The sequence below is a fragment of the Spermophilus citellus genome, assembly GCF_964194105.1.
Source record: "Spermophilus citellus genome assembly, chromosome: 9".
In the NCBI taxonomy this organism is placed as follows: Eukaryota; Metazoa; Chordata; class Mammalia; order Rodentia; family Sciuridae; genus Spermophilus; species Spermophilus citellus.
This window is the reverse complement of record NC_138191.1, coordinates 67,334,931-67,407,019: the sequence shown is the minus strand read 5'-3', so window position 1 is coordinate 67,407,019 and position 72,089 is coordinate 67,334,931. Positions and strand designations below refer to the sequence as shown.

At 40.8% G+C, this 72,089-nt stretch overlaps 1 protein-coding gene across 1 annotated transcript; it reads right to left on the bottom strand.

Moving 5' to 3' along the window:
• Positions 1–14,755: 14,755 nt before the first annotated feature.
• MCOLN2 (mucolipin TRP cation channel 2) lies at positions 14,756–70,402 on the bottom strand. Its single transcript, XM_081307844.1, has 14 exons — positions 70,135–70,402; positions 56,187–56,346; positions 48,029–48,202; positions 45,793–45,946; positions 37,585–37,669; positions 37,384–37,480; positions 35,257–35,356; positions 29,888–30,000; positions 28,808–28,957; positions 27,288–27,389; positions 27,050–27,172; positions 19,330–19,536; positions 17,927–18,048; positions 14,756–15,530 (listed from the first exon to the last, which is right to left on the bottom strand). The coding sequence occupies exons 1-14, from the start codon at positions 70,209–70,211 to the stop codon at positions 15,494–15,496; spliced, it is 1,701 nt and encodes a 566-aa protein (XP_081163970.1). The 5' UTR covers positions 70,212–70,402; the 3' UTR covers positions 14,756–15,493.
• Between the last annotated feature and the right edge of the window lie 1,687 nt (positions 70,403–72,089).

Here is a 72,089-nt window from a genome sequence, read left to right as displayed (position 1 = left end):
TCTATGTTTCTTGAAATTGAGAAGATTTTTTTTTGAGGTATATAGATGCCCCATTCATTAGGGCATAAATGTTTATGATTGCTATGTCTTGTTGATGTATAATTCCCTTAAGCAGGGAATTATATATGAAATTATATATGAAATGTCCTTCTTTATCCCTTCTGATTAACTTTGACTTGAAGTCCTCTTTATCCAATATGAGGATAGAAATCCCTGCTTATTTACAAGACCCATGTGAAAGATATATTTTTCCCATCATTTTACCTTCAAAACTGTCTAATTTTAAAGTGAGCAAAATACTTGGACACTTCATAAAACAATATAGTGCCTGAGTAATAAGCACATGGGAAAGATGGTCAAAAGTCAACAGAGAAGCATAGATTAAAACTGCCAGGAGATATCCCCTCACAATATTATAATGACTAAAAGTGAAAAGGCTAATAATGTCAAATGCTAGTAAAAATCAAGGCTCATACATTGCCAGTGGGAGTATAAAATGGTAGAACCACTTTGAAAACCTATTTGGCAGTTTCTTATAAATTTAAACATGCACCTATTGTATGTCTCAGTAAATTCACTTGGAGTTATTCATTCAAGAGAAATTAAAGCATGTGTCTACCAAAAGACTTGTACAACAGAATTCATGGCAGTTTTATTTTTAATAATTAAAAACTGGAAACAACATAAATATTCATCAACAGATGAATGGATAAATAAATTGTCATATATCTAAGCGATGGAATCCAGGGAAAAGGGTAGAATAAACTAATAATGAGACAGCCAGGATAAATATCAAAAACATTAAGTTGAATGAAAGAGGCCAGACATGAAGAGTTCATAGTGTTTGATTCCATGCCATTTGTATGAAGTTCTGGAGCACAAGAATCTAAAGAATGGAGATTGAAAATCAGAGCACTAGGGACTTAGTGAAAAGAAACATAAGCAATTTCCAGGGGTGATGTAAATATGATTTTTTAAAGTCATTAATCTGCACGTTGAAAATTAATATTTATTATGATTTTCTCTACTTTGATGTATATTTTCCATATCCATAAGTAAATTTTTGATTAAAAAAAATGATTCAAATACATTGCTATAAATGGCTTTCTCTTCTCGGTTTTAGCTGAAGTTCTATAAGTCTAGAATGAAATAGATACCAGGATCTCATATTCTAAAATATCCTGCTAGACCCCACTTGTACAAGTATGACGAGGTGTTTCTCTCTCCCACTGCTAGGTATAAAAAATTATGTTCCCCCTAGATCTTATGCAAATGAAAATATCATTCAGTGAACCTGACTTTATATGCACTAGAGTCTTCCTACTCAAAATGTGGTCCATGGACTGACTGGGTAGTAACTGTAGGCTGATGGGTATGGCTGGAGATGGCGGGTCATGAGGCACACTTGGAAGGGTTGTTCTTCCTGAGGTCGGTCTCTCTCTCTCTCTCTCTCTCTCTCTCCTTCTTAACTCTGCCATGAGCTGAGCAGCTTTTCTCCACTGGGTAAGAGCCCCCTCTGTCTGTCTGTCTTTCTCTCTCCTCCAATCTGTCTTCCACAATTCTGCCTTTTCTGGTCTGGTGGCTCCCAGGTCTAAAGCTCTCCCAGGGCATACATATTCCCTGAGGCCCTGCCATGTTTTCCTGACTGACCAGGTTCTCTCTCATCTCATCTCCCACTCCCTGTGACATGAGTCTTTGCCATTCTGTTCTCTTAGTATAGAAAACCCTCCTGTGGTGAAGTGCAATTTATTCTTCAAGTCTCAGATCTAGCATTGTCTAGTCTCCTTAAGAAGCTTTGGTTTATACTTAATTACTATATCAAATAGAACATTACAATTACTATGTCTAAAAATAATCACAAGATACCTAATTACCTAATAATTGCTAGAACATTTTAAGATCTACTCAAGATTTCTCCCCCTACTCCCCCCCCCCAAAAAAAACACATAAAAAGACCAGATCTTATATCAAGTTTAAGTGGGCAACTTGAGAAATATTGAATTTATTTTCTGTTCACATCTTATTGAGTTCAGCTTACTTAAGAAATAGAAATTTTAGCAGACACTTTTAAAAGGAAAGTGGTCAGTTATAAAAATAGAAGTGTAAAACTTGAGTCATTGAAATTAAAAATATACTCAATGAACCACTCAAAGGTTTAAAAATAGCTGAAGACAGAGTTAAGGAACTGAAAGATACATATAAAGAAATTTATTAGAGTATATAAGAAAGCAAAAAGGGATGTAAAATATAAAAAAGAGGTTAAGAGATAAGAAAAAAAAGAGAATGAGAAGGTCTAATGTGTTTCTTACCAGAATTTCAGAAAGCAAGGGAAAAGAGAATGGGCAAAAGAAAATACTATTTTTCAAAAACTAAAAACTAAGTATTTTTCAGAATTGAGGAAAGATGCATTTTCGGATTCAAGATGTACAACTACCTCAAATCATTAAATTTAAAACACACTCATAAAGTGAAGCCTTAAAGATGAATAAATTTTATAATCAGCAACCAGAGAGAAAAAAAGGAATTATTTTGGCTGATAACAGACTTCTCAGCAACAGCAGAGGCCATGAGAAAATAGAACATCATTACCAAAGTGATGAGGGAAAATATTAGGTAATCTGGAACTTAATTTCCATCTAAAGAAGTACTGCAAACTGGGGGTTTTTAGATGAAGACTGAAACACAATAAAAGAGCTACTAAAGAGAGATGGAAATTAAACCCAGAAAGAAGAAGTGATCACAAAAAGTATTTTTTTCTATGGTAAGTGGTAAAAACATAAGTAAATTTGAATAAACATCATCTGTACCAGGAAATCAGTAAAAATAACAATTAATGTGGGGAAGGGTATGGGGAAAAAAACTAAAATAGTGGACAAGAAAGAACATATAAGAGAGCTGAAGGAGAATGAGGGTGACCTGAGACGAGATTTTGATGAACTTGGGATTTTTCAAGGTCAGGTAGAGAGTTAAAAGATTGAGTAAGTACCAAAAGAGAGGAAATCAAAGGGAATAAAGAAAAACTCCACTCATCCAGTAAAAGAGAAGGAGAGGGGAAAGAAACAAGAAAAAAACATGACTTGTAGATGACACAAATTAGGGTTATAGACCTAAGTCCAAACATATCACTGATCGCAATAAATATAAACAAAATAAACAATTGAGTTCAAATAGAATATGGTTATTGAACCAACGAATCCAGCAGCATGCTATTTGAATGAAATGTCTTGAAATCATAATGATATACTAAGCAAATACTAACCAAACAAAGCCTGTGTAACTCTATTAATATCAAACAAAAGAGACTTAAAGCCAAAAGCATTACTTGTGATAAAGAGAATTGACACATATATAACTCCAAGACATTACTTTGCTAAAAAGCAAGGTTTTGTCTATAAAACCACAACTTTCATTGTATTTTTTAGAAATGTATTCCTATTGGAAAAAAAATAACAACTCTCCTATCCCACCTCAGAGGTAAATCAGATCTCTAATTACTAATGTTTAATTCCCTTTTCTCTCTTTTTAAATTAACCCCATGGAAACCTAAGAGGTTTAAAATTACTTAAAATGTTCAACAATGTCAAAGGAAAAGGATTCATATTCAGTAACTATGTTGTTTTATTTATTAAATCCCAATTGCCAAAAGCAGCAAAAGGAATTGTATAAGGTTATCTACAGGTTGGCAACACTGACATTCTAGTATATTAGAAATTATATTAAATATTAAACATGTAAAAGAAATGAAATTTTCCAGGCCTAACAGTAAGTAGTTTCAGGAATGGAATGCCTCAAGCCAGGTTTCAGAAACATTTCTTAGGATACATGGGCATTTCAATTAACTTTCTTTGATTTTTCTGTTTGTGAAGAATACAACACCCCCCACCCTCATACACACACAAAATAGTGATAATAATAATACAAGCTCTGCCTAGCATAGGGTTATTGTGAGGATAAATCTAAATAATACATGTGGAAGACTTTTGCAAACCTTTTAGTAGTATATAAATATATTATTCTTATTATGAATAATGCTTTTATGATTGATTGTTAGCATTAAAAGACTTTACTCATCATTTCTTGAAGGTGTCTGTAAAAATCTCAGTTATGTTATTGTGTGCTTTGTCTAACCTTTAAGAGCAAAACTACTGTCATTTATATATTTACAAAAATATAAGCAAATTATGACCCAGGAAAACAGTTCCCAACATTTACTTTTCTATCACTGGACATGCACACAAATAGAATACATGTATATACAAACAGAAGAAGAAATACTTCTGATGCTTAGTGTGAAGAAATTTTTTTCATAGTAATGGGCTTCGTAGCTCTGGTAAGCGTGACTAGAATGTCTTGCCATGCCTCGCTGCATTTGCTCTTTTACTTTTCCTCAAATTACCCTGGATTCTTGAGGTAGATAATGAGTTTGAAAAAAAGCAAACAACAACAATCAAAAAAAAAAAAAAAACCAACCACTAATGAATAAATTTTTTAAAGATACGGGTTGCAATGCTAATGTAGCCATTGACTGATTGGCTGGAAGAAGTCAATGGGAAGCCAGTTGGTTCCCAAATAGATGGATTCTGAGCACAGTAGCCAGGGCAATCCATCAATTACATTTCTCACAACAGGAGATCTGAGCCATGTATTTTTATGACCATCACACCAATGGAGGAACCCAACAATGCGTTCACTGGGTGATGAAAATAAATGTCGCCAACCAGGGGCAGACCAATATTGTGTGCCCCTGAAGAGGACACCCTGAGAGGGACAACCCAGTCTATGTATTCTTGCCCCAAATGCATAACCTGAATCTAGTCATGAGGAAATATCAACAAATCCAGATTAAAGGGTTATTTGTAAAATAATGACCAATTATTCTTCAAAATTTTCCGTGAAATGAAAGACAAAGAAAGACTGAGGAACTGTCCCAGGTTAAGGAGACTAATGAGAAATGACAACTAAACTCAATAGCTACCCTGGATTTGATCCTGTGCTGAAGGGGACAAGAATGCTATAAAGAGAACTATTGGGAGAATTTATGAAATTGGATTTAGGGACTGAAGATTTGATAAAAACATGTATCAGTGTTAAAATTCCTTAACTTGATACCATTTTACTTTGACTGGACAAGTGATTACTCTTGAGTTTAGGAAATACATACTTGGCATGGTTTAGATCTAGGAATGGCTCCCCAAAAGCTCATTGTTAGGAAATGCAGCAGTAGAGATTGGACTAGGAGAGCTGTAACCTCATCAGTGGATTAATCCAGTTAATGAATTAGTATTTTGAATGGGTTACTGGGTGGTAATTGAAGGCAGATGGGGCATGGCTGGAGGAAGTAGGACACTGGGGGTATACTTTTGGTGACTATATCTTGTCTCTGACCCCTCCCCGCTTTCTCTCCCTCCTTCCCTCCCTCCTTCCCTACCTACCTCCCTCTCTCCTTCCCAGCTGCCATGAACTGAGCAGGTTTCACCCTTCTGCCATGATGTTTCTGCCCCAGAGCTGGCCATCCACAAACCAAACCTGTGAAACTGTGAGCCAAGATAAACTTTTTCTCCTCTAGGTTGTTCTTGTCAAGTATTTTGGTCACAGCAAAGAAAAGCTAACAAAACTCTAAAATCTGAAGTCATCCCCTTTATGCCTCATAATATCATATCATGCCTCTTTCATAATATATGCAATCTTCTCTCAAATGGTTCAGAAAAATAAAATAAATGAGAGAGAGAGAAAGGCTATGAAGATCATCTTCCAAGAGGTGCACTGAGGTATTCGTGTGACTGCTGGCTTCATCAGTGATCCAATGGAAAGCACATGAATGATATTAAAATATGTCATTAGCACTGACTCTCCTGGCTTCCAGCCAGTGAGATAAAACAGGTGCTAAGTCCACGTTTTATGGGGTGACTATCTTTTTCCAATCTTAACTATTTGATGATTCATTATTACACATGCCACAAACTCCACCCCAGTAGATGCAATTTTTTTAAAGGATGTAATTGGATAAAAATCCTAATTGTGGGCATGTTGACTTTGATCCATTAATCAGGACTGTCACACTGGTTTACTGTAAAAGGGGTGGTAAGGAGAGGATTATCTGTCTACCAGCTTCCATTTTAAGATACAGAAATTTAAAAATAGATATTAGGTCAAGAAGGGCACACTCAGGAATCCCTTTTGAACTCCACTTTTTAATTCTTCTTGCACAAAAACCAGGCTTAGTATATTAAAATTTCTCTTCATCGTGTCCACTTTATCATTTTCAAAGTGTGCTTACATCCCTTTTCTCCTAGACATTACATCAGCCTGTGAACTATCCAGCTCTAAAGATGGGCTGCCTGGATCCGATGCCTTGTGCTGGTGGTTACCGTTGCATGACCTTGGACAAGTTACTGAGCCTCTCTGTACCCTTGATTTTATTATCTGTGTATGACAAATAAGGATTCCGAGACTTGGAGCAGCTTAACAACTTGTCTAAATCACGAAGCAATTTAATGTGAGAGCTGGGAGCTTCTGAGGGCCTTTCCACTCCCTCATAAAGGTAAAAATGATTTTCCATAAGCACCAGCACTATTTAAATTTAAGGCATGCTCCTAAGTAAGGTGTTGTTTGAAAAGAGAAGTCATATTTCTCATTAAGTAAGCTAAACATATTTTTTCTGCCATTCAATTCGAATAAGTAAGCATTTATTCAGATAAAGGCGAGCAGCAGAAAGGGAAGAAGGGAGAAGGCTCTGGGAGTCAGAGCCCTGGGTTTGAAGCCAGTCTTTGCCACCTGCTCTGTGCTCAGTTTTCTCTCTGGTAAAATGGAAATCCTGTTAGTTTACTGGGAGGAATAGCAATAATACATGCAGACTGTGGGCATTCAATGAAATATAGCTTTTTAAAATATATTATTTGTTGAACACTTATTACTCACCAGGAACCTTACTAGACATATGAAATGGAGAAAAGGCTTTAGGCATTAGTAATGATTCCTTACCTAGTAAGGAGACTAGGCTAGTCATATACACTATAAGTATTTTCTCCAATATGTTTTTAAAATTTCTTGTTTATATTTTAAATTTTCTGAAAATTTTGTTTTATAGAATGCAATATAGTGGATTTTTTTAAAAAATTTCCATTTGGCTACCTGGCTGAGTAGTTATGATTTTTAAGACATATTTCTGATGATACTATCTGTGATACTGGCACCTTTGGCTTGTACCCATTTCTGTTTCAAGTACTTACCTGCTAAGCTGCCTACTGTGAAAATGGATCGTTATTCTTTGAAAAGACCTTGAAGGAGAAATATGTATCTGTGGGTTTTATCCTATTTAGTTGTTTCATTTTTAATGCAGAAAATAAAAGGCAATTCTTTCGATTCAATCATTTAAGTGTGGAAATTTGACAGAATATTTTGCACAAGGGCTAAAGGTCAGGGCCTCCCTACGGGAGGTGAAATCATGTCACCACTCCATTAGCCACCCCACCCCCAATATCTTTTATCTGAAATTCCTTCACCTTGTGCTCATCTTTTCCAGAGGGACTGTGGAACCATTTATGCAAGGGAGATAAAATCTAGTAGAAGAATCATCATGGATCCACCCAACCCTTTCTCCATCCATTACTCTGATTTCTTAAAAGCTTTTCCAGGAAGAGAAAAGCAGTTAAGACTGCTAAGGAAGCAGTCTCCATGTTAGTCTCCCTTGAGATAGAATACATTTTCACCAGGATCAGATCTAGATGGAGAGATCTTATTTTCCAGCATTGAGTGTGGACAATGATGGTTTCCCTCTTGTGTTTTGATGATCATCCTGGGTCACTGTGCTGGTAAGGATCACCATAAGGTCACAGTTGGTCCTATAAGCATGCTGCAGAGGGCAGAACCTCCAGCCATCTGTGCCAGGCTGCCCACTGTGCCTCCTAGGACAAAGATAGGTTCTCTGTGCTATAGTAAGCTGCAGGGCTGCAGGAGTTCTCTCTTACCACTGACACCTAGCCAGGTTCCCCGACCTGCGTGAAGAGGTGAGGAAACCCCTGCTCCCTGCCCACCAACACGGAATACTAAGAAAGTGTTAGGAGTCTGTTACCTGGAAGCTATTGGAAGAGGAAGGAGGCATCTCTGGGGTTGGTTTGGGCACAACTTGCAGAGGGTCAAATGGAAGGAGGCAAATCAATGCCTAGTTCACTCAGGCATCTGTGCAAATCTGCCCTCCCTGCCCCATCTTCCTAGTCTCAGGCTAGCTGGGCTCAGGAACATCCCTCTAATATGGTTGTATTCACTACCATCTTTCAAAGGGAGGCAATTACAGGAGCAGGCACAAAGCAATCCTTTTTCATAGTCCCCCCATCCATTCACAACCCCCTTCTCCTAACCCTTCGCCTCCCACACTGTCCCATATAAGCTGCCCCAGCTGAAGGGAGGGTAAAAGGGATGCATTTCCTAGCATTTGCTTCAAACACCCTCTCCCTGGCAGCCACACTGAGTTCTAAACCTTTGTCATCCCGTTCCCAAATCTTGATGGTGGTCACCTGTAGGGAGCAGGGGGCAGGTGGAGTCTTCATAACACACCTGTGCAGTGGTAACCTTCAGGCTATGGATATCAGGTTGACCCTGTTAGTGGGAGCACTTGCAAGTCTTGTTACCTTTATGCCACGAAACTGCTGCTGGCCAAGGTCAGAGGACTTCAGAATGTGTGAGGGCCAGGGTGACTGAGGAAGGATGATGCAGAAACAGAGTCTTGGATAAGCTTCTTTTCTTAAATCTTCAGGAAGGAGAAATATCCATATGATAGAAATTCAACCCATTGGGCTGGGGATGTGGCTCAAGCGGTAGCGTGCTCGCCTGGCATGCGCGGGGCTCTGGGATCAATCCTCAGCACCTTATAAAAATAAAATAAAGATGTTGTGTCCACTGAAAACTAAAATAAATAAATAAATAAATATTTTAAAAATTCTCTCTCTCTCTCTAAAAAATAAATAAATAAAAAGAAAGAAAGAAATTCAACCCATTCATCCTAACACATGTATTTCTCAATAATAGAAGTTATGAAAGGATACCTTCTTCTTTCAGTATATAGTTCAAAAGCAGGAAGACTCAAATAGTCTTCTGAAGAAGAAGAATATGTATACAGATAGTGAAAACATATCTACACAATCTGATATATTTCCTTAGAGATAATTTTCAGGAAAATTTCTCATTGTGTTTATTATTATGTTTAAATACAGAATAAGAGCCCCCTCTGTCTGTCTGTCTTTCTCTCTCCTCCAATCTGCCCTCCACAATTCTGCCTTTTCTAGTCTGGTGGCTCCCAGGTCTAAAGCTCTCCCAGGGCATACATATTCCCTGAGGCCCTGCCATGTTTTCCTGACTGACCAGGTTCTCTCTCATCTCATCTCCCACTCCCTGTGACATGAGTCTTTGCCATTCTGTTCTCTTAATATAGAAAACCCTCCTGTGGTGAAGTGCAATTTATTCTTCAAGTCTCAGATCTAGTTTCCTTAAGAAGCTTTGGTTTATACTTTAGGGAAACAGGAGCAATTCCATTCTGCTCTCACGTAGCACCTGGGGCTGACCTCGTATTATCCTTGCTTTTTACAAGGCTGTCTCTACCACTAGACACCAAACCTGCTGAAGGCAGGGGTCTTGCCACACATACCTTAGTGCTAACACAGTCCTGGAAATCAACAAATACATATTGAATTGGTCTTTAATAGCACCATCATTTTCTTTCTACACATCACGTCGATATCTAGTGTTTTCCAAAACTAATGATGCTTATCATTTCCCATGCCTGGCACTTAGGAAACTCCCATGCTTATTAGCTAAGACCACCTTTAAACCCCACAGCTGGAGAAGATTAAATATTGATAGCAGCACTCTGATTTCCCCCCAGAGGCAAAGAAGAGCTAAGACCAAACTCACCGTCCTGTCATCACAGATGATATGTGTGGAATGACACAAACATAGGTTCTGGGTCTGAAAGGCATTTCCTCTGTAGACCTGGCATGGCGGGTTCACAAGTGAGGATATAAATTCACTTTGTCAGAGCAAACATCCCTCTTGGGGGACATCTGCTCAACCTCGAGGAGAGAGTAATGACCACAGCCCACAGGCAGCAGGAGATGAGTAATTTACTGCTGCTAGGCAATTAGTGTTGCTAGAAAAAAAAAATTGCTTTCATTTAAAATTCTCTTTAAACCATACGTATCATGGCTCATGGGATAATTTACGTATCATTAGAAACTAAGAAACATACATCACGCTAATAAATTGCCTCCTCCATTCACCACAGCCAATAGCTCCCAGGGGTCTTTAGGAAGTCAGGGTTTTGCTGTCCGTGTTATGTAAGGTGGTATGGAATGTTCATACTCTTCTCATGCGTTCTAACTGTTTCTCTGGCAGAGACAGATGGCAAGAGAAACATTTTCATGCACTGGTTTGCCACAGCATTTGCTGTAAATGAGCCCATAGCAGAACAGCCATGAGCTCTATTTTTTTCCCTGGCAAATTGAGAATTTATTTTGAATGTGGGTTTTTACTTTAAGGCCTCCCATTACTAATGTGCGCTGTTCTCAAAGATAACAGCATGTTTAACAATCCTACTGGTTCCCATGCACAGAGAGGCCCTTCAGACTGAAAGCGAGGGACTGAGAAGAGCTCGGAGAGAATGTCTGTAGGTCCTGTGTATAGACAGGTCCCCAAAGGCCTCACTGTGTGACGTCCAAGGTCCTACAGCAACTGGGCAAACACACTTGAGGTTAGAAGTCAAGTCACCGTAAATTGATTGTCTGTCAAGAGGAAATTATTAAATGGAATGTCAGAAAATAAGACTGTTCATTGAAAGAGGTTGGGAAGAAGCAAAGGAGATCACCACATCACCCAGCCTGCCCAAACAATGTAGAAACTGATCAACATCACCAACCATGGAGGTTCAGTCTCCATCTTGCTGAGGTGAGAAGCAGCTCCACAGCCACATATTTGAAAAACGCTGTGATCAAAATGCCTGTTGAAAAGTGATTCTGTGAAAAGACAAAGAGGAAACCTACGCGTATATATAAAGGAACCAGTCTGAAAGGGTGATGTACTACTGAAGTGTTCCAACTGTATCATATTCTGAAAAAGGAAAAACTATGAAGACCACAAAGAGACCCATGGTTGCCAAGAGTTGGAGCAAGGAGGAGGGAGGCATGACCAGGCAGAGTGAGGGATTTTCAGGGCAGGGGAACTATTCTGTATGACACTGTATTGGTGGATACATGATACTATTGGTGCAAACCCATGGAGTGTCCACCACCAAAAGTGACTCCTAAAGTAAACTGTGGACTTCGGGTGATGGAGTGTCGATGTAAGTTCATTGATGAGATGGAAACAAATGTACTATTCTGGTGTGGGATGTAGATAAGGGAGAGGCTGTGCCATGTGGGAGTAGGGGAGATATGGGAACTCTCTGTACTTTTGTCTCCATTTTGCTGTGAACTTAAAACTGCTCTGAAAAGTGAAGTCTAGTTTTGAAAAAAAGAAATTCCAACTTAGGCTCACTCTTCCCTTTAATTAATCCTAGCCTTTTCTTAAAAGGCCATGCTTTAATGATTGAGTTAAAAAATCATGTCATCTAGATTGACCATCTGACTTGTGAGATCCCCTGAAAAATGAACATATGGTGGGGGGCCTTGTCCAAAAAGCACTAAGAAACCCAACGGGGTGGTGCACACTTGTTATTCCAGCAACTCAAGAGGCTGAGGCAGGAGGATCGCAAGTTCAAGGCCAGCCTCGATAACTTAGAGACCCTGTCTCAAAATAAAACATAGAAATGACTGGGGATGTGACTCAGGGGTAGAGCACTCCTGGGTTCAATTCCCAATACCACACAACACACACGCCACTAAAAATTTCAAGACTGTCATTATAGACCAGTAAACCAAACAGATGGTCCTTCAAAAATGCACAGGTCACACAGCCACAAAGCCAGTCCTGCATATCATCAGTAGCAAGAGACTGGAACATCTCAAGTGAGAAAGAAAGAAAGCTGAGCTGCTTAGCATTTGCTTAGATATATCAAATCACCAGATTCCTGTTTCTATGCCAGTGGTTCACTGTCCTTCCTAAAGTGTCTAGAATCAGAAAGCTGTGCTTTGGATTTAGCTGTGAGGTCCCCTTCAACCTATAAGCAAAAGACACTTCAAGCATTTTTTACATGTAGTGTAAGATTCTAGATGCCTGTAGAGAAAGACTCAGTGTCACTGGAAAATAGCTGAGATATTCAAACTCAGTGTCAGGCAAAGCAAAATAAAAATTTCCCAAATTGCATGAAAATAAAAAAGAAACTGATTAGCAATAAGGTTTGTTCATCCAATGATACTTCAACAAGCAGCTGTTATAGGAGAGTTGTTCAGATATATGGGATCGTATCTATGAGCATTGCAGCACTTTATATTATTATCAGGAAATAAATCTGTGGCCAAGAATGCAGTAACGGATTATTGAGCATACTTTGCTAATGACTTTAAGGCCCTTGAACATCAGTGCCAGTGCTGAGCTATTTTTACAAGAAGGTCCTCAGGCAACAGAGGGTGACAGGCTATTTGCCCCTAGGTTGAAAGGCTGGGCTAGTGCCGCATTCATAAATCCAGGATTCCAAGGCTGGGCCTCCTGTGGTCTCTGCACACCTCTCCACCGTTATTAGAGTATAGGCCCTCAGCAGGATCTGGTAGGTGGTGACCGGAATCCTCTGAAGGACTTTTCCTAAATACCACCCCTCACCCTTTTGCACTCACTACCTTGGTTAGGTGCAGGCTGAGAAGCAAGCTGACATGTGTTTTCCATGTTCTGACAAATATGCTAAAGCAATAGGCTCCCTTATGAGAGGACTGAGGGTGAAGAACTGAGGGCCAGTGTGTACACGTCCAGGACCATTACCCTTCCATCAGGACAGCTGTGCCCCTGGTGGGGGGGCCATTTGGGCTGCTTCTTCATGCTGCTTCTCCACAACTAAGTGTGAGCTTGTTAGGACTGAATTGATACTTGTCTCCAGGACAGAGCTAGATGAAGGAATTTTGCACTCATAACATCTTTATCAAAACAAAGTCCACCAAAACTGTGTGGTGAGGTCATTAGGAAATAAAGATCTTTTTGACTGGCCTGGGTGAACAAATTTGTACACATATAGACCATGCAAAAAGAAAAAACAAATTTTAAGAGCTAATGTCCACTGAGCACTTAAGCGCCATGCCCTGTTCTGGGCACTTCACATTTGACATATGTAATTCTCACAATTTCCATATTACAGATAGGGAGATGTTCAAGGAGACTCAGGAGGAGGAGGAGGAGGAGAGCCCTGTCAGATGTGTTGCAGAAGAAAGCTCTTAATGTCTGCACAATTCCATGGACAAGTGAAACCTACTTACAAACATGGCAGACAATTCAAAGAACAGCTTAGGTTTCCATGCCAGGTGTTTTCCATGCCATGAATAGTGTGACTTAAATGCCAATTCCAATTATTGAGACTTATCATCACTGAGAAGCAGGAAGTGACTTGTCTACCAGGACCCCAAAGCTGCCACCTAAACTGAAATTCTAAAGGGCTGGGGATGTAGCTCAGTGACATAGTGCTTGCCTAGCATGCATGAGGCCCTGGGTTCCATGCCCAGGACCATATACACATGAAAATTGACTAGTATTTTAACTCAAATCTGTCTTGATGGCTTCCATACCCATACTCTTTTACCATCCCAAGTCATTGAGCTTAAGATGCTACATTGGGCTTTGACTGTTTTCACTGCAAGCCAAGGAAGTAAATTCTACAAAGGAAGATTAGAGAATGAAGTCATTAAGCAGAAAGGATATGACTCCTAACTTTTATAGTCAACTCCCCAAGTGAAGGCTTAGGAGAAGAGAGAAAATGGTTTGTCCCAGATTTGGCCTATTAGCAGAGTTATGAGACAACATTGTTCAATAAAATCAGATAATACAGTTGGTAAAGTAAGAACTGTTGAAAATCACTAAAAAGGGACAAAACAATGTTTCCATAGATGCAGAGTAACCTTGAAAAAAATTTTTTCTTTGTCCAGTTTAAAAGGGAAAAGAAAAAGAAACATGAAAGTCAATAAAAGACTAACATGAATCAGGAAGACCATCATTAATCCTCTACTCAAATGGCAGTCACAGCTGCAGACTGAGAGGAGATTCCATTCAGAGACAAAACTGAGTACATGGGGTTACTCTCAGAAGTTAACAAGTAGCCTAATTATGTCCCTGATTATGGAATCAGGCAAATGATCTCAGAACCATCAGTTTAAAGGTTGTTAGGTTGAAAATTAAACATAACTCTTGACATTTTCATAAAAAATTAACTAAAATGATAATTTTATCAAAGTATTCTGAGTGTAGACATGAGTTACTTACTCCTTTAAGAACTTCAGTGGTATGAACTAGATGATCTTCCCTGCCTAGATTTGGTGTGTGCACTTGAAAAGTGGGGAAAGGAGAGAGAGGAAGGTAAGGCTTGGGGGAGAGAGGCATGGCTGAGGCCAGGGAAAAAAGGAGCAATCCAAGGATGAGAGTCCTGCTCGACTCAAGTTCTAGTCTTCGCCACAAAATTAAAAATTGTTGACCCCTGTCCCTTTTATATACCAGGTAGTTAGTAGAAATGTGACCTGAATTTTTTACTAGGTAGATGTTAAAAGGTACTAATAAATAATAATAGTGCAATATGGTACAATAAAAATAAATTTATTTGAGGAAAAATATACCGTATTTCCTTGCTTAACAAAGCTGAAGTCTCTACCACAGTGGAGAGCAATTGTTAAAATGAGTGACCATTGCTACAGTTCACTGCCACATGTCATGTGTGCACAATCAGGAATTAGCACAAGTGACGAGGTATTCTCAGGTTCTGTTTCCAATTCATCTGATTGACTATGCCAAAAGACACTTAAAACATGTTGAAAAAGAAAACTTGCAGGAAAATAGATCAAGAATTGTCTATTGCAGGTCTTTCTGTTGAATGGAGTGTGATCTCAATATGGTTTAATAGTTCTCCAGCACAGAGTCTTAATTTGGTATTGCATCCAACTATATTTCTGTGCAGACCATGAATTAACATATGTCTTTGAACTTAATAATCACTATTAATACAAATACTTATCTGACAATAAACACACACATTTAAATACAATGGCTTTCAACATCATTGTTTTGTACAGTCTAAAAAGGGATTTTTTTTCCATCCCAACAGCATCATGTCATAAATTAAGAGAGCAGTAGAGAATTTCATTATCACTGCTTAATTGCACTGATGCCCAGTAGCAGCCTGTGGTCTATTCTTCACCCTCCAACTTTTTATATAAAGTTTGGAACTTCGGTCATGGTCAGCCAGCTGACAGTCGTTCTTCTTTCCCAATCCACAATTAAATAAGACAATCCTTTAGGAATCACTGGTCCAGGATAATCTGTGTTCCATTAGCATTGCTGCTGGAAAAGGAGGCCTGACACTTAGTTCTTTAGCAGGACTTTAGTTAATAAGTATCAAGTGGTCATCGCTTCCTTTCCTGTAACAGAAAGGGGGTGGGGGGAAAAAAGCAATGATTCAAAAATCTTCACAAAAATACAGAAATACTCTATTCTAGGCACACATAGGTTATGTGGGTGAAATAAGTAAGAATAAAACAGATTAAGAAGGGTAATTTAAATTATTTGAGATCTGAGTAGATGTTTGTAGAAACACACTTGAGCATCTGTCCATCTCTTAGGACTTCCCTTTCCCCTTCTCTAACAAAGCCTATCAATGGCTTAAAGGCTGGTTTCCCTCCTTCACTGCAGGAGAGAAGAGGCAAGTTTAATTCACATCTGCTTACACAAGCATCTCTTAACCAAAAGCCATGTCACTTTATTCCTGGAAGAGGTTTCAGAGACCACTTAGCTCATCCTGATGGCTCACCTCCTCACCAGTGGAGGAACCAAGAGGTTGAGAAGAGGTCACAGAACACACTTGATAAGTGGCATGCCCCCAAACAAAACCCAAGTGTTCTGATGATCAAGCTAGGAGCTCTGTCAACAATCCAAAGGAGGATCAATGTGTGAGGGTTTGCTGAACTGCTTTGTTGAAAAGGAGTGAACAGGGACTGGGGTTGTAGCTCAGTGGTACAGCACTTGCCTAGCATGGGTGAGGCCCTGGGTTTGATCATCAGCACCACATTAAAAAAAAAAAAAAAGTGACCACGCCCACATCCTGCCAGAGGCAGAGCTGGTATGGAAGGATGTGGTCCATAATGTGGACTGGACACCAATCTCTGCAGTACATCTCTTCCCTGGGTTGCCTCAGGGAGGTCCTTCTCCAACATTTACTATGCATTTATAGCCTTCCTCAATTTCATTCATTCTTCTGTTCCTAGCCTTTAAGCACATTAGGGCATAATTATGGATGGAGTCAAAGCTGTCACTTGTTCTCAAGGCCTCCTTAAGATCCACTTCCTCCCATCAGACCCCGTGGCCTTCACTTGCTCTTTGCAAGGTCCATACAACCCCCAGGTCTAGCTGACTTTAATCATAGCCACATTTGGGGCAAACATGGTGACAGCGACCTCAGTCTTATTTGATATCCTCTTGTTTGATATCCTCAAAACTTTCATTGTACTTCTGCTCTTGACTTTCTTGGTGAATTCTCTTGTTCCCTTAAATTCTTTCATTCCTGCCATGGGCACACCCTCCTTCACACCATGCATCTTCCAAATAACCCTTAGCAATGGTCTGCTGAGTTTGCTCCCTTCTTCTCACCTGTCAAACCCAGTCTTGGCAATCAGGCTTCCAGTCCAGCCTTTAAATCTTTCATTATTCCATAGGGCTGCACAAGAAAATCCTTAACAGCCTCGGAGGGCTTTTTATGATGCAAACCAAGGTCCATATGGTAAATACCATAGACCCATCAGTCACTTTTCAGAATTCACAACTATGTTTCCCAGTGATTTTTTTTCCCACTTATATTTAACAACATAATAGAAAAAAGCAACTGAGATACTTTCCTTACCCAGGCCAACTCCCAGAAGGCAGATGCCTATTAAGAAAATTATTTTCCCTTTATCTCAGTTTCCACGGCAACAATTTAATGCTCACAGAGGATGAAATATGATTTTGAAGATTCAAGTCTTCTTAGAAGACCTCATTTCATATTTACCAGACATTCTTGGGATATGCTCAATCAGATCATTTCAAGTCCCAAGATGCAGTATGAATTGATTAACAGAAAAATACATCCTGAAGTTTTAAGTGGCAATTATGTTCCCCCATCTTCCTTAGGAATTTGATTTTAGAGAAGCCTTCTCAAAAAACATGGGTAGGGTATACTTTAAGTTAAAAACTTCCATTCCTGACTTTTGATGAAAACACACATGGGATCATCATTTAAGAAAACTGTCCTTGTTTGACCCCCATTCTAGACCCCAAACCACAGTGCGGTATCCTTTGTCCACTGAAGTTGAGGAAATTTTCCTAACAGTCTAGATGACAGCAAGCAAAGCACAGCTCTCCAATGAAGAGCTTCCTCTACGGGTGGGTTTAATGCTCTTCTCAAGAAGGTTATTTGCACCATAAACTATAAGAAGGGAAAACGCCTTTGACATTCTCAGAGTTCCATCTCCAAAATCAAGAGTTCTTAATTTTGACCTCTTGCTATAGCCACATGAAAGTTCTGCCTCTTGACTTTTGGGGTCTAATTCATGCCTTTCATGATATCCCTAAGAGATTGCAATCACGTCATGTAGCTTTCTACAACCCTGTTTTGCAAGAAATAATTCCTTTCAAAAGCCAATTTAGGGAGGAAAATAATGAAGGATGAAATATCTCCCACAAGAAACTGATTCCAGAGTATAGGGTTAACCTTGGAGCAACCCTTTCCTAAGGCAACGGAGTAGCTCATATCTGGATGGTGGACATTAAATACAATACTGACCTCCTCAGACAGCAGACACTGGACAGGAAGGCTGAAGACTCTTTCTGACACTCCTCTTTGCTGCTACATTCCTTCAGGAATTCCTGCAGATCCGTTTCAGGAAATCCATTCTGCTGGTATTTCTTTTAAAAAGCACACAATGCTGTTACCCTCTCTATAGAGCATGAGAAATTGCTCCCTTTGTCAACGAACCAAATTCACCTTTGCTAAAATAAAAGTCTCCCACAGTGCAAGCTGAGATCCAAGAAGTGATATTAGCAATGATGAATTAATCTGTCAGTCCCAGAACAGCCAAGACAGGGCCACCATGGGAACAGAGAACAAACTAAAGGAAAATTCCAGAAAGAAAGCCAGGGAGAGCAAGGGAGGGAAATAGTCAAAAGTCTAAAGCTAGAATGCTAATTGCAAGACTATATAAGACCTCCCACTCCACACCCTGCCAAGGTAGAATCTGCCTGTGAAACTGACCGCTGAGACAGAAAGAAGTAGATTTCTTCCAAGCAGAAACAAAGACCCTAGGCCTAGGACCCCTTCCCTTCATAATTGGTGGGGTCACCGACTCAACAAGAGGCTTGCCCATGCACAGGGACACGGCCACTCAAGGACACCAACCTCCACAGCAAGAGCATGCAGGTCTCCCTCAGCCATGTCCTGCTGTTGGAGTCAACCACCATCCCCTGCTGGATGTTAATCCCCACTAAATCAATACCTGGCTTTCTTCTGAGCTAGTCTGGGGAAGGGTTAAGCAGAGGGCAGCACCTGACGGTGCCAACATGGTACCCAGTGTTGTTCAGGCACTGGCCCTGAAGGGGTCTTCCAAGAATAGCCATCTGCTGTGCAGGTGCCTGGGGAGGCCAACTTCCCTCAAGATACCAACTGATAAATTAGGCCCAGCCAGGTGGCTTAGAAAGGTCCAAGCTAAACAGAGAAAAACCCTTCACCCTCCTGACTTAAAGGAAACCTGCACCATGCAAGTGGCCAATTCATTCAATATAAGGTCCAGCAATATCTGGACAGTGGTCAGGGTGGCAATCATCTCTCATCCCTGAAATTTACCACCCAGTACCTAAGTTCCAGGTAGCCATGCAGGTGGGTGTGTCCATCAGTGTCTAGAAATCTGCCCAGCTACTAGACTCACCTCCTCTCCTATTTCCTTTCTCTTTTCCACCACACCTACAAGCCAACACACCAGGTCTGGGTAACAGGGACATTGTCCTAAATGCATATTCAAAATTATTTTCCAGCATCTAAAAGTGTATTTTCTATAAATCTTCAAAATCTAAATAAAATTATAATATTTTAAGTAAAATATATTTTTCCTGTCTTCTAATCTATACAGAATTTACAGTGGAGTTTCTTTCTTTTTTTTTTTTTTTTTGCAGCAAATATAGATAACTACTTACTTTAATGGTGTCGTAAGAATCCGTAATAAGTGCAATAAAAAGGCTGAGAATCATGTATATAAAAAGGCTAATGAAGGAATACAAGTACAGACGGCTGAATAGCCACACCAAGATGCTCTTCTGCTGGATTTGAGCAAAGGTTGCAAACATGTCGTCACCGTTGACCAGGGAAAACAGGCACTCGGCAACTATGTTCAGGTTTTCAAACTGCAAGAGGGAAACAGATCAGCTTCTGAGATAAATTAGGCTCCAGAGCAGAGAGGTTTAAGAGTTTTCTTAAAGTTGTTTTTGTCATTAGTAGAAGACAGAACACCAAAAGAACTAGACAAACATTATTCAATACCCACTCCATACTTTCAAAGAAGATCTTTTGACATTTCTCTTGGCTTTTTACCATGCATTTTGTATATGTTCACGGTTACTTCATTTAACAAATTTGGATCGTGATTTTTTTTTTCTGTTTAACAAAGCATCTTCTTATTCACGCATAGAGAGCACTTGTTATCTAATAGACCATTTCTTGAACATGCCAAATTTAACTACTTCCCAGCCACTGGATATTCCAGGTTTGCTATTATAAATTATAACAATGTAATGAACATTTCTATGCACAATGTTTTTTCCTGTTATTGGGTCTAAGCTGTTAACATTTTTAAGGCTACAGTCTGCTAAACTGCTTTCTGAAGAACTACAGTGGCTGTACACTAACACCAGCAACAGATGTAAGAGGCTAGGACATAATATGGGGCCAAAAAGTTCTGCTATGTGCATGGCTTCCCTGTAAATTTTCCAAACATGAGTCCAAGTAATTTTAGTGCATTAAAAACTAAAGGCTAGGCTGAGATTGTGGCTCAGCAGTAGAGCGCTCACCTAGCCCGAGTGGGACCTGGGTTCGATCCTCAGCACCACATAAAAATAAAGGCATTGTGTTAAAAATAAAATAAATTAAATTAAATTGATAATTAAAAAAAAACTAAAGGCTGCCCAGAGGCAGGAAATATTGAAGGATGAATAACTAAACATGGCTAATCCAAGGACTCCCCATTACCAGGTAGACAGGCCACACAGCCAAGGTGTATGATAAAGCCCTGTGGCACAGTGGAGGTAGGCCATACATGGTACAGTGACCCTCAGACCAGGACCAGGACCAAAGGCTGAGTAGCTCCCCAGTGAGAGGAGAGGGAAAGTTATGTCCAGTAACTATGGGGATGCAGGGTGCTGAGCCTCAGTAGCAGGGACTGGAGAGGGATGTCCACATCACACTGCACAGGGCCTCCCTCCTTGGGCCCTCTACACACTTCAGGCTTTATCTAGTTTGCAAGCAAAAGAAATTCAAACCAGATGGGGACCATGATCTGCATTCCTCAAAGAAACCAAGAACAAGCACACAGAAGATCTAGAACAGGAAGAGTCCAGGGCAGGATGCCAGTCAGAGGCAGTGGAAGTCCAAGTAGGATGGGAGACCCCCTGACCAGAGCTGAGGGAAAGGACTAAAAGGGCTCATGTTTAGACAAGGTGAGTCTGAGGTACCACAGACTAGGTATTTTAGTTGAAGGTGTGCACCTGGAGTTGAGGAGCCCCTAGGGAACACCACCAAACCTTGGAACCTCCAGCTGTCCTGGATTTGAACAGTTGACAAACTTTGCCACATCCACTAAGTACAAACAGCAGTGCTTAGTGGGCTTATCTCTAGGGCCAGAGGATTAGGTGCCTGTGAAAAGCTTCTATCTAAAGAATAATAATGAACTAGTACACAAAAGACAATATAGATATGTTTTTTCCCGGTGCTGAACCTGAACCCAGAACCTTGCATATTCGAGGCAAGTGCTGTGCTGCAGAACTACATCCCCAGCAACAAGATATTTAAAGAAACAGATGAACTAAGTTCCTGTACTTCTGCCCTTAGGAGCAACGGCCTGCATGCCCATTAGGTCAGTGTGGCTTTGGGGGTTCGAAAGCCCTTGAATGTCTGGGACACCTTCATTCAGGAGTTGTGCTTCTACTTCACATGCAACAAAATAAACCTCCCACCACCCTAACCAGGAAAAGGGACATTCCTTCCAAACTTACTGATTTCTGTCATTGAATCCAATCTCCTATCAAAGGATCATTAGTTCCAAAATAGTCAAGTACTTAAAACTATGTGTGGACTTTTTATCTTCTGTCCCTTCAATCTTCTAAGGCCTGTTCTTTTGACATGTTTCTCTGATCCACTTTTTTTACTCCACTCTGATTATCAACATTTATAAGTGGATTATTACCGAAACCGCCAAGGAAGTGTCTTTCACTCCAACCTCTTCACCCTACAATCCAAGCTATAGTGAACCCTAAACTTCATAGAAGATGGCTTTCAGGTCATTTCTCTTGCTTAAGGTTAGACAAAGTCTGGATGTAAAGTACAAACCCAACCAAGAAGACTGGAGTAAGTTCCTCCTTCATGCAGCCTCTCTGCCTCCCTTCACTGTAAATATGAACATCCTGTGCTTGTCTCTGCCCACAGCACCATGCCCATGGTCTATGTCTTGTCCTCATAGGATTTATTCTCTTCATCTCATGTATTTTCCTTCAAGTCAAAGTTCAAGGACCAATTCAAAGTCTACTTCAAGACAGCCTGCCCTGGCAGTTCCAGTTCTTTCTCTGCTCTCTGTATCAGCAAGAACCACAGAGCAATGCACACTTCTTTTTACCCCTATGAATAAACACCAAGTCTTATACTTCTTGTCCCATGGCTGGATTGGGTTGGGTGAAGTTGGTGGCCCAAACAATAATCACATACATACTTTGATAAATCGACAATTTTCAGAAACCGGATTAAAGATACTCTCCATAGAGACCTGTAGGGAACATCCAGGTGAGCAATGCACTTAATATGCAGATTATTTCACAGTAAGACAGGCAATTCCTAGTGTAAATATTTTCCTCTTGTCTACTAGTCTTAAGCCGGTGAAGTTAAAGCTAGTTCTATAGATGTCAGTAACTACTCTAGCCGTACTGTATTCCTCAATGTTTCTTTAAGAATCTGGTCAATTCCTTTCTTTAGTTTAAAAACCCCAACAGTTTGTGCTTCAGGTTTCAAAACTGTAAATACCTAATTAGTCAGTACCTACCATATTAGTTTCTGAGTTTTCTATGGTTATTTAATTTCAGCACCTACCATATTAGTTTGTTAATTTTCTATGTAGTTATCTAATTTCAGCCTAGACATAATATCTGCCTCAACATTAATATTATTCACAACCATTAAACCTCTCCTTCCCATGTAGACCTAAGAATTATTATAGCCCATCAAAAAGTTACAACTGAGACCAAATAAATTGATTGGTAAATTTCCTGTCATTTCTGTATTATAAGAATTAGCTATAAATCAGAGTCAATCTCAGTGGCCAAATCCCATAGAAATGATCTTAAAATACAAAGTAACATCATAATGTGCTTCCAATTAGAAGGACCACATTTACAGGGCATTGTTTTGGTTTTTTGGGAGGGATAGGGTACCAGGAATTGAATCCAGGCCGCTCACCCACTGAGCTACATCCTCAGTCCTTTATGTGTTTTATTTAGAGACAGGGTCTTGTTAAGTTGCTTAGGGCCTTGCCAAGTTGCTGAGTCTGGCTTTGAACTCAGGATCCTCCTGCCTCAGCCTCCAGAGCCACTATGATTAGAGGTGTATGCCACCATGCCCAGTGTGTTTTGGTTCATGAGATCTTGGACCCCGGAAAGTAGGTACTGCTGTCTCTCTTTCAACAAAACTTTTTGGGCACCTGCCACCTGTACTGAGACTGGACACTGGGAACCTAGAGAATAAGCCATAGTTCCTGCCTCCCAAGAACTCAGTCTAGAAGAAACTGACAAAGTCTGATGCACTGCAGACATTTAATAAAAATTAAATGGGTATTTCCATAAAAAGTCCCCGTAGTTTCTACAGGACCACACTGCAAACCCAAACATTCATTTCATAAATGATAATTTAGTGGTTGAGCCAAAAAGAACTTTCACTTAAATACAAACATAATTTTCAATAGCTTATGTTGGAGAATGATAGAAAAGTTTGCTTCGAGAGCTGATGACCAGAATCTCATGCAATATTTAGATAATATGTTTTAACTAACTAGCTTTTCTTTGGAATAAGAGGTACTTGGTTAAAACCAGAGGCCTCAGAGGCATGAAGGTATATCAGGTCTGCAGAATTTTATTGCTGGCATCAGCAAAGTCCAACAATTTTTCAATGCCTTGGTCTTTTCATTTGTTAAATGTGGACAATGCAAGACCATTATTTATCCCTCCAAGTTAAAAAAAAAAAAAAAAGTCCCTGGAACTATAAAAGCCACATTAGCGTAATGTTTAATAATTCAAGATGAGGTCTGGAAGAACATCAGCAGTCTTTAGCTCTCTGTGCCCAGACATTTTGAAAAGGCCTGGTGTCAAAGTCCATTAGGGCCAGAAATGAATATCAGTGGGACACTTTTTGTACCTCTGCTCCCCTTCGGTCGAACCAGTGAAATCAGATGTCTAACAGGAAAACAGGAAGATGAAATGTCATGGGACTCCAGCTACCAAACAGTAGCACCAAATTATAATTTTTCTGATACGACCCCCCCCACCCCGCCCTTTAGTGTTGTTTGCTTGTTTCAAAGAAAGAATTAGCTTTAACCCTTAAAGTCACTGTGTTTTTAAAACAGTAGAAAATGCTTGCTGGGATGCTCAGCTCCTCGGGGTTTTGGGTAACACTCAAGGTCCTCTGATTCAATGACTACTAGAAGAATCTGAAAATTCTGACACTTTGGATTAATTTAGAAGTGCTGGGACAGGGAGCGGTAAAATTTTCAAACTTCAGATTAAAAGTGGCAGAAATATGGAGCAGAAAAGCAAAAACTTCAGAACCTGACTTGCGCATTTATTGAATTAACTGGTCTAAATTTTCCCAGTCATCAGCCTAGCAAAAGATAAGAGAGGAATGCTATTAACAGACCTGCTGGGAAACCCTAGAGTCACCCCTCATGCCTGTATTCCCCAAGAGAGACAAAGAAGCTGACATGAAGTGAGAAATGTGTGTACAAGTTTAATGACCAAAATGGGAGCCACCTGCCATGTGTGACTCTTGAGCACCTCAAATGTAGCTTATCTTAATTGGGATAAGCCATGAGGACAAAATAGACAATAGATTTCAAAGACTTAGTATGAAAAAAAAAAAAAGGAATGTAAACTGTCTTACTATTTTACATTGCTTACATGCTAAAATAATATTTTGGCTATACTAGGTTTAATGAAATATAATTACGATTAATTTCATCTGTTTATTTTTTCTGTGTGGATACTAGAATATTTTAAAGTGTACACATGATTCCCATTTGTAGTTTGTGTCACATTTTTACTGGATAGTGCTGGCCAAGAGCATCCCAACTTCACCTAGATCCCTTGAAAAGACAAAACTGGACATATGGAAATAAGGTCAGGCTCATCAAGCAAATAACCTGATTTTCCACTAAGTGATCTTGACACACATCAAGAGAGTAAGACTGATTCCTGTGGCTTTTCTCTCACTGTTGATCTTGAAGTACCACCTTGTTCTTTGGGTCAAACTAAACACTCTTTTATAGTGGTCTGTTCTAGATAATACCGAGAGAAGCCCTACAGACACCAGTCAAAGCATTTATACTGAGGTCAGGTACATCCAGGTTTGAATCCATTCACTCTCTGGGTAACCCTTGAAAATTTTAATATATTAAGGTTTCTATTTCTATAAAAGGATAACAGTATTTTCCCACAGAGAAGAGGAAGAGAGGTACTGTAGTTCTGATCTCAAATGTTCCCCAAAGAGCCATGTGCTAAAAGCCTGGTTGCTAGCCTGTGCACTACTGGGAGAAGGTGGAACCTTTAAGCTTGGGGCCTAGTGGGAGGCAGGTAGGTCATCAGGTGTGGGCCCTTGAAGAGGTTACTGGGACCCCAGCCCTTCTCATCTCATTTCCTTCCTGACTGCCATGAGAATAGACCTCCTCTCCCATGCATTCTGCCTTGAGGTACTGCCCTACCACAGGCCCAAAGCAATAGGGCCAAGTGACCGTGAACTGAAACCTCTGAAGCCGAACCAAAATAAACCTTTTTCTCCTTAAAAGTTGATTCTCTCAGTATTTTTTGACTGTGACAGAAAGCTAACTTGGGAGGGTTAACGCAATAGGGGAGATAAAGAACTTGGATACCAGACTAACAAAAAAACATCTGAAATGATAGCCATTTAGTAAAATTAAAGTGACATTAATTGAGCATCTTCCAGAATAATGATGGAGTGGGGAAGACAGGAGTGGGGAAACAAAGGAAATGGGACCCTTTGTCCTGAGGTCTTGGGGCCAATGGATCAAAATCAAATCCTTAGGTTCAGTATCTATTCCACACAGTACAACACTGCCCTCTAGTGACAAAGAGATGGAATGTTCTCAGAGTATGAGGAAAGTAAGGAGCAAAAATGTAAATTTTCCTAGTCATGGAGACAATCAGTTCTCCAGATCATAGATATCATATCAGAGAACAATTTTTACTCATGAGTCACCTTCAAAGCAGTGACATAAAATTGGAAAAGCAATAAGATTACCAAGGTTTATTATTAACCCAGAAGTTGACTATCTGCTAATTATATAGTGTCTCAAATAGGAAAAATAGTAATTCCCTTTGCACATAGTATGCCAGACATTCAGAGAGGAAAGCCTGGGTTACTAGTTTCTAGATTTTATTTTGGTTGTATAACAGAGAAGGCTTGAGCTTCAAGGATAATTTTCCTCTTTGTGAACTGTCTACAAACCACAGCGTATCACAAATTTGTTTAATGCACCTAATCGTGGTCAAAACTTAGGGTTGCACTGTTACACAAACTTAGAAACAATCCTTTGCATTTGGGCCTCTTTTACCCTGTAGAGTGCCTGAGGATACCAGTACCCCAGGCAGTTGTGGGGATGAAATAAAAAAGAACACAGAAACGCCCCGCACGGTGTCCAACACAGAAACAGCAAGTGTTAGCTGCTGTGATTCCAGTCATGAGTCCGTGGAAGAAAAACTGAAGCTATGATCATTACTTTTACTTCTGTGGTTTGAAAACAAGACCCAACTTATCTTGTTTCATTTCCTGATGTCTCAAAATTTGTCAATTTAAAGCAAGAATATCTTAGCATAACTTGGGCATTTATGAGTTTATGATGCTCAGTACTGATGACTGAAGCTCAGTAATAGTTTGAAACCCAGATTCTGATCTTTAACCCAGCACAAAGATGGTTCTCACAAAGATGGTTCTCATTTCCATCAGAGATGAAATGGCCCTCCAGGCAATCTTTACCACCTTCCTTCTCCTCAACTGGTGTGGACAAAAACCCTAATACTTGGAAGTAGAATGATTCTGTAATAATTTTTCTCACTCAATTTTATTTTTACTAGAGTGACCTTATGCCCAAACACTTGTCACATGATGATCAGTTGGGTGAATGCGTGACCCCTCAAGCCTACTACAGACAACTAGGACACACATACTCTCCAGACTTCTGCAGTTCTTGTTTCAATATCCTAAAGTCACTTCAATTTCCCAAAAGGAAAAGAGATACAAAACCATGGCAAAGACACCTACTCACTGACATCACAGGTGAGTGCTGGGGAAGAATGTTTAGAAGGCAAGTGCTACAAACCCGTTATAAAGGTCCCAAGGGCCTGTGGTGCAGAGGGAAGAGTGAGCGCTACACACCTTCTCATGATATGGGCCCAAGACAATCCAGCCACAGAAGGTGTAACCCAGATAGATCATGCCAGCACAAGCACAGAACCGGAGAACTTTGGGCAGTGAGGCTTGCATTGTTAAAATGAGCACCTGGAAAAAAATAAGGGAATTAACAGAATGGAGGAAATAAAAAAGTAACTATGAACCCAAAGAAGAAATGAGTCCCACCCAATCACAATGGTCCTTCCCAGCATCAAATGCTTACGTTATATGCTTGGAAATACCCCAGGTATCTGATGACACCAACCCAAACGAAGAGTGTAGATGTCCCAAGCAAAATGCTGCACAGGTCATAATTTGTGAGATTCTAAGGAATGAAAAAAAAAAGGCAATAAATCATTTACCTCGCTTTTGATGGATTGGAAAGAATGTTCTATCTGTCACCCTATAGGTGCTACTAAAAGTTTTTAAAAAGAATGCACAAAATGCAGTCCCCAATGTTTGTTTCTTGTTTCCTTTTAGTACTTCAATAGGTTGAACTGAATTTTTTTCCATATAGTCTGAAATAGAAATCGCATTCACCACCAATCTAGGCATTATAGAATGTGTTTATTAAATATCAAACAATACAATTCAGCTACCTGTGAAAGCAAATTCCAACATGATCTGCTAGTCCCACTCTCAAGGAATTCCAGGTCTAGTTGAGGACACAAACACATAAATGCAATTCTAATAAAGTATATTAAGTGCAATGAGAGAGACAAGCTCTTTCTGCTTGTCGAAGAGGGATTCTCTTGGGGGCGTGACCCCAAAGCAGAGCTCCACCTGCAGGACGGGATGGAGAAAGCTCCACAGGCAAATGGATGAAGGCTGAACAGACAGACACATGACACCAAGAACCAGCAAGTTGTCCTGAACAGGCAGGATCAGAGCCAAGGTTGGGAGTGGGAGGAGAGCCAAGGGACAGAGACAGAACAGGGCAAGAAAGACCTTGGGAGCCACTTCCTAAAGTAGGTCCTGGGAGGTAGGAAGGAGGGTAACAGCAAGATGGGACACTTCTGAGGAAATTACTCTGACAGCTGGGTGAATGGATCTGAGTGAAATAAGGCTGAAGATGGGAGACGAGAATGGAGCCTGCTGGGACAGTCCAGGCCAGAAGAGAATGGCCCAAAGAAGTCAGCAGCAGCCATGATGGAGAATATGGGCACTGTGGTGGTGGGAGGCCAGGCTGGTGGGATCCATCAACAGTACAGCATGGAGGGCAGAAGAGATGGGTGAAGGAGGGAGCCAGCTCTCTTTCAAGCCAATCTCATAGTGATGAGATTGAATCAACTAATTTCTGCAACGTGTCAGTTACTGGTCGACTGGTCAGTATTCCTGCCTTGCGCTCATCTGTCAGGGTGCCCAATACTCTTGGGTCATTACCACCAGCTCTTGATGCATGTTCGGGGGAAATGATTGGTTTATGGCTCAGTTTCTCCTTCTGCAACTACCATAAATGGATGGATGGGTGAATAAGGCCCAAACAACCAATCTTCTCAAAATTCAGTTATTATTCCAAAGATGCCACCAAATTTCCTGGAGGATAGTCATAGGCATATCAGTAGCCAAGCACACTAGGTTCCTCACTCCCTTCATGAGAAAATTAAGAGACAGGAGGCCTCACTTGGATGGGTGTGAGAAAAGAGGAGTAGACCAGTCTCCATAAAGATTTTATATCTTAAAATGCCTGACGTCATCCAGAAGAATATAAAGAACACAAGATTTGAAATGGGTTGTCCTCACCTTTGCTTTGATTTCCATTTTTAATATGGATCCAATGATTGTCATTAGGTCGCTGATAATCACCAGGACGTACCATCCACTGATGAACTCCCACTGGTCAGCGTCACACACACGTCGCTTGTGCTTCTCCAGGAAGAAATTTAGAAATCTCTACAGCAAACATTTAAAAAAGCATTTCTTACAAATCCCATTGCCCTCGGGAAGCAAAAATAGGTGCAAAACAGTGCTCTTGCCTGTAAAATGACGTGGCATATCTTTCCCAACTCGATAGTTCCATTTCACAGTGGGGGTGATGGCACACATTTTTCCTCATCATCTCCCCCAGCTGTAAGTAAGCTTTTGAGTGGCTGCTAAATTAACTCGAACATTAAATACACATGCTCCGGCTCCAGAAGACTCTTGTCAAAATAGCTGACACACAATATGTTCCAGATACTTTGAATATTATCGACTCATTCAAGCTGAGGACAACTCAGGGGACTAGATACTATCCGTTCTGTCTTCTTGGTGAAGGAATGGAGGCCCAGGGAGGTTGAGCCAGGAACTGAGTCCAGACAGGAACTGGCTCCAGAGTGTGTGTTCCCAGCAGGCCCCCTCGCTTTGGCACAGAGTAAAGTGAAACTCAGGGGAGAATTTTTAAACTATTTAAAAAACAGAAGAAAGCATTTAATGTTTCATTATGACCCATTTACCAAGATTCCCTGTCAAAACGAACTCTGATTTCAAGACAAAAGATGAAGCTCACACATGCTATTACTCTGTTCATGCCTGAATTTAAAAGGGTCTCATTTATTCTGGAAACACCCCAAAGCGTGAGAGTTCACTTCTGTGCACCTGCACTTGTTAACTCACTATTAAGCAGGATCATTATCTGATTCCCACCTGACATCCCCAGAACCTGTACTTCCTTCCCACCCCTCAGGCTGGTTACAGCCTCCAGGAAGGGGCCATCATTGGACAGAATTAAGTGAGCCAAGGGGCCCAGGAAGAGTAGGGAGGGCCAACATCAGCAGCCCACTGTTTGGACAAGCTGAGGGTGCCTGCCCACACGGGAGGGAGAAAGTGCAAACACACACTTACCTTTCGTAATCGAAGAGCAAGAACAACAGACCTTGTGCACAGGATGAGGGAGGCCAGGCAAATCACAATGACAAATGCATCAAACACCAGGACATACTGCGTGTTTTTCTGAACTGAAGAACAAAACAGAATGTAAATGCTAAACACATCTCACCTGAGAATAACTTCCAAGCCAAAGGGCAGTCTGAACAGATGTTCAAATGGAAACTTCTGTTCCTTGTCAGAACACAATGGCAACTATCAGAAAGGATCCCACTGAAATCACTCAGAAGTCAGCCAGCAAGGCGAAGCATCCCCTGGTGTGAAGAGTCACACGTTTAAAAATACACCAAGTGCTAATAAATGCACTGAACTTAACTTATAAATATTTACTGTAGCATAGAATTCAATAGAAGGTGATCCATTTGGGCGGACCTACCAAGTTGTTTCACACATCAATTTGCCATTAATATGAGGAAAAATTAAAATGCCACCCTAGAAGCCTCATTTCTGCTTCTCAGCCTCTCTGCTCACGTTCCCAGTGGAGAGTGCTGATCTGATAAACGTTTTCTGCATGTACAAGAAATAACTTCTTGGAATGGAAATGAGGAGGATAGTGGTAATCAGATTTTTGTTCTGGAATACACAGGAGCAGAGAGAATGTGCCAGAAGGAAATGAAACTGTACTTTGAGCTTCTCTCAGACTTTATGGGAGCATCCTACACTCCAATCACTACCCTCTCCTTCCCTACCCTGTGGCCACACTGGTCCTCCTTCTTCCATCCTCTTACCTCAGGGACTTTGCACATCCTGTTCCCTCTGCCTGGGACAGCACCTCTCTCCCTACACACCTATGCCCAGGTTATTCATTTTCAGTGTCAAGTTTCAGATTAACCACCCCCTCCTTCTCAGAACAAAATTTCCTAAATTCTCATCTCTATTAGCCACTCTTATGTTCTTCTATAGCACTGGCTACAGCTACACACACCCAAAGACACTGATCTTATATCCTCAAAGAAGACACGTTGTAGAGCACAAAGACAATGAAAAATGGGAAAGGACGTAAATCTCTGGAACCTGATGGCCTGGGTCTCAGGGAAGTCACTAATCCTAAGCCTCCATTTCCTCCGAGAAGTAGATAGAATGGTAAAAGTTAATAACAACAACAACAATAAGACAAATATCATGGGGCTATTGTGAAGATTACAAAAGTTCATGTATGAAAAGCACTCTGAAGAGCCCTAGGGAAATAACAGGAGCAAACACCCGCAGTGCTTACCATTTGATCATTCAGTGTCCATCTTCCCCAGCAAATGACTGGCTGTTTCTGTGAAGCAGGGTCCCTGAGCAGTGTTAAAATACAGCACTTGTGCCTAGCATAACGCTTTAGCAAGCTCACAAATAAGTGAAGAGCTTCATGCGGAACATGAGCAGACCACTAAGTGGTCTAAATTAGAGCTTACGAAAATCTGAGCCAAATCAGAGGCAGAGGGTCAAGAGAAAGCAAAGAGTTGCGAGAAATGAAGGAAGGTCATGAGTTGGACCTCAGGTGGACCTAGGGAAGGAGGACAAATAAGACTGAATGACAATTTTCTGTCTTGGGTAAACTGAGTTCAGTCTGGACAATCAAGACCAGAAAGGATGGCATGGACTAGGGACAGGTGACCTTCAGAGGAGAGTCTAGGTCAGAGTGCTCCACGGCGACCTTCAGCAGAAGAGGCATTAAGAGAAGGACCAGAGCACCCTCAGATTTAATAACACAAGGATGTGAGCAACCCTGGACCAGTGTCTGAGGGCAAAGTGGCTCATCCAGTAGGGCAGGAACACAGCTGGCTAGTAAATGTGATTCACAGAGCAAATGATTCCACCCAGCTAAGTTTCAGGCACCTCTGCTACAAAACAGTGTGGGCAGCATCTGCTCCATAGGGCTGTCCTGTGAGCCAGGCACAACAACCAATGGAAAGTGAGTGCCCAGCACTAAATGCTCACAGCTGCTTTTAGCCATTTTATACTGAAGAAACTTAAGTTATCTTGAAATGTCATCTGACAGATAGATAATAAGACAACATAGCTCTACCACAACACAGCCCTCCCCTACCCTTGGGCCTAGGGCAGAGAAAATGGGAAGTTCTTGGGAAGATGAGTCAGAAAATCCTATGAAAGGCAAAGACAGCTTCTGGTAACTTTCTTTATAACCTATTCCTAGAACAAAACCTGAGATTGCTTTCATTGAGCCTAATCTGCAGATAGGAAAATAAACAGACCTAGAAAGATAAACCTGCCCTCCCAACAAAGAATCTGGCATTCTATTTTTCCTTGAATTACTGAAAAGACAAGTCTGGTGTATTAAAAAAAGTAGAGTTTTATAAACACAGCAATTGCTTTCTCACCCCATTGAAACTACGTTACCCTACAGGAACTTTTTCCAGATGTGGGTTTAGAAAACACTAGTCCAGAAAGATGCTCTACTGACCTGATTAGGAGTGTCCCACACCCAACTCCACCCTTCCCTACCACTGGTCTGCCTGAGAGGCTGTAACCCAGGGTCACCTAACTCACCACCCTTTCCTTTTAATACCCGTGACATGCCCATCAAGGGAGAATCCTGCCCACTAATCTCCCCAAGCCTCCCATCCATGAATTGCTCTACTTACAAACTTAAGTTAGACACTCCAGTCAGAATGGCAGTTATCAAGAATATAAGCAACAATACATGTTGGCACACTCATACATTGCTGGTGGGACTGCAAATTGGTGCAACCAATCTGGAAAGCAGTATGGAGATTCCTTTAAAAACTTGGAATGGAACCACCATTTGACCCAGCTATCCCACTCCTTGGTTTATACCCCAAGGACTGAAAAACAGCATACTACAGTGATGCAGTCACATCAATATTATAGCATAATTCACAGTAGCCAAACTGTGGAACCAACCTAGATGCCCTTCAATAGATGAATGGAAAAAGAAACTGGCATGTATACACAATGGAATATTACTCAGCAATAAAAGATAATAAAATTATGGCATTCGCAGGTAAATGGATGGAGTTGGAGAACATCAGGCTAAGCAAAGTAAGCCAATCCCCCAAAACCAAAGACCAAATGTTTACTCTGATAAGTGGATGCTAATCCATAATGGGGGGCCATGAGATGAGTGGAGGAACTGTGGATTGGGCAAAGGGGAGGAAGGAGAGGGGAGGAGGTATGGGGTAGGAAAGATGAGGGAATGAGATAGACATTATTACCTACGTATAAGTGTGATTGCAAAAAATGGTGTGACCCTACTTTATGTACAACCAGAGAAGTGAAAAATTGTGTTCCATTTGTGTACAATGAATCGAAGAGCATTCTGCTGTCATGTATAACTGATTAGAACAAATTTTAAAAACTTAATTTAGAGAAGATTGTAATACATGTGGAGATGGACATCAGAAGTCATAAAAGTCAACATGAGTTTTGTATGTGAAAAGGGATATTTCCTCCTATTTTGCTTTGAGATAATACAGATAATGGCAAGAAGGAGAGAGAAGTGTATGTGAAAGAAACTCAGAACACCTTGGAAGTAGCATCAGGAGTCCACCAGATGTCGCCCTTGCCCTCCTCCCCCTTCCCCCAAACGAGGGTAATCTCAACCCACTAGATAGCTTCACATGAGACCGGGGAAATTTCCTAAACTGTTTTCCAAACTTCCGATTTTTAAGTCTTTCACATCCCCTCATTTTATTTTAAATTCGTATTCTCCTAACGACAAAGAATGGCTTCTTAGGATGCAGTTCCAGAGAAACACATGTAAATTTTTACTGTTTTCACTCTGCGATGTGAGGTTTGTATTTCCCTTTGTTGGCCACAGGAGGGAGCCACGGCGGACCCCGCTGCGCATAGGCAGGAAAACCCCAGGGTCTGTGTGGAAGCAGCTGCTTTGGAGACAAGATTTGATCTACCACTCATTCCCTCATTTTGACCTTCATACTGACTATTCCTAATCACAATTTACATGCGACAAAGGTTAGGTTGAGTTTTTGTTTGTTTGTTTGGGTTTTTTTTTCCATAGAAAATAGATGCAACCCATACTCGGGCTTGCAAAACATGCATCTGACCTGTGCCAACCTGTGAAAGTGGTACCTACTGGAAATAGAAACCCCTTTTAAACAGAAACCCAAACTGTCCATTCTGATCGGAGGAACTACTAAACCAAAACTTTTAAAAAATGTGAAATCATCAGGCTGTCTTATACAACTGAAAAGTAGCAGGCCACAAAGCTACCTGTTAAAAAAAAAAAAAAAACTAAAATGGAAACCACAGGTATTTTACATTTTATTTAATTCTGTTAAAAGGAACTTCATCCAAAGAAAGCTTGCCAATTAAAGAAAAAAAAATGCTGACCACCCACCACTGACATCATTTCAACCCCTCACTGGGCAAACAAGGCTGGGTCCACATAGCCCATTTATTTATTTATTTATTTAAAAGAGAGAGAGAGAGAGAATTTTTTAATATTTATTTTTTTAGTTTTCGGCGGACATAACATCTTTGTTTGTGCGTGGTACTGAGGATCGAACCTGGGCCGCACGCGTGCCAGGCGAGCGCACTACCGCTTGAGCCACATCCCCAGCCCAACATATAGCCCATTTAAACATGCAGATTAAGAGGTGTTTTGCATATATTGACTGAACAGATGACCCCACATTTGTACAGGTGACAATCTGGGCTCTGAGGCCTTGATCCTCCTCCTCCATTATCCAAGGCTCAGATCAAAAACATACCTTCTTCAAGAATCATTTAAATTTTATTTCCCACTCTATCCCAGTCGAATATATCTTTTGCTTGCTTCCTCTTCATCCCTCCAGCACACCCCTCACCTATACCCACCAGAAACACACTAGAGATTTTATCAGCACATAATTCTCCCTCACTGAGCCTTTCTTTTTTTATCTTTGCACCACAGGACCTAGCAATTCATATACACCCACTTCTGTTCTCAGAGCTTTGCTTCCCATGCTAATCCTTTGATATCTGACTTCCTGGAAGGTAAGTACCATCCTGACTCCTCATTTTTTCAGAGAAAGGTACTAAGACAGAGAAGTTTAGAAATTTGCCCCAGATCACAGGTAAACAGGACTGGGATTCAAACCCAGGCCATCTGGCTCCAGAGCTGGAGTGCCTAACGACCAAGTCACATAACTTCTAGCAGATGTGTTATCCACACTTGCTGAACAAAAAGCACAGAGCTGTGGGACATGCATCACAGAATCCAATTTTCAATACATGGACTTCCAGAACCCTTTCCCCCTATCACCATCCAAATCAACCACTCAGATACTCCAAATCCCAAAATAAAGTGTTGAAATCCATCCCATAATCCACAAAGGCCAAGCAGAGCGCATACTTACTAGAGCCAGATATGTTCAGGTCTTTACATTCTTCAATATCAGCATCACTGTCAAAATAGATTTTGATTTTGCCACTGTGCACTTTATTATCGAAGGTGATCTGGAGACACAAGGAGATTGAGAGGTTATCGCTCAGCAGAAATTAAGACTCACTGGGTCAACTCTGCTTTAAAAAGTAGGGGCATCCAAACTGTGCTGACCCAAAGAAAAATATACTGATAAAAACATCCTTATCACATGATTTCTTCACAAGGTTCTATTAGTAATCCCAGGAACTAAAATATGAAGTCACCAATCTTTAACAAGAGAATGCAATGACCTTCATTATTAAACAAAATGGCATTTATTTTTATTTTTACTTTTTTAGTTTTTTGTACTGGGGATTGAACCTAGGGGTGCTTATCCACTAAGCCATATCCCCAGCTGTTTTTTATATTTTATTTTGTGATAGGATGTCACTAAGTTGTTTAGGGCCTCACTAAGTTGCTCAAACAGGCTTTGAACTTGTGATCTTCCTGCCTCAGCCTCCTGAGCCACTGGGATTATAGGCATGCACCACTGTGCCCAGCTACCCAGAATGGCATTTAAAAGCATTTGCTTCCATTCTGTCCTATGGGTATGAAATCCTAGGCTTTTATTAGACTGAAAATTCTTTTTCTGTTTGCCTCAAGAGCTATATGCAATGTTTTCAGAAATTACAGACTTGTTCCAGGGCTGCAAGCTGAACTTAAAATGTCCTAATGCCCTCACTTTCCACATTATAGAACCCAAGTCAGTCATTTAAATCATTCAAGGTTTATACACGATGCATGCCAAGGAGTTCTTAGGGTAAACACATTGAGAAATCCAAATAAAAGAGCTGGGAGAGCTGAATGTATAGGTGACCAAACCCACACGCCTGAGCATCCCTGAACACAAGCCAAGTTCTGTGTAATCCAGAACATCACTCAGACCAGCCCACTTCCCACCTATGAGCTATGATGGCTTACAAAATTACTTCCCTAAATTACTTCCCTCGAGCCTTTGGAAACTTGAGCAAAGTCCAAAGAACTAAACAAAAACGTAAAGCCAATGCTTTGATCCCCCATTGCTGCCCATGTCATGACAAAGCCATAAGTGACCCATCCTGGCAGGCCCTGCTCCTCCGTGATTCTCTCCTGCCTCTGTCCTTGTCCTCCAGAGGATCCCAGGGAGGCCCTGCCCACTCAGCTCAGGGCGATAACCATTATCTTCTTGTCCAGAACCAACCCTCCTTACCACATGCTGCAGCTTAAATGTGTCTCCCCCAAAATCCACATGTTGGAAAGTTCATCCCCAGGGCAACAGTGATGGGGAGGGGACCTAATAGGAGGTGACTAGGTCATGAGGGCTCTGTCCCCATGAATGGATTCATGTCATTACTGTGGGGGCGGGTAGTTGTCCCTAAAGCGGCCCCTCTTCCTCTCTCACGTGCTCTCTCACCGTGTGCTGCCTTCCACCATGTCATGATAGCAAGAAGGCCCTTGCCAGATGCAGCCCCGCCAGCTTGGATTTCTTAGTCTCCCAAACTATGAGCCAAATAAACCTCTATTTACAAATTACACTGTCTGTGGAGAAAATGGGGGAAGATACCAAACAAGGCAATTTATAATGACTTATCTATTGACTTATCTTTCTGTCTGCTCTCTCCTCCCTTCTATAAGCTTGGGGGGGTGGGGCACGTGCCTGGAGGGCATAGCATAATGCCTGGTGCATAGTAGGGACTCACAGTATTTATTAATTGTGGGGTTTGGGACTCATAGTATTTATTAATTGTGGGGTTTGAAAATACTCAATAGGACATTCACAGAGATCTCCCTTGGAAGATGGGAAAAGTACCAGAGACTGAAAATACATATCAGAAGTATCTCTTTGGATATTCAGAAGAGTAGAAGGTCAAAGCCAACTTTGAAAACTCCACTCAGATATCTGGTTAGAAACAAAGGGCTTCTTCAGAGGTCATGGTCTCTGGACCATGAACACCATCAACTGCCACTAGAACCATTTTAAACACAGCCACATGGAACATCTCTTGGTGTGATATATACTCTGCAGCTACAAAAGCGGAGACAGCAATAGAAAGTGGCTTAGTAAAACCAAGGCACTTGCCTTGTTCCGGAAGATGTAACAGTCGGGTAACTCACGGGAATGAATCGTCTGTAGGTCAATGCCTTTAAGGTGAAAGGAGATTTCAACTTGTAAGAGCCTGAACAAAACATATTAAAAGGTGTAAAATGTCACAGTTTTACTCGTCCACCCTCCTTCCCCCTCCCTAAGCTCCTGGGAAATGAGACTTGAAATCGTGTTTACCGATAGAATTCCAGACTGAAGAATGGGGACTGCATCCAGTCCTGAGGGTCCTTGTCAAGTGTCTGAAGGTCCAAGTTAGTGCAGTCTAGGGAAAGGCCAGGACAAACAAGGAAACATCGGTTGCTAAAACTAGCGCACGGAAGTGCCATGTGAAGCAGGCTACTTAGAAAATTTCAAAATACCTCCCCAGACAATATTTACTAATTAACAGAGGAAGAATAGTGACCTTTCCGTGGAGAACCTGGCAGACCCTACACTCCCCCAGTGACCAAAGTTAACATCAGTCATGAGATACACAGGCTGTGCCTCCCACCATGGTGCTAAGGATGCAGCCGTTACGTGCTATTCCTACCCCAAGTCACTGCCTCAACCCAGTCCTGAGCAAACAAACTTCCAAAGTGCAGGACAGTCCATTCTTTAAAAATATTAAGAGATTGGATGCAGTGGCACATGCCTGTGATCCTAGTGGCTCAGGAAGCTGAGGCAGGAGGATTGCAAGTTCAAAGCCAGCCTCAGCAACTTAGTGAGACCCTGTCTCCAAATAATAATAATAATACTAAAAAAGACTGGGGTATAGCTCAATGGTTAAGCACCCATGGGTTCAATCCCTAGTATCAAAATTTAAAAATTTAAAAATGTCAAGATCATGCCAAGCAACTTGTAATTCCAGCAACTTGGCAGGCTGAGGTAGAAGTATTGCAAGTTCAGGGCCAGCATTAGCAAATCAGTGAGACCCTGTCTCAAACATTTTTTAAAAAGAGAGTGGGGTGGGGCTGTAGCTCAGTGGTAAAGTATCCAGGGTTCAATCCCCAGTACACAAAAAAGAGCCAAGATCATAAAAGAAAAACAAATCCAAGCAAATTTCTTTTGCTCTAGATTTAAAAAAAAACTAAAGACATAATAGCACAAGGCAAGATGTGATCTGGATGGGATCCCAGGAGTAGGGAACAGTTTCTCTACAGCTATAAAGATCGTTAAGATAATTGATGAGTTGAGAATAGAGTTTGTGTATTATGGTATTGCATCAGTGTTAATTCTTCACTTTGAGCACTATACAGATCAGGTAGAATGTTCTTGTTTGGGGAAAAATGCGCACTGAAGTATTTTTTAAGCAAAGAAACAGCATATCTATGCCTTCAGGAAAAATATTTATACACAAAAATAAAAAGTAAATAAGATAAGACATTAGTATTTGGGAAATCTGGATGAAGAGAACACAGGATATCTTTGTGATGTTCTGTAACTTTTCTGTTAGGTCTGACACTTTCTTCATAATTAAAAAGAGAAGGGAAAGGAACCCAGGTTGCATGCAAGTAAGAAAAAATTATCAGCTATAAACTATAGAAGAATAATCCCAAGAGCCTCCCATAAAAATTAGTCTCATTATCATGGATCCCAACACCCTTGCTTTAGAGGTTAGTAAAACCAAGAGGTCTAGAAGTGAGCACCTGTCAAGGTGACCTGGTAACAGAATTGGTGGAGGCCAGCCTGGCCGAATCTCCCCAGCTATGGCTGTGCCTCCTGTGCTGTCTTTGACATGGAGAAGTCAGGACCTACTATAGTGTGGGAGGCCATCCTCGCAGGTGATTTGAGTACCTCCCTGGCTGGGCGAGAGGCGCTTAGGCACATCCTTGTGTCCAGAGCTTTCTCCACCCTTCTCAGGTCCAAGGGCTTGTCTGTGTGGAGGTGTGTCTGACCACTACTCCTGAAGATCCAATCATCACACCTGACCTTGGGACACTGCCCCCTTTCATCTTCATTGGATGGGATTTTCCCCAGAATTTTTTGTTCCCCAATAAAAGCCCACTCCCTGGAGTGTTCTCTCTCTCTCTCTCTCGCTGGCCTCTTCAGTAAACCTTGCTACCCTAATAGGTAGCTGGAGGCTGGAGGTCGGAGAAGCCATCCTGGAGCTGGTTTAAAGGTAATTAGATTCTGTCTCTTTAATTCAAACTCCCTTGGGATTTCTCACATAGCTGAACCTTCATTTATGAAGCCTGTGCTGGCTGCGGGCTAAACTACAGTGCCTGGCACCAGCAGGTCCTCCAGCATCTTGTATACTCAATGGTTCATTCTTTCAGAATGGCATCCCAGGATTTCAGCTCCTTATTTGTTTCCTTATCCCTCTAACTGGAGCACAACGTGTTTGAGCACAATCACATTGTATCACCAAACACTTGCAGCCTACCAGATAACCGACACTTAAAAGATGTCTCAATATGTGGTTCACACTGCTTTTTATAAAAATCAGATATCCTGAGCCAAACATGGGACACAGATCTGAAGAGATAATGTGTTAGGGCTGTATATTCTCTCATTTAATGCATCTTTCCATTTAAACCTTAAAGCAACCTTGTGAGATGGGCACTGTTGCTGCCATTTTACAAGTGAACAAACCAAAGCACAGAGCAGTCAAGAATCTCCTTAAGGTCACACAACTGGCTGGTGTCTATCCAAAATTTAAATCTACCTGCTCTTGGTTCCAGGTCAGGAGCCCTGCTGAAGCTGACCTCTGAACATGTGTTTTAGAAGAGCATCAAAGATCCAGGCTCCCCACCTGACTCTTCATTTATTCAGTAAATATTTGCTGAAAGCCAAGCACTGTGCTGGGTACTGGAGGTAAGCAAGAAAAGGACACATGTGGCCTCCGTGGAGCTTACCTCCTAGTAGGGGAGGTAAATGGTGATTTTAATATATATATATATATATATATATATATATATATATATATATATACACACACACACACACACACACACACACACACACAAAATAACTCAAGGTGTGAGAAGATAGTGAAGACAAAGTGATGTGAATAACTTGGTGGGGTGGCCCTAGACAAGGACACGTGGTCACAGAATGACCCTGGAGGAGCTAAAGGTGTTTGAACTGAAACCTTTCGCTGAAGGAGGAAGAACCACCCATGCATAGATCCAGGGGGAGTACTATGCATAGATGCCAGCAAGCAGTAAGGACTCCAGGCAAGAAAGAGCCAGACTCATTCCTCAAACAGAAAAGACACTGAACAGGGAACTGAGGGCAGGGTTATGAGGAGCTTGGTGCAACAGGTAGGCAGCCAGCTCCCACAGGGACACAGATTTTATTCTCAACGGAATGGGGAGCCACTTTGAAGCCAGAAAATGATATGACCCAATTTATATTTTTTTTAAAAAAGACCACTCTGGTTGCATGGGGGCTGGGCAGGGAAGGGAGAACATAAGACCAGAACCAGGAGAACAATCTAGGAGCAAGGAGCAGCATGGATTAGAGTGGTAATTGTAGAAATAAAGAAATCAACACATTCAAGCAAGGGGCTTGAGCAACTGGGAATATGATAGTGTAAAACAAAAATGCTGTTATCATTTTCCAAGAGGGGAAGACTGAGAAAGGAACAGCTAGGGCCAGGGGTGAGTGGGGAGATGGGGAAGTCTGAAGCCTTTTGTTTTAGACACAGATTTGAAATTCCTTCCAGACATCACAGTGAGGTTGTCAAGCAGCCAGCTGAACATATGAACAGTCTGGAGTGCAGAGGGAACTCAGGTGAGAGGTGTAGGTCTGGGTTCCCCAGAGAAAGGGCATGACTTCTTAGAGACAGAGGACTGTCACCTGCCATGAGGTGAGGCTTCAACTGTGGCCTCCCCTTGCACTCCTTTGTGACACAAGGGAGAGGATTGCAGGAAAGAGATGCAAGGAACATGGAAGAGGGGAGGCCAGAAGACAGTGTCCTGCTCTGTCACACCTCTCCAGGAGGCACCAGCCCTGAGATAGTGGGTAGGGAATGGAGGAGGTTAGGGACAATTCACAGTTAACAGGATTCAGGTGGGAAAAGACAGGCAAGTGCCCTGACAGCTTTTGTGAGGAAGTGATAGGGTGGACAAAGGTATCTATGCTACATGCTAAAGTCACTGAAGACGGGAGGTGCAGATGGAATACAGAAAATAAAGTGAAGTCACTCAAAAGGTAGGTCTGTGTGAAGTTAAAGATGTTTAGTTGGAAAACATTGAACCTGAGCCTCAGAAATGCAATGTGCATGAATCACAGGGATCTTGTTGGGATGCACACTTGGCTCAGGAGCTCGAGGGTGGGGCCTGAAGTTCTACACAAGCTTCCACTAGGGATGTTCATGTTGCTGTATGTGAGTAGTAAAGACCTATTGCCACTATGATTGCATGACTTTGGCTTAGTTGCCTAGCTTAAAGGAGTAGCAGTTTTCTCCACTGTGAAAGGAAGGCCACGCTGTTGATAATTAAGGTGCTTCTAACTCTAAGATGAATTTTAAAATATCAATTAAATCAATCTGAATGAATGATTACATTCTGAAAGAAATAATGTGTTCAAAACAGATGTTCAAGACATGGTCCTGGGTCTTTTTCTTCTGTATTTCATTCACTGTAAGATGTATACTATTTTGCTTTAAACATCTCTAAATCAGTTGGATGTTTTTAAAGTGATAGTATCTTAGATTCATGGAAATAGGACAGAATTTTGTCAGTTAATTTTATGCTATTTGTAAAATTTGCCTTCTAAAAGTCTGCTTAACTGTTCAAATCCAGCATTGATTTGTAGTTATGAGCTACACATTATGCCAACTCATTTTCAGAACTCTGAAATCTGGTGATCTTACACTACAGTCATTGCCACTGAGGTCACCAGCACCTGATGGCAACAAGACAGATTTAAAAAAAAAAAAAAGATGGAAAATGTCCCAAGTAAAATATCAAACCTCCAGCAGAACATAGCACAACAGCCTCACTGCTCGAATGAATCTTATTTACAGAGCAGAATACTTTGGCCAATGAAATAACAGCCCTCTTAGAAGGAGCACAGGTGAGACACATTCTTAAAGCAGACAGGAAAATAATGAAGCAATCATCATGACTCATGTGGAGAGAAGAACATGAGCAATTGCACTACAGATGCACTACAGAAACTAAAACTGCACTAAAAAAAGTGCAAGTTTTTAGTGAAGTTTTTTAGTGCAACTGTAGTGCACTACTGAAAATAAAATATCATATAGGGTGAGCATCCCTGACCCAAAAATCCAAAATCTGAAATGCTCCAAAATCTGAAACATTTTGAGCATGGACCTGATACAAGTAAAAATTTCCACAGTTGACCTCACTTGATGGGTAACAGTCAAAATAAAGGTATACTAATAATGCTGTATAAAATTACCTTCTGGCTCTAAGATGTATAGCATGCCATGTTTAGACTTTGACCCACAAGTATCTTTTTCATTATGTATATGAAAAATCCAAAAGAATCTGGAATCTGGAACACTTCTATTCTCAAGCATTATGGATAAGAAATACTTGACCTGTACTAACATAATAGCCACTTAAATATTGGGGGGAGGGGGAATCTCTTTTTTATAGGATTCCTAATAATTCTTTCAATAAAGCTGAACTGGAAAGCTACCATTCTACAGGCAGAAATGGGAGGAATATGACCATCAATATTAATTAAGGGAAACTTGGCTTGATCTACACAGCCAACTACAACTAAATAGAAAACCACCAGGAAAGCTGGGTGTACAGGCCGATGTCTACATTCAGCACAAAGAAGGATGGTTCTCAATAGTAAAGGAAATGCAGAATGTATGAGCAGCCAACCTAGGACAGCTTCCATCAATTCACCTACTTAAACTCTCACGTCACACGGCCGAAGTCAAATGCAATTCCTATTTGTATCATCTGCAGGCTTCCTCCACTATGTCCAAAAAGGATTTAAAATCAAATAGCAAGTATTTTTTAAAGTATTTATACCTTTTTGATAGGTTGTAAGATTCTCTTTGACAAATTTTAATTGTTAAGTCAAAGAATACAATTAACCTACTTAAACAATCTCTCTAAACAAAGTCAAATTAAAAACCAACCTCTCTCCTTTAGTAAAAAAAAAAAAAAAAAAAATCCATATTCTTGCAGAAAGGAAACGAACAAAGGCACTATTGTCTAATCATATAAATAAATCCTGCTTTGCAGCCCTGCCCATCCTACCTAGCCAGTGATATTGACTTTGGCCACATTTCTTTAACCAATTTTCCAAGAAAAGTCAATTGAGAAAAACAGCATCTGAATCACTGAACAACAGCTGTATGGTGTAGCCACTTTTAGTCACACATTTTCCAAAGGGTGAATGAATTGTAGCTTACTTGAAGCAGAACTTTGAGGGGTTTTGTCATTCAATTAGGGTGATAGGACAAGCCATTAGTCTACCTGTGAGTCCTCCTACCTCAGATACAGGAATCACCTACAGGGAGGGCACAGCTGGGCACCCAGCTAAAACATTCAGAGGAATCAAGATTAGCCCTTTGTAGATGGGCTACCAGATTGGTCTCAGGTGAGGCAGTGCTTCCAGAGCCATAAGACAACATTGGCTACAGAACCAAACAACATCCTCTAAAAGGTCTCTGAGAGCAACCTTGGAGCCATGCAGCACCTGAACCCCAGATGATATGGCTTAGGCTTCTTCTTCCCAAGTCAAAATTCTGGAACACATTTACTCACATAGATTCTAAACAGGCAGACTGAGTTAAAACCAGTGTCTTGCAGGAGTGTTCTCCTCTTGTGTTACCAAGGCACCTTAAAATCAGGTTGTAGGACATACGGTCAGATTAACTGTGTTAACACCCCATTTAAAAAAAAAAAAAAACTTCCAAATTTAAGCTGATATTAAGACCACTACTCCATATCGTTAGTGTGAGGATGGCCTTAGGCTTGAGCCTAAGCAACTCTATTTTAAAAACTCCAGTTTGAAACCTGCAGTCTCACCAGGCACTTCCAACAAAGCCCTACAGTATGCCATAAACAAGTTACTTCCCTTCAATCTGATAAACAGAGTGAAGCCTTGGGCAGGCTATCCTCACCTGATAAGAGGGAAAGGTGAGAAGATCAGGGTGAAGACTACCAGACCAGATGTATCTGACCCCAGGGTAAATGATGTCATGGAGAAATCTGGTGGTAGCTGATAAGGATTGAAAGGGGGGTCAAAACCCCCCAAATTTAGTATAAATAATAGAGCTGATGAACAGGGATTCAGCCAGCCAAAGCAAGTATGCACTCAAGCTGGAGAACTTGATGAAGACCTGACATCTCATCACTTGTCACCGTTTCCTGAGCCTCTGCATGATCCTCACAGCTCTCAAACTCTACCCACCTCGTCTGGACCTTGGTGAGAGCCGCCACTTCTCCCTACAACCCTCTCCTCAACCAGTCTCCACTCCATGCCAGGAGAAGCCTGCCTTGGTTCCAGACCTGATCACCATGGTCTGAGTGAGTGTGCATCTGCTGGACATAAAGCCTAAGGCTTAAGACTTCTGAACTTAGCATGCAGAGGGAATGTCTGTCATTAGCCTGTCATGATTAAGTGTGTTTTGCAGTGCTTAGAATTAATCTAGAATTGTTTGCTGTGAATTGATTATGTCTATTGTAGTGCTTGGCATTAAGGATTGTCATTTTCTTGATTAGGAACCTATAGAGTGAAATTGTACTGAGTAATTTGAGTGAATAAAGCATTGAAAGGGGCAGAAGTGTACGGACATTCTTTATCTCTCCCCTTGACTGCATACGTCACAATTTTACCCCCTTGACAGTAACTTGAGGAGCCATAATGGAATAATCTTTGCAACCCCAGTACAAGCCACTGTGAACACCATGGGAACAGTGGCCATCCAGAAGTTTGTTGAATGAAACTTCAACCCAGACAAAGTTCTGGGTCAAACATTTTGCATTCACACATTACATATGGTATTCTTTTACGTTCCTAACAGAGTGGTGCACAACAGTTCTACATGATTAGCTGTTAACGTTTTGTCAAGCAATCTCCTAAAAGAGAAAGTTTGTAATCACAATTCACCTTTAAAGAGCACTTACATACTTTGTAGATAGTAAAAACAAGTATGCAAGGCATTTTTGCTTACATTATTTCATTTGATACATATATAGACTTATTTTTTTTTTCAAAATCTAATCACTCCCTAATGGGGGAAAAAACTAAACAAACATGAATACTTATGCATTTATTCCCAAACTAACAATTTTGAGAGACACCAAAGAAATCCACAGATGCTATCCCTATCCCATTACCAGAGCCACAGTCTCCTGAGCCAAAGCTTCTGCAGGCTCATGCCAGAATGGGTTCACTCTCAAACGAGGACTTTGCTCTCACCACAGAAGACAACCAAGTCACATAATGAAATTATCGCTGTGTTACCTGTCTCAATGTCACTGTCAATGTTCAGGGTCTCATTAGAAGAAGGCATGGTCCCTTTCTTGTAATGCTGCTTACAGATTTTTAAGCCAATTATGTTGTCTTCATTTTCTCCATAGTCAAGGGTCGCCAGGGAAATGTTCTTTAGACGATGATACTATTTTTAAAAATAGTTAAAAAACACATATGAGCTTTTTAAAGTTTGGTCAGAAGTCACAGCCTATGGAATGCAGTTTTAGCCACTTTTTATTGTTTATATCCTGCCCCCTCAGTAGCACTTTCCAATTTTAAATAACACAAAGTCATTTTCTCAGGCTGCAAGGGAACAAACTACCCCCACAGAACTCTAAACTAAAGCACACCCGCTCACAGCTGGCTCCCATCTCCCTCAGAGCCCAAGACAGGGTCCTGCTGATCTCTCAGACCTTACTGCCTACAATGGTCCCCGTGCTGCACACCACAAGGTCACATCCAGGGAGCTCCTGGAGCTTGCCAAACACACATCTGCCTCTGGTTGCTGTTCCCTCCACCTGGAACCTCAGGTAACTACCTAGCTCACTGCTTCAGGTCCTGACTCAAATATCACCACCTCAGTCAGGCATTCCCTTACCAAGCCAATGAAAATTGCAAACAAAACCTTACATTGTACCCCCCAAAACATTAATTTTAATTTATATATAAAATATATATGTAAATTAAAAATTAAAATTAAACTTTAAAAAAACTGTAAGCATTGAGCTGGAGATATAGCTCAGTTGATAGTGTGCTTGCCTCACATGCACAAGGCCCTGGGTTCAATACACACACACACACACACACACACACACACACACTCTGCAAGCATCCATCTCATGCCAAACACACTCCTCCTGTCCTATTCCATAGGAGTGATTACTCTCAGAGAAGCTACAGCTTACATTAACACAAATAATACCAGCTTACACTAACACAATTTTGCTCTCTGCACTAACAAGACTTCACTAGCTCCCATCTTCACAAATATCATTTTACTATTCTAGGAAACTTTTACCTAGGAACACAAAAGTTGTTGCAAATAATTATATTGTTCAGGAATATCCAAAAGACTCATATAGGTGGCTAAACAATTTGAAGATTTAGTCTGATAATAATTCCAAGACTTTTTGAGACTATTTCCCTGACCCTTGCCTTGCTAGATCCACTAACTTTAAGCATGATCCTTACCCAATTCTAATCGAGGGCCCCCACATTAAAGGACTCTGATTCTACCCGAGGCACCCTTTGGACTGTTCAAAGTGGCATCTTCCTTACTGCTGTAGCAAGGATCTCAGCTTTGCTTATCAGCATGTTTTTGGATAGTGATCTTAGGGAGCTGGCATTTGATACTATACATTTCATTTTGTTTCATTTGTCTGGCTCTTCCCTTTACAAAGGGCAGGGATTTTGTTTGATTCACTGATATATCTCCAATGTCTGGAATAGTACTGGCTAACACTAGGGACTCAAATGTTTATAGAATGAATGAATGAAAAAGAAAAGATCAATTTCTCTCCCCTAAATTCTCTCCTCAGGTCCACCAGTCTGCTGTCTCATACCCGTCCAGATACAACTGTTATATTCCATGTTCTTAAGATTTGGATAGAATTACTAGTGCTAAGACATCAAAATTGAGACCAACAAAGACTCTTCTTAGTTTCAAGTCTTCATCAAGGATTCTGAGGTGATAAATGTCTTGGTTATTTGATCCGAAGTAATCTCCCCAAAGTAGTGAGTATGAAGAAATAAATTAAAAAAACAAATCTTAGAGAAGAGATCAAATAGGCAAACTTTACTATGTGGTTCCAAAAATAGTTATAAACATTTTTTTCAGCAAATTATTCAAAATTTACATGAGGATATTTGAATGATTGTATTATTTTTGTTTGCTTGCTAAGACAACAAGATCAAATATATATGTATATTTATATATACTTGGTCTTTTTTTTTTCTTTTGGTACCAGATATTGAACCCAGGAGTGTTTAACCCCTAAACCACATCCCCAGCCCTTTCTATTTTTCACTTTGGGACAGGGTCTCACTAAGCTGCTTAGGACCTCACTAAATTGCTGAGGCTAGCCTTGAACTTGTGATCCTCCTGCCTTAGCCTCCCAAGCTACTGGGATTACAGATATGCACCACCATGCCCGGCTCAAGTATATATATTCTTAAAGTATAGGTCAACATAATCTTAAAGAACAGGTCATTCACAACAAGTACTTGCCTGATGAATAACAAAAAAGATGCTCTCATAGGCGTCCTTTTGAGTATATACACTGCAACTGTAGTCATCTTCATCTATTCCAGAATATCCTTTCAAAAACAAGTGCTTAAAAGCAACAGTGTTGTCTTCTTTGAAAGCAACCACCAATTGGTTACCTAAACCAAAACGAACAATCTGGAAAAGAAAATCATATAGGAATATGAACTTGACCATTTTCCAAGGAAGGAAAATGTCTTCTGATCATTCACCTTCTGCTCAAACCCTATAAGAAAAATCTCAGTTCCCTGCTTGATACCAATAGCAACAATGTCAAAATACAGTCCCCCCAAATAATAACTTCACTGAGTTACATCAGCAATTCTAAGTAGCATTAAGATTGTGTTGGAGCTCAGACAAAAACAAATCCCCAAGCATGGTGCTTTGACAGGCTGAGTACCTTGAACTTCAGCAGCAGCCCAAGCACAAAGGTCTTCCTGACCTTCTCTCCCCTCCCTACCTCTCCTGAAACACAGGAAGGGCCTTTCTCTGAAGTACCTTTACCTAAAAGTTCCTCCAGTAGGAAGTAATTGCCATGAATCCCATCACTATAAGCTCATTAAACAGGAAAGATTAATTCAAAGGAAAGAGGACTAGAGTTAACACCATAGTCCAGAGAAACTTCGTCCCAGGCTATTGTCTGTTCTTCAAGCCCATTTATTCCACCCCCCCACCAAACAAAAACAAAAACAAAAAACATTTACTTACTGCACTACTCTGAGTTCTCCAGAGAAACAGATCCAATAGAATGAGGGGGTCTATTAGATTGGCTCCCATGATCAGAAGTTAATTTGCCCCACAGCAGCTGACTAGGGGGGCCAGGGAAAACAGGCAGCTGCTGAATCAAAGAAGCAGGAAGTCTCAGAAGGAGAGAGAAAGGCTAATGGGGTCCCAGTGTGAGGCCAAAAGCCTGAAAACCCTGAGAGCAGCTGGTGCTGGTCCATATTCAAAGGCTGATGAACTGGAGGCTGATGTACCACACAACGGGGGAGAAAGGGATGAATGCACCCAGTAGAGAAGGGATGAATGCCGGAGAGAAAGCTTCTCTCCAATTTTTTGTTCCATCCAGGCCCCCAGCCTAGTGGATGGTACTGCCCTCATTAAGGGCAGGTCTTTCCCACTCAATTTGCTGACCCACATGCCAATCTTCTCTGGAAATACCTTCACAGACACACCCAGAAGTATGCTTTATCAGTTTTTAGGTATCCCTCAACCAGTCAGGTTGACAACCAAAATTAACCGTTGTCCTTACTCTCTCTTTAAAATGGCACATATTCTCTCTTCCCACTTCCCTCTTCCCTGTGAAGAAGAGTATATCAACTTCTAAATTTTGTTGGGTGATCTCCCCGTGCACATAATAAATGAGTAATTTTTTTCCTCTTGTTAATCCATCTCCTGTCAGTTTATTTTAGTTGACACAAATACCAAACTTTCAGAGAGCAGAGAGGAAATTTCCTTTGCCCCTACAATTAAAAGAAATTCACTCCCAACCCTACTTGGTTGTGTGTGTATATATGAGAGAGAGAGATACTGGAGGTTGAACCCAGGGCCTCTACCACTGAGCTGCATCCTCATCATTTTTAATTCTTTATTTAGAGATAGGGTCTTACTAAGTTGCCCAGGCTGGTCTCGGACTTGCAATCCCCCTGCCTCAGCCTCCAGAGTCACTGGGATTACAGGAATATGCCACCATGCCCTGACTCTACTGGCTTTTAAAAAAGAAAGAATTCATATCAGCTAAGTCTGAATACTTTTTTCCTATATTTGAGTTTTAAATTAATTGCTTTCATAAGTGATTAGTTGGCAAAGCAATAATGAATGTTTTATTGGTAATATACTTAGAAATTGTGGCTTTTAAGAATGCCTTTGAGAAGTTATCAATATAAATATTTACTCCAGATAGGGTGTAACAATTTTTCAAAGAATTCAATTAATCCAGTTCTGCAAAAATTCTTATACAGCATTTACAACTAAGACTTTGCCCAACAAGATCTACAGTATCAAAGTTCATAAAAGAGCTGGGGCTCTTTTATAAGCTGGGGCACACTGTAATCCCAGCAACTCAGGAGGCTAAGGCAGGAGGATTGAAAGTTCAAGGCCAGCAGCCTCAGAAACTTAGTGAAGCCCTAGGAATTTAGCAAAACCTTGTTTCAATAAATAAATTAATTAATTTAAATGGCTGAGGGTGTAGATCAGTGGTAAAGCACCCCTGGGTTCAATGCTCTGTACCATTAAACAAATAAAAATTTAAAAGTTCCCAAAAGCATAACAGGGCTCAGTTTACCTATATGATGTTAAACCCATTCATTGTCACCAAGCACCCACCTGCTCCTGATAAAACATTTACTTGCTTTCCCTTCCACTGTATCTGATACAAGATTAGGCACCCAAGGGCTCTCCTCACCAAGAGTGAAAGTTTTCTGCCTGGAACCCAATAAATAGGGAAAATTAGCCAATACCAAAGGTTTACAAAAAACTAAGAAACCACACAAATGGCCATATACACACAGGTGCATGTTATCAGGTGTATTCTCTCTCACACACACACATGTGTGCAGGCACACTTACACTCTCTCGTGTATGCCCTCACCTCTCACACCTTCTGTGTATTCTAATTCTCTCTCTCTCTCTCTCTCTCTCTCTCTCTCTCTCTCTCTCTCTCTCTCGCTCTCTCTCTCTCTCTCTCTCTCACACCCACACACACATACACACACACAGTAACATTTTTGCTGAAGCCTGTGCCACACACTTTTTCCCACTTCCCTGTTTCATAAAACAATGAGACTCTAGAAGTTTTCCTCAAGGCCTTACCCAGCTGAGTCAGATCATTTTGCGAATGTGTGAAATTAGCAAGTTTAATTAGATGACCATTTCTTGCCATCCCATCACTCAATATAATAAAACTATACAATAATACATAAAATATTAATTATGAAAAATTCAGATGAAATTAATGTTAATTTGCACAAGCAAATTAGCACAAGGGTGTTTTTTTAGTAGTTCTTATTTCAGCTTTTACATTTTGACAGCAAAAATGCATTACTGTCCCATCTAGATCTTAAGATTTGCTAATTAAATTAAATTAAATTAATTAATTATTACAAATAATATTGACAGGCTGGAGATATAGCTCAGTTGGTGCTTACCTTTCTTGCACAAGGCCCTGGGTTCAATCCCCAGCACCATAAATAGATCGATAGATAGATAGATAGATAGATAGATCTGACTATTTTCTAGCAATTATATGCCAGACATTGTATTAACTGCTTTACCTGTATTTTCTTGCTTACCACTGTAACTAACCATGAATATGTTACCACTATTATCTGCATTTTACATAAGTGTAAACTGATACCTAGCCTCATTAAATTGCTCCAACCCACTTAACTAGAATGGAAGCCAGGTCTGATTCCAAAACCATCTTTATAATGCATGAACAATTTCTCTCTGCTAGAAAAAAAAATTATCTTTGGGACATTTCTTATTAAAAAAAACAATTTAAGTGCTGGCATTTCATAATTAGGAAAGGCAGCTATTGCTTAAGAATGTACATAGATGACACTCTAGAGCATTTCAATTTCACCATGTCACATTCCTCAAATACCAACTCAAAGGATTGAGCAATTGCAAAAAAACACAGCTATTCTAAGAAGAACATCAGATAAGACATCCCACATCATTCTACCTGTGCTGAAAATCAAGCAAGCTAAGGTTAAAAGTTCTTTCAAGCATGTGACACCTGTCAATGGCACCTATATGAGAGACAAGGAAAGGTCATGTTGCTTTTTGAAAGTTAAAAAGTAAACCAGAGAACCAGCACACACAATTGATTCAAGATGTTAGAAGGGAATACCATTGCATCCTCCAAACCCTCCTACCTCACCTATAGCACCACTAAATTAAGTTATTCAATCAAAGTTTGTCAACTGCTTCCTTTTTGACAAACTTGATACCATGTGGGCAGGGTCAACCCTCATGGTATTACATAATAGCACACAGGCACTGTGCTAAAATGTACAAGTATTATTTTTCATTTAATTCACCCATATTCTATGATAGAGTAGTTACATTGGAATCTATATTTTTTAAAAATACGCCTTCTTTTCTTTCTTTCTTTCTTTTTTTTCCCCCCCTAGTACTATACAGACTCAAATACTGCCCATCACAATGTCAGGGCTAAATATGATTGCAGTGTATACATAAGCAATCGTTTTGGACAATTAATTTATCCCAGCTGGAATATATAGAAGGTATCAAATTGAGGATTCAAACCAGGTCTGTTGACATTAAAGCCTGCTAATTCTCTTGACCATTGGGCTTCCCCAGCTCTTATACTGAAACGCTGCTGTACTCAGATATTAGATCTATTCCTCCTACACCCACAGGAAAAGAAACACAAATGGTCTGAACAGAAAATGGACAATCAATTGAGAAAGTGGCATATGATTTGCTGATATATGAAGCCATCATTTTATTCAAACTCAAAGCCATCGATTCAACTTTGAGAAGAAGAAAAGGTTAGTGTTGTACTCTCTGCTTGAAACCACCTGTCTGGCATCAAGAACAAAAATCTCCCTCCATTCTCTTGTTCATAGAACAAGCCAAGATCTTCATCTATGGTCTACCACCAGGGAGGTGTGGGCATCTTCAAAGCTTCTCTCAAGAGAAACAAACCCTGAGGAGGAAACTGCAAAGGCTTTTTCTTGCTGTGACAGAACCAAACCCTCCCTGCAGATGAAGAATAAGGGGTGATGGTTGTTACGGTTTGGATGTGAGGTGTCCCCCAAAAGCTCATGTGTGAGACAATGCAAGAAGGTTCAGAGGAGAAATGATTGGGTTGTAATAGTCTTAACCCCGTCAGTGAATTAATCCCCTGATTGGGATTAACTGAGTGGAAACTGAAGTGGGAGGGTGTGGCTGGAGGAGGTGGGAACTGGAGCCAGACTTTGGGTATGCACTTGAATCTGGCAAGTGGAGACCTCTCTCCCAGTCACCATGTGAGCTGCTGGTCTCTGTCACACTCTTCCACACTCCTCTTCCTGTTCTGCCTCACCTCAAGTCCCAAGGAATGGAGCCTGCTGTTTAAGGACTGAGACCTCTGAAGCCTTTAGCCTCCATGTAAACATTTCCTCCTAAAATTGTTCTGGTTGGGTCCTTTAGTCACAGCAGTGAAATAGCTGACTAAAACACTGGTGTTGACCAAAATGACTTTATGTTCAAAAAAGCAGAGGACAGTAAAAATGCATTCCTGTCCCCCCAGCTAGATCCTAAGATTTGCTTAAAATGTGACACAAGACAGAAAAATAATCAGTCACTAAATGTAGTCTGGCAAAGACTGTGAATTAAACACCTCATTATGAAATCAATGTAGAAGAAAATATTCTGTACCAGGTAAAAACAAGATACCACTCTAATGAGGCACAAGGACCATGGGAGGGAAAGAGTAGAACTAGCAAAAGAATGCAGACACCTCCCTCAAGATTATAAATTACTGCAGAAGGCAAAGTTGGAACTTAAAAAAAATAAGATTCCTTCTCATCGACCTTGACCTTGATAAAATTCCATCCATCCCATTAGATTTGAGAAGGGAGTGTAAAAGAGAAAAGGAGGAAGAAAGAAAAGTGGGATTTGACAGAAGGAAAGAAATCTCCAATTAGATAGCACCCAAGTAGCAAAACTTAGTGGAATGATCCTACAGGGGAACAAAAATTCAATCTCTCCTAATTTTATTAGGGGAGACAGGTAAGTATGTCCACACAAAAAGTAAATTACTGGTTCCCAGAAATACTTCATTATTAACAGTAAAATTAATGATGTAGACAGTAAAGAGTATTAAGGAAAACTACATGTCAAGTGGTCAGGAAAAGCTGATAGGGAGATGGGACTTCAAATAGCACCTGCATGGTGAGGGAGAAGGACCCACTCTGGTCATGGGGTACCAACAAGCAGGAATGAGAATCATCTGGTTGGTCTGGTTATTCTAAGAAAAGTAATGTGATATTAGCATGAAATAGACTGGTATGTGGGAAGGTAAGAAGGGCACACAGGATGATGACCAGAAGCAGCCTAGTTCACTCATCTGTGTTGATAACTGTGAGCTCCAAGGGCAACATTTACATCCAGAAGTCATAGTATGAGAGTGTGAGAGGGCAGACTCCAGAGGAAGTACCAGACCACCAGACGGTCTGAACTCAAAGCCTGGCTCCGCCATTTACTAACTGGTTATAAACAAACTCCTTCACTCTTTTCCCCCAACTTCTTCATGCATAAAAAGGGGATTATAACTGAACCTACCTCACAGGGTCACAGTAAGAGGGAAATGAGTTAACACAGAGAAAATGCTTACTGTGTCTGGCACATGGAAAATTCCATGCTAGGTTCAGCTGTCAGTAGCAAGGTAATATGCGTCATTTTACAACCAAAGGTGCCATACATCGTATATTTGCTTGTGGCTCCTAGCACAGCTGTATCCCCAACTCAATATCCAGCAATGTTTCATGTGTTTTTTAAAATTGGGGCTCAGAATCTGTGCTAAAGAGAAGATAACAAGATGAAAAAACAAATACATGCAATTTAGAGAGAAACAGATCAATGGGATTTAGTAAGTATCAGGACAAAGAATGCTAAGTCAAAGATGGCAATGGCATTTTATGCCTTTGTAAATAGAATTTTACTAACATTAGAGTGAAAAGTCAAAATAGAAGCTGGTTTAACAAGATAAGGATTTGCAAGACAATTAAAATTAACCAAAGGACAAATCAGGACATGACTCTCCTTCCAAGTAATACTAATAATGCACCTATTTTATTATAAGAATTAAAACTTGAAAACCATGAATGAAAAGAGCTAAGAAGCATGCACTTTTAACAATGTCCCTGCATCTCAATCTTGTGTTTTCTTTTTTTTTAATCTTTTTTTTGAGAGACAGAGAGAGACAGAGAGAGAGACACAGAGAGAGAGAGAGAGAGAGAGAGAGAGAGAGAGAGAGAGAGAGAATTTTAATATTTATTTATTTTTTTAGTTCTCGGCGGACACAACATCTTTGTTTGTATGTGGTGCTGAGGATCGAACCCGGGCCGCACACATGCCAGGCGAGCGCACTACCACTTGAGCCACATCCCCAACCCAATCTTGTGTTTTCTGAAGCCACTTGTTTTCTCTAAAGCTGGATGAACTAGGACAGCATGCCATACAATGGGAAGTCCTCTTTATGAATAAAGAGGCAGCTTCAGGTAGAGCAGGGTCCTTCTCTCGTTTCTATAACTTCTTTTTTAATATTCTAGAAATAACATCTTTATACCCTTTTCTATTGGTGGCAGAATGATTATTTGCCAATAAAGCTGAACATTCCAAACTGGGTACTGGGTTTTCATTTTTTTGCAGGAGTTGGGTTGTTTGTTTATTTATTTCAGTGCTGAGGATAAAACCCAGGGTCTCACACATGCTAGGCAAGTGCTCTTCCACAGAGCTACATCCACAACTTAAGGACTGTTCTTAAAAGGGCATCTGTTTTAGATGTAGGTACCTATAGAGAAACTGACTCAAAACTAGTTCAGTGTCAAGCTCAACAGCTAGATGACACCTCTGATGGCTGCATTAATACGGTGATAAACTGTTCCATAGTATGAACTTAATCCAATGATCCAAATGTTGCTTTTATACACTACTGATAGTAACCCAGGGTGAGTGTTTACTTTGAGCATGTTTGTTGCTGATAAAAGGGAAACTTAGTGTTCTGTAAGTCAGGGGAAAAAAATTGTAGATTTCAAAAGCATATTTGAATACAGTATATTTGAAGGTGAGGGATTTCAAGAACACAAATCACTTCATACTGACACTCTTGGCAGCCTATGAACCTCACAGAGATATAGAAATTCTCCTCAGTTCAGATCCACATTTATGTAGTATTTACAGAACCTGTGGAGGGATAACCTCATGTTCTTACAAAAAAAAAAAAAAAAGGTTGCCTTCTAATCTGAACTTCAGCCCATCTTCTGCCTCCAGAGTCAGCATCATTTTATAGTTTCATGAACTTGAATGTGGATATTTCAGAACAAAAGTCAAGTGTAGAACACATGAAAACAGTTTCATCTTGGGGTAAGGAAAAAAAAGTATGAATTACCTGTGCAGTAACCATGACTATCTTCAAAATCTGCAAACCCAGTTTCCACGGAATCTGGTGTCTGGCCCGGTACTTCTCACAGGGGTTCATGAAGTAAAACCTCAGGTCTTCCCTCAGACATTCTTCTTTCACTTCAGAATCCAGATGTGCCATTGCATTTCTGCCACAGAAGATCAATTTTTAAATACCCACAATTGTCTGTTCCTCAAAAGGCTCCTAAACGACACTTTCTCTTCACATGCTTTACCTGTTTCTTATAGAAACACAACTCTCCAACCAATGAACTGCTTTTCTCTTCAGAAATCAGAAAATTATCCCAGACCTTCTACCACCTGACTTTCTACAGAGCTGTCCCTCCTGTTCAAAGTGGTCATTCTCAACAATAGTAAAAACAAAAATAAAATTTATTTGTAAGACTCAATTCCTGCATTTGAACATAGAACATTCTCATTTTTCTATCACAAGAAAGTATTACAAGATGTGTGTGTGTGTGTGTGTGTGTGTGTGAGAGAGAGAGAGAGAGAGAGAGAGAGAGAGAGAGAGAGAGAGAGAGAATGTGTAAGAGTATAAATGTACAAAAATGTCTGAGTGTGTGTATCAACAAAAATTAGATGGAACACTTTCAGGATACATTGCATATTTAATTATAGACTACATAGACTAATGGAATATAATTGTTATAGAAGTTGAGAATCTATTCTATAACTGCACTAAGAGAAGGATTATATCCCACTCTACCCCCACCCCCACCCCTGCTTTTTGGATAAAATATCAGTTATTATAAGGTTCCAGAATATAAAATGTTTCTAAAAGTTAAGATAGCATTTTTTTATTTATGCCTAATCAAATTTTGTCTCATTATATTAGTAAAATTTTACTTTAACTGTTTCAAGGACCAGGACTCATTATTCAAGCTAGGCCAAAAAGAAACACAGGATATGATTACAGGAATGTATTATAACTGAGGGGACAAATGTGGTATTTTCTCTAAGTAGTCCCCAACATGAGGTGTGTGATACATTCCACTCCAGCATAGAAAATATTAATACTTCCACTTTAGTCTTCATTTTAGAAACTAAAAGAATCAGCTCTATTAAAAATTAACAAAGAATATACATATATAACATAATAATTAACATAGCTTAGAGAACATACATATAACAAAATATATAGATATATTATAAAATAATTTACAGATAAATATATATACATGGGGAATGCTGTGCTCAAATTGTACTATTAGGTACGTCAAGTTTGGAGACCATACCCTTCAAGCACAGGCTGTCTTGGGGTGCTAGATGCCATCTTGCCACCACAGGAGAGCTTGCTAGAGATTAGAGCTGGCACAACAGGTCAGACAAGAGATGGATACCAAGTCTAATAACAATATTTGGATTCCTGGATCCAACTGTGCCTGAGGCTGTCCATTCAAAGGCTTTCAACTTAAGCCAATAAATACATTTGGGAGCTCAAGCAATCTTGAGTCCTGAAGTTTCTGCTTCTCAGGAAGTGACTTGATGGTAAGTTTAATGAATAAACTGTAATAGGTTAGGCCACCATTCCAGTTACTCATTTCTTATCAAGATTTTGTAATTGAAGTTATTCTTGGGAATCCCCTTCCTGGAAATATCCAAATAATATTTTTATTTCTGACTCATGATCTCTGTTATCTAGCTTAACTAACAAGCTCAAAAGAAGTTTGAGGGGCTGGGATTGTGGCTCAGTGGTAGAGCACTTGCCTAGCATGCACAAGGCACTGGGTTCGATCCTCAGCACCACATAAACGTAAAATAAAGATATTGTGTCCACCTAAAACTAAAAAATAAGTATTTTTTTTAAAAAAAGAAGCTCAAAAGGGAAAGACTGTTTCAAGGCTCACACTCAGTTTTTAGTGATTTTTCTATTTCTAAATTGATTTTTTTTAAAAGAGAGAGGGAGAGAGAGAGAGGGAGGGAGAGAGAGAGAGAATTTTTAATTTTTTTTTTTTTTTTTTTTTTAGTTATTGGCGGACACAACATCTTTGTTTGTATGTGGTGCTGAGGATCGAACCCGGGCCGCACGCATGCCAGGCGAGCGCGCTACCGCTTGAGCCACATCCCCAGCCCCTCTAAATTGATTTTTTTAAAAAATTTTTTTAGTTGTTGATGGACCTTTATTTTATTTATTTTTATGTGGTGTGAGGCCTCACACATACTAGGCAAGTGCTCTACCACTGAGCTACAGCCCCAGCCCTAAATTGATTTTTTAAAGATCTCTTGTTTCCAGGATTAGTGGACGGGGATAGTCAGAATTATCCCATAGTAAAGGAGGAAAGGGAAAGAATATAAAGACATGACAGGAGAAATAAAGAAAATAGAAGGGAGAAGGGAGGAGGAAGGGAAGGAAAGAGAGAAAAGAAAACTAAATGAAACACAGGCTCTTGAAGGGTGGGATGGGAAAGTATCTTTAAACTATCAAAAAGAGTCCAAAGAGCAGAGAGCTCCTAGGCCAATTTCAGAGGCTACTGGAGAAGTTAAGAGCCAAGTGTCAAGCATACACACTTAGGCTTTTGTTTTGTAGCCTCAGGTAAGGGAAACAAGAAAACCACCAAAATATAATAGTGTGGGAAGCCATTCTGACACGTGATTGGGTGACTCCCGTTAAGGGTCTGAGGCGCTTTGGCTCTGTCGAAGCTTTCCCGGCCCTTTCCTGATGAGAGAGCCCATCCGTGTGGGGGTGTGCCTGACCACTGACCCGGGGGACCCAATCACTGACCCTGACCTTGGAGTGCAGCCCCCCCTCAACCTTCATTGGATGGAATTCTCCCCTGAATCTCTTGTTCCCCAATAAAAGGCTACTCCCAGGCGTGTTCGCGCTCTCTCTCTCTCCTGCTAGCCCTGAGTAATCCTTGCTGCCCTGCTGGGCGGTTAGAGGAGGGAACCAGAGAGGGGAGTCGTCTCAGACCTAGCAATAGAAATAAGGTAATTGAGTCTGTGTGTTTTATTTCGATCTCTTCTAACTAACTTTATGCCTAGAACCTCATTAATGAAACCATTGCGCAGGCCACGTGGTATATAATAGGACAGCTGTCCCCAAAGGGCTGCTCTCTAGGGACAAGAACCAAAATCGAAACTGCCTGTCCCCAAATTTATAGGACTACAAAGGAAAGAAGAATGGCTCCAAATCACAGAAAATAAATTAGAAAGGAAAAGTAGACCTCTTTTTACCTCTGCATCTCTTAGTAGACCCAGCATGAAAAAAGGACAGTCATAGACCAGCCCTGTGAGCGTCACACCTGGTTGAGCCAGGGAACTTCAAACGGTGAGCCTGCTTGGGTCTGGGAGGCCCAGACTGGAATCACCCTTGATATCCCAGAAAATATAAAGATCTCTCCAGAGGTTCCTTAAGACTTGGGGTACTCTAACAAGTAATTTATAAACACAACAGCCAGCAGGCAGTTAAATATAACTAAGCATAGAAGGAAACAAGTCACATAAAGCAGTTACTTAGAAACAGCAGGAATAGGACTGAGCATACTAGAATCAGATACATTGGAAAAAACCAGGCTTACCATATTTAAAGACAAACAACATGGTAAAAAAAAAAAAAATCTACGAGAAAACTAGGAAAAGACAAAGTGCTTTTAGAAACAAAAATCAGCACAATGAGTCTTATTTCAAAAGAAGGAGAAGACTTTACAAATGTGTTTGTCTTGAGCCTGCTACAGTCTTGATTCAGTCTGACTAACCGGACAAGCACTTACTCTGCTAAGTGAGGATGTGCTAGACACAGGGTTGAATAGGTTCCTTGAAATTCACATACTCTATGTCCAGCAGGACAGGCAGAATTGCCACAGCATTAACAAATAGGTCAGCGAGTGCTGGAGCATAGCCTAAAACATATTATGGACACAGTTCTGACCATGGGGAGAGAGAATGCTGGGGGAACCCAGCACAGTCATTGAACCGTGGTTAGTGTCATACTCTTTGGGACTCAAGCCAGTTTGAGTTCTGACATTCTTGCTTCTCAGGAAGTGTCTTGATGGTAAGTTTAATACATAAACTGTAACAGGTTAAGCTATCATTCAAGTTACCTGACTGGGCAATGAAGGACCCATTCCCAAAAAGAAGGTGGCATCTTAACTGTTCCTGAGAGCAACATCCTGAAACATGAACTTCACAGCCCTGAGAACACACCTGTAAAAAGCCTTTATGGACATGCTTGAGCAATACTAAATTGAGAGCTAATCAACAATGCTTTAGTGGTTGAATACTGCTAAAGGATTCATCCTGATGATTCACAATATGCTTTCCATTTAATAAAATGAAAACAGAATTCAAAAAGGTGTGTGTAAAATTCTCAGAGCCCTGAGAGTAAAGCCATGGAGCTTCCCCTGTTCCCCCCACACACATTCCTGACCTCTGTATGAGGAATGCTAAGGCAAAGGAAGAAGAGGCTGTTTTTGCCAAAGCAGGGGAGAAAACACATTTGGCCATACACCTGTGAACATCTGGAGAGCCAAGCTCTGCTGCTGACATTTTCCTTCCTCCCAGGAGCTCAGTCCAAGGGAAGAGAGAGATGTGAATAGATACCAGTGCAATCAAATGAGTCGGGAGCTATAGTTGAAGTGTGCACTGAGTGCCCTAGGAACAGAAAGAGTGTCTGATGCAGCGTGGTTGCTTCAAGAGGCTTCAAATAATTCTGCCCATTGATTCCTCCCATGACATGGCTACTGAAGGTTCAAGAAATGATAGCTGCTGTTAACATCACCCTAAGAAACTTTATTAAAAAGTCTCGGGCAAAAAGAAAAAGGCCAGGTGCAGTGGTGCATACCTGTAATCCCAGTGTCTCCAGAGGCTGAGGCAGGAGGATTGCAAATTCAATGCCTCATAATAAAAATAAAAAGGGCTGGAGATGTGGCTCAGTGGTTAAGCACCCCTGGGTTCAATCCCTGATCACCCAAAAAAAGAAAAACAAAAAGAAGAATAAAAGAAAAAGGTAGCATTTTTTCCAAAATAGCAAAAAAAAAAAAAAAAAGTTAAGTAGCAGTTAATGAATGTCAAGATGGCTAATTGTGCTGCATTGTTTATACTACTATATTCTTCCAGAATTGTTTCACTTAAATTATTTACAAGCAGTTGCACCACTTCTAACATCGTGAAGTATTAAAATTAAAAAGACTGTGCATGTGTGTGATACTGGGGACTGAATTCAAGGGTGCTCTACTACTGGGCTACACTCCCAGTCCCCCTCTTTTTTTGGAGGTGGAAAGGCAGGGTCTCATTTAGTTGCCCAGGCTGTCCTTGAACTCGCCATCCTTCTGCCTTAGCCTCCCAAATAGCTGGGATTACAAGGCATGTGCCACTAAAAAAAGAAAGAAGCCAGGCAAAGTGAAGCATGTCTGTAATACCAGCAGCTTGGGAGGCTAAGACAGGAGCCAGCCTCAGTAAAAGTGAGGTGCTAAACAACTCAATGAAATCCTGTCTCTAAATAAAATACCAAATAGGGCTGGGAATGTGGCTCAGTGAGCATTGCCCCTGAGTTCAATCCCCGGTACAAAAAAGAAAGAAAGACAACTTTTTCTAAAGCCATGAAAAACTGTTCTCTTGAGTATATAAATCAATTGGCAAATATAAGATACTACTAGTTGAATGTGACCAACTTATAATAATAGAAATACAGATAATTAGTTGTACAATGAGGTAGATGTTCTTTAATAAGTCTAATTTATTAAGTTTTAAATAACATCTAAATTCAAAATATAAAGGCCCTAAAATCCTAGTAACTTAAGGAAAATATAAATCTACACATTTTCTAAATTTTTCTGAGGGTTCTTTATTGCCCACTTCTTCCAATTTGTAGATTCACAATAGTTCCCTGATGGATGAAAGATATTAAACAGACACATACCCAGACATCTTATTGTTATAACAAAAACAACAACTACAAAAGAATGGTACAAAGTGAAGAGACAGAAAAATTAAAAAGCAAAGAGAAGAGATAGGGCAACAGTTGTGGCTCAGTGGTAGAGTACTTGCCTAGCACGTATGAGGCACTGGGCTAGATTCTCAGCACTCCATATAAATAAATAAAGGTCCACTGACAACTAAGAAAAATTACTAAAGAGAGAGAGAGAGAGGGGGGGGGGATAGTATCAAAGGACCAATACCTTTCTTCATTTGACACAAACTTCCACACCCTCTGATGCTGAGCACTAGCTGGTGATTGGTACAGGAGAACTAAAGGCTACAATTGCAACTTCCTAAGCAAGAATTAGGTGAACAGACAAGAGAAATACTGCTACTTCAACTGAGGTCATAAACACTAATGAGATAGGGCCAAGGCTTTCAACCTTTGCCCAAGAAAATGCACACACTAGTTTCAGTGATGGTGCCTTGTCAGAGAAATAAACTAACCAGCATGGGCTGCCATTGCTTTGGACTTGCACTTGTGTGGTTTTTACTCCACCTAGCAAAAGTGACAAGGACTCTCCCGGTGATTCAAAGGTGCAATCAAGTTTGAAAAACATTCACCTTAGAGGTTACCTGTTGCTCATTTCACAAATGAGGCAATTTAAGTGCTCTAAGGTTACAACCCAGCCCCAACTACAGGAATCCAATGTTTCTTCTTGATCCCTGAGTTAATATTTCTTTAAGAAGTAATAGCCAATAATATGGTCAGTAATGAAGAAAAAACTGGTAGGTTCAAATATAACTTCTCTCATTTGAAAATGTTTGACAAATAAGTATTCTAGTCCATAAATTCAGGAGGTTTCTACATGGTCATATTATTAAAAATGAGAAACACACACATGCAAACACACACACACACACACACACACACACACACACACACAAGTAAGGCCATCTGACGGAGTGAACATAGAATTTACCTTCCTCAAGGTACCTTTGTGCTTCAAATCCTCTAGAACAAACATTGGACATCCATTTCTATTACCCCAATGAAGCTGTTCAGAGTAAACATCATCTACTGTGGATTACAATGAACACTTTTTGGGCTTGGTGGCTCAGCAGTGTTTGATGCCACTGACCACCACCTCCCTGACACAATTGCTTCTCAGCTTCTAGAACACTCTGCTCCTCTGGCTTTCTTCCTACCTCACTGGGCCCCTTTCAGTCTTCTTTGCTGGCTCTTCTTTCATCTGACCTTTAGATATCAGAGCAGAGTTCACAGCTCTTCTATTCTCCATTCTTTAGAAGAGCTTGTCCCACCCTGTGACTTTAAATACAGTCTACCTGGTGGAAACTTTTACTTACATTTGCATCTCCAGAAAACTTCTCTTTTGAATAGATTCCCTTATCCAGCCCCTTCCTTGAAACTCCATATGCATGTCTAATAGGTTTCTCAACCTGTCCTCCGCCCATCTTCTTAATGCAATGATCTGAACACATCCATTCAAGTGCTTCAGTTGTTAGCCACAGTGCATTCAGTGGTTCCCCACCTTGACTGTGCAGTAGGATCAGCTGGGGAGCTCTACAGAACTTCTGCATGGCTCCCAGCCCCTTCACCCTCTGGTTTAATTGGTCTAAGGTACAAACTGGGCATCAGGATTTAATAAGCCTCCTAGGTGATTTTCATGTGCAAAAGAAACCACTGCTCTACAGCACTCTTCCATTTCTCCTTTCCTTCAGTTCTCACATCCAGTTTATCAAGTCTTCCTTCAACTTGAGCTATGAACTTGAGTCTCTATTTTCAACTTGAGTCTCCATCTCTCTGTTCCCACTGCAGCTGCCCTGGCCCAAACACATCATCTCTTACTTAAAAACAGCAACGGCTTCCCAATGTACATCATTGCTAAAGGGGAAACTGATTAAATAATTTTAACTAATTTCACAAGTCAGACGTCATTTCCATACTTCAAACACTTTAGGGACTTTCCCCTACTCTCAGAATAAAGTTCAACCCTGACCATTGCCTAAAAGACTTCCTTCCACTCTCACCTTCTCTTACCCTCTTCCACTTCCTCAGTACACCATGGCTGCATTCCTGGCCCTGGGACATTCCCCATTCTGGATTTTTTTTTTTTAATTTTTATTGTTGGTTGTTCAAAACATTACATAGTTCTTGACATATCATATTTCACACATTTGATTCAAGTGGGTTATGAACTCCCATTTTTACCCCATATACAGATTGCAGAGTCACATCAGTTACTGGGTTTTACACTGCTCTTTCAACCACCCTCTTGCTCTTTCCCCAGCTATTCAAGTATCTGGCTCCTTCTCACCATTCTTCACGTCTCAGTTCCAATGTTACCTTTTTAGGGAGGACGCACACTCCCTTACATGTGGCCTTCCCCTGTCTCTCCTATCCCTTCATGGTTGAGACACAATTTCTGTGGGTCTTCCCTTCAAGATAGCTTCACCAAGCTCCTTTCTAGCTCCTAACTATACACCACAGTACACAGAGGACTACCTAACACAGAACAGGTCCAAGGGAATATTTCTTGGAGAAATGAGTCAGTGAATAAGAAAACAACCCTGACTACATGAGTCTATACTTTAGTAAGTACCCTTTAGATCAAATAATGAGAACAATATTAATAACACAATCATAGAAAATTTAAAACATTGATATGAAAAACTGAATTAAATTATATTCAACTATTGCTTAGGCAAGACAATTGAGAGGATTCTAGGTAATTTAACTGACTAAAAAAAGTGATAGAAGTTTTATTTTGTCTTATCCACTGTTTCTTATGTATTTCCAAATGAATTACAACAAATTATTATCATAATTTGCTATTTGTTTAGGAGAGAGCTAAAATCTTCCCTCAAAATGAATCCCAAAAAATTATTAGACACAATAAATAACAAAATTGGTAGTAAAGGATAGAGAATTTTTAAAATAATATGCCTAACTACAACTAAATTCAGAAGCCATGAAAATGATTGATAGACCTTAAAATAAAAATCTAAAATTTCAATAAGTCAAAAGATGAGCAGGCTGAGAGAAAAAGCCTGCATTCTGTATAAGAAGGCAAATCTCTACTGTCTATGACCTATAGAAAGTTCCAGACTACTAATTTTTAAAAAAATATAACCCAACATAAAAACAGGTAAAGGATCTGAACAAAACATTGGATAAAAATTCATTAACAACCTGATTGGTGAAAAAAATCTCTTAATTTTTATTTATCAAGAGTCGGGTAAAAAAACCTTGTTGAAAGATATGTAAATTTTGAAGGGCACTCGGGCAGTATTCTATAAGAATTTCTGTGGTCTAGGAATCAAACTCCTGTGGATCTATACTTCAGACTTTAAAATAACTGGTTAAAAAGATGGTTACAAAAAATACTGACTGCAGCCCTCTTCATAACTGTGCACTGACTTGAAAATGTCTATGACTGATTTTTTTAAAGTTAGAAAATAAATACTGTGGGATTCCATTTTTTTTTTAATGTCTATATGTAGACATTTCAAAATGTCTAGAAGTGTAAAAACCAGAAAACAAAAGCAAAAGTCAAACCTGGTAGCCTCCGTGAAGTATATTATAGGTGATATTAATTTTCTTCATCAAGTTTTTCATTTTCTTCATATAGTCATTAACATGTGAATCCTTGAGTTTTCATTATGGGTCAAGCTATTTCAAAAAGAAAGAGCCTAATATGTGTCAGGCAATCAGATATTTCCTTGCCCTTAGTTTGTGTGGTGGTGGGGGATGGAGAGGGAGGCAGATAAGTATAGAGAATAACATTCAGGGGTCCTGGCCCCATCAGCCAGGCAGAGTGCCAGGAGCAGGACCTTGGATGGAAGACTCTGGGACAATCCTAACGACTTCCACGTGACTTTTTCACTCCAATATCTATACTATTAACTAATTTCCTCATGGTTTTCTAGAAGGAAAGGAAAATAATGTCCAATCAATTGAGGGTCTGGAGTAGTTAGGCCCCAACTGAAGGGAGTTGAGTTGGTGGTAGGGAGACAAAGAAGTCAACTTTGGTTACCTTCTCAGCATCTCTCTCAGAACAAAAATAATGCAATCATTCATATCCTAAGAAGTTCCCTGAAGAAAAACCAAAGGGACTTTTCGTTTTCCAGTAGAGCCACCCATAAAAAATGAACATGTTAATCTTCCAGGAATTTCCCTAAAGACAATCATGCCACAAGGTTCCTATAACACCCTGTCCCCACTCCGTCTCCAACCACTTTGTTGCCTCAGACTACCAAGAAAGGAGAACTAGAGCTGTACATCTTAAAAGTGCTTGTTCTTAACAAGCCACACTCCTTTCGAAAATGTAATGAAGAGTCATCTTTCTCTGGGGCAGAGATAAGTACAAAGGAAGCTCCATTTTGCAGTTTCTTATTAGACAGGGTTCCAAATGCAGTTTAAGCTGGAAAAGACAGCTGGAATTATGGCATTTCCTAACCCCAATATTTTCCTTTCTCTCACATCTTTATTAAGAACCTGATAGGTATGGCTGATGGCTCTCTCAAAGTAAAATAAGTTATAAATAAATAACACTTTTCCCCTCAAGGAATTGAGTTCACACAATTTTGCACAAGCCCACCTCAGTGTCATGATAATACCTAGATTTGCCCCACCTTTAGATCCCTCTAGCTGGAATAGGTGATATGATTTTTTTTTATGCCCACCATTTGAACTGTGAGACTTTTAGAATTATTACACTAAGGTCAATTTGCCAGAATCTCCAGCCTCACAAGTTACCAATTATTGCCTGGCAGATGTTTTAGGCTGAAACTGCCAAGATGTATTCAAGGGGAGAAAAAAAAATATTTAACTTTCAAAGCGGAATAAAGGAAGCAGCTCACCTGACTGAGGGGAAAGGGAAATGCGCAATGTGCCCCTAAAGCAGTCTCTTCTATATCAGGGAGAAGAGGGCTGAGGCCCAAGCTGGAAAGAGATGACAGAAGTCAGCAGCTCAGACAGAAGTGGGCTGAGAAAAAAAAAAAAAAATGGGAAGGAAAAACCCAGATGGTTGCCAAAGCAAACAAACAAGCCAAAAACAAAACAAAACAAAACATGGCTGGCTTGAAACATTGGATACTAAAAAAAGTGTTCCAAGTCTGATAAAAATAAATGAATAAATAAAAGTCTGGAAATAAAATTACATCTTTCTATGAGCCCTTATCAGTAGCATTAGAACTCTCTAGTCATTGAGTCCTTCGGAAATGACACGTGGAACTCAGACTCTAGGCCTCAGCCAAAGAGAACAGTCTCCCTGCAGGGAATAATCCACTTTTAGTTTAGCAGCCAACCAGATTTTCTTCAGCCACTGTTTTTACTCTGAAAACTACAGACACACAAAACCACCTTTTTTTTTTCTCTCTCTAAATTGTAAAACTATTCTTAATCTGGGTTTCACTTCACTAACAGAGGAGCGATTAAACAAAGAGATTAGCTTGTGAATATGACCATCTCTGACTTTCAGTTCCCTATTCTTTATCATTCTGTTCAAAATTTGTCCCGCCAATTCTTCTTACTTGTTTCATTAGGAAGTAAGTTGGTGGTGGGGAGGCAAAAAAAACACCTCTCCCACATCTCTCTTACTGAACTTTTCTTCCATTCTCAACTTATTGTGGCACATATTCTTCTGTTTTCCACTAATACTGTACAACCAGACATCTATCTACAGTAGATTTCAAACCTTAAATATTTCAAAGACTATTTATATGCAAACCTTCGATTTGCTAAATTATTTGTTTAAAAAAAAAAAGACACTTTTTATAGTCTCCTCCTTGGGAGAAAAGAATGCAACCACCTCAAACTCTTAATCAGGACTGTGCAATTTTTCAGTATGGAAGTTAAATCAAACTGGCATTATCATAAAGGCCTCTGTTTAGAAAGATCAGAGATAGCATGGAAACTGCCTGTTTTTAAATGGACCTGGCCACAGAATCTGCTAAAGGTTTGTTATAGGAGAAGGGTCCAGGGAAAATTTGTTGTAACCACTCCTCTTAAGGTATAAAGAGTGCTTGCCTTGCATGCACAAGACCCTGGGTTCAATCCCTAACACCACACACACACACACACACACACACACACACACACACACAAAGAGGCCTCTGACTTGACAGGGGGAAAAAATACTGCCAGAGGCCCAAAACTTGTGCTGCCTGGTTAGTGCATCACAGAGATAGTGAGCAGTTCTTGGCTCTGAAGTCCACATCCCACTTTTGGGGAGAATTATGTATTGAGTCCTTTCTACATAAAATATCAGAATTTGGCTTCTGATAACTACAGAAAACCTTTCCCACATCTCTCTTATTAAACTTTTCTTCCAGTCTCAATTTATAATGTCACATATTCTTCTGTTTTCCACTAGTACTGAACAACCAGACATCAAATCTTAAAGCTTTCAAAGACTATTTATGTGCAAACCCAAATATGTACCCTTTATTCTAACAGTGGGTGCTGCTTCTAAAGATACAGGATATGTAAAAAGCTATATAAACCCTGAAGGAAATGTGCTGAGAAAAACAGTGTAGTCAAGATAAAAATAGAGATGATATACCACACCCACTGTGAACACAAGTCCAGTCTCCAGCCCAAGCAGAAGAAGGCAAATAAATCCAGAGTCCACTTGCTTCTTCCTTTTAGGATGGTATATTTAGGGGTAAGGCAGATGGAAGTAGTGTATTACTTCAGCCCATCTGGACTATTAAAAATAGACACCTCAGCATTAAGAGAGTTTATGAATCACATGACACATGCCATTTTGGTGTGACACAAGTATCCAGTTGTCAATAAAGTTGCACTAACATTACGTTTTCTAATGCAAACTTAGTCTTTAAAATGTCTTAAAAAAGTATAAGCCATACTAGCTGGAAATTAGTTAATCTGGACGGCATGTAGAGGAGGTAAATTCCTCTCTTGGACTCTGACTTTCCTTGCTAGCTCTAAGTCCATTTATAACCTTGACAGCACCATGCGGGAGAGGGAGAAAAGTTTCGATACTACTTGAGGAAAGTTTAACAGCTCACCACTGGATTTGTTTTCAGAGCGGGGAGCTAAGGTCCCTTGTACTCCCACTTCTGCTCAAATGAGCTTGGAGCTTGGAGCTTGGAGCTTGGAGCTTGGAGCTTTGACCACGGAGGAGGGGCCCTTTGGCAGCGCCATCTGGCTAGACTGTAGGCCTTTTCATAAAGGCTGAGAAGCGGGTTAATCACACTCTCACCTCCCACCTGAGAAAAGGCCTGTTTGTTCGGGACAGCAAAGCCCAGCCTTATTTAACCAACTTGTAAGCATGCCCACTGTAGCAAGAAAGTTCTAGCCTAGAATAGTAAAGCCATTGCCCCTGGGAGAATTTCTCCAGAGTCTGGTGTACTGAAAGATGCAGCCCAGCCACCTCACCTGACAGTTAACCTGAAAGCACATGATCTTTCTTCCTTCTTGGTCCCTTGCCCGGAGGAAACGATAAGGCTACCCGGCCCTGCCTCCACCCTTACAACTTTCCAGGGCTCTGGGGATTGGGAGCAGCAGGAAAAATCGTTCAAAGAACACCCATTCAGGCCTTGCGGGGATCTAGACCCCCGAAGTTGGGGCCCCAACTTTTCTTACCTTCCAGCCAGCTTCCCGGTGCCACAGAAAGTAGGCGCGGCCGGTCACCGGTGCGGCGGACACTGCTCGCTCCGCTGAAAGGCGGCACTGTCTGCGCCCGGCAGTCGCGGCGCGTGGCCAGGCGCTCCCGCTCCGCCCCAAGTCACAACCTACGCCCCTCGCCTCCCGCCTGAGCCGAGCGAGCCGGGGAACTGCTTGCTGGTCAGAGCTTCTCAGCCTGATGTGCTGGAGGACTTTCTCTACCCATCAGCTAGCCGGTTTCTCCGAGCTCCCGAGCTCCCGGCGGCGGGAGGCAGCAGGAGTATAGAGCCCAGGTGCAGGCGCGAGAAGACCCAAGGAAGGATCAGCCCGGGAGGAGGCAGCCAGGGCCCGAAGAGGGACGGGAATAGAGGGTGGGAGAACTGCGGCATGCCCCAGGGATACTGACCTGTGGCGCGGCCCCCTGGACAGGCCCGAGGCGCGGTCCCACACCGTCAGGTCCAGTGACTCCTCTCCTCGAGGCATCGCGCGGGCCAAAGCCACAGGAAGAGAACGCGCGCGGTGTGGGAAGGCTGCACCTGCCTAGGCCCCTGGAACCCAGCAATGCGGCTGGTCCCCAACCTCCGCCGTCCGGGGTGTCTCCCCCGGGGGCAAGACTGGTCAGAAGCTTTTATAAAGGAAACTCGGCCCCCGGAGCGCTGTTGCGAAGCGGCCCACGCGCCCTCCACCCCGCCTCCGGGCACGCCCTGCCCTCCGTGGTTCCTGCCTTTCATCCCCTTCCTGATTTCTCCTCTTTCCTTTAGTCTTGGAGGCGTTCACTTCTCTTTTTCTACCTCCTTTCATTTGTCTGTTTCGTTGGTCATTTTGATTTTGAGGCATCCGGAAACACTCGCTGAGCACCGCGCCGAGTGATGGTGCTGTACTGTGTTCATTGGGATGAGAGAAACCGTCCTGAACCTCTAGGACTTCTCATAGAACCGACAAGTTCATTCGTTCTGGAATGTCTTTATTCTGGAGAAAAGAAAAATAGCCAGAAATCTCGGTGACAAGGTCATGTTTCTGAGATGCGACGGATGCACAGGAAAAAGCAATATAAAACGACCTTAGCTTGTGTGGGACAGCCAAAGCGAGTGTCCGCGTGATTCAGGAAGGGCGCAGATCCGCACTGCCTGTGCAGCGGGACTCCCCAAGTCAAGGCACCTGACCGCAGTCGCCACTGCTCTTCCTTCTTGTTGCACGAAAATAAGACGCTTGTGGGAAACGATTGGTTGCCATTCGTGAATCTTAGAGAAGAAGGTTGTGGGCACTTGCCCAATGACTGTGTTGCTCAACGGAAGGTGAGGTTGACTTGACAGTTTGGATGCAAAGGCCCAAAGCTTCTTCTCTGAGGAGTCCTCTCCCTGTCTTTAACAGGTAGCAGCAACAGCAGCAAGAGCCCGAGCCACATCCCCAGTCTTTTAAAAATATTTGATTTAGAGACAGGGTCTCGCTGAGTTGTTTAGTGCCTCGCTAATTTGCAGAGGCTGGCTTTGATCCTCCTGCCTCAGTCTCTGGGGTTACAGGAGTGCGCTACCGCGCTTAGCGAGTTCTAGGCTATTTGGAGGGGCAAGTGTATGAAAGGTCTCGGGTTTAAGCAAAGAATATTCTGTCGAAAGTCTTGGCATTATTAAAAATACAGTACATGTATGAAGACATGAATTGGTGTGAACATACTTTATATACAGAGATATGAAAAATTGTTCTATATGTGTAATAAGAATTGTGATGCATTCCTCTGTCGTGTATTTAAAAAATAAAACCAATTTTAAAAAGTACAGTTAGGTTGAAACAGAAAGAGCTAAACATAACGACGTATATAAAAGCTTGCAAATTTTAAAGCCACTTTCAAAGGGCTGTTAGACAAAAAAAAAAAAAAAAAGCCTCATTTCAGATCTGCCCTACAACCACACCATCAAAAGTGCCCATTGGGTACAGAGAGCTTGGAAGAATATGCATGCAACCACAGTCCCCACAGGTGGATGGAACAATGTTGTGCTTAGCTTCCTTTTTAGAAGAAATGTCCCAACGCAAATTTTCAGGAAAGGATGTAGACTTGTAAAGGAGGCAGACTGTGGCATAACTGGAGAGTATTAGAGGCATATAATAAGAAATTGTATACCATTTATGAACTTTTTTTTTACTAAAAAAATGTTTAAAGCTTTTTAAACTCAAAGACAAATTGCCATTCAGAGGAGCATCCTAATAGCTTCAAAATGCATTGCATTTATTAAGCTCTGCAATGTGCAGAGGTTCTGTGCTTCAAAGGGGCCAAAAGTAACCCTGAGTGCATACTAGTTAGGTTGATTTACATATTGTAGCTCACCAAATGCTGAGCATTAAATAGGCCATCATCTCCTTTTTGAA

Coding starts and splice junctions, on each gene's coding strand:
- MCOLN2 (XM_081307844.1), bottom strand. CDS start 70,211: ATGCCTCGAGGAGAGGAGTCACTGGACCTGACGGTGTGGGACCGCGCC. Junction 30,001..35,256: donor CCTGAACATATCTGGCTCTA/GTAAGTATGCGC, acceptor TTTGTTCTTCAG/TTCAGAAAAACACGCAGTAT. Junction 15,531..17,926: donor AGTGTCTGCTGTCTGAGGAG/GTCAGTATTGTA, acceptor TTTCTGTTACAG/GAAAGGAAGCGATGACCACT.